This window comes from Colius striatus, chromosome 4, assembly GCF_028858725.1.
Source record: "Colius striatus isolate bColStr4 chromosome 4, bColStr4.1.hap1, whole genome shotgun sequence".
Taxonomy (NCBI): Eukaryota; Metazoa; Chordata; class Aves; order Coliiformes; family Coliidae; genus Colius; species Colius striatus.
In genome coordinates, this window is record NC_084762.1 from 57610170 (window position 1) to 57682258 (window position 72089).

The window sequence follows — 72089 nt, forward strand, 5'->3', positions numbered from 1 at the left end:
TGAGAGCTGAAATAGTAGTCTGTCTGACAGAGAGCAATTAGCTGAAAATGGAACTTCTTTGCTTCACTTCTCTTCATTTATTCTCACAATACAGATCATACATTTTTCATGAGAAGCAACTGACTATGTAGATAAACATCTGCAGAGAGTGCAACTGGGAAGCAGGAACCCGTTTTAAACTCAGAGATAAGTACCTTTTTTAAGCTACTGACTATAATACAATACTGTAATGGTTTAGAAGTCATATAATGGAATTTATATTGCACCTTGCTTCTCTAAAGATGCATCAACCTCTTGACTCAAATAAAATATATGAGATCAAGAATAGAGAAAGACATTTCTCATTTATTCTCATCCCTTTATTGATACTTTCAAAATTACAGCAAATATCACTTCTTACCATATTTTACTTATATTACATTTGCATTCCATATATTTCTGCAATAGAATAATGAAAAGTAAAGCAAATGGCTTTGGATATCAAGGTTGAGCTCAAAAGCTTTATTCACTTTTTTTCCTTATGTTGATCTCCTGCCCATTTCTATGAAAATATATCCCCATGTTCACACTGAAATGACTGTGATGCACAGCATTGTACAGAGTGTTCACATCACTTGGATCTGCATACGAGCTACAAAATTGGAAGTCAGAAGCTGTCAACTTCCACACACAGAACACAGGAAAATCTACTAAGAATTTAAGTAATTTAACAAAACTACATAAATTTTAAAACAATCTTCGTAAACACACTACTGTATCTTGACAGCTGTTCCTCAAAGAGAAGGGATAAACTTTATTTTCAAAATAATCCCACAATTTTAAGAAAGATTGCCACCTTCTGTTATGTCTCCTGCTAGCACTTGACTGCTACTGCAGAATTAAGTGGGAACTTTTCCAGGTTTGAATGCACAAAGTCCATTCCTGAGATGAGTCAATTGATTGACACATTCAGCTGGGGAAAGAGCAAAGAAATAAGGATTAAAAATTTGTTTTCTTGATCCTGGTATTGGTCAAAGTGATTGTCAGCATAATTTAGGAAAGCCTAATACAATGTTTGACTCTTCCCTTACGCTTGGTCATCATCAATCTTGCAAATATTTCCTAAAAATCAGCCCGTGTCACTGATATCAGTGGCAGGATCTCACTGCAGTAATAGTCCTGATACCAAACAAATCCCCTTGTCCTCCCCAAGCCTCACAGATCTTCCCCTTTACTATGCTTTTTCCCATTATAAAGATAGTATAAACACAGGACAGTGTGTGAACCACTTTTTCAAGCTGTTTTAGTCAGAGGGCTCACCACTGCTGATGCCATTCCACAAAGATTTAATAAAATCAGTGACAGGGAATAGAAGCACATAATGTCATTAATAGAGACTAATAAGCTTGTTGTTCTCAACTAATCGTATTTTAGACTGTTTGTGCAAGGACACATACTCAGAGGGCCAAATAAGACAAGCCATTAAAACATGCCAGGATTTTTAGTTATTACAGCAGGCTGAAATCTCTTTAATTTTCAAAATGACTTCTAGAGCATGGAAGCAGCAAAACAAAACAGAACAAAAGCAGTTTGCAGGAGCTATGTAATACTTGTATGAGTGTGGTAACTTTCCAAGGGTTTTAGAAGGTAGTCCTAGCAAACTTGCTATTCAATGTGTGTATGATTACTGCTCTTGGACAAAATTTTACCTTCACTTTATTCTTTGGTCATAAAAGGAGCTATTGTGCCTAGCATTGGAATTTATTTGCTCCTGCTCATGATTTTCTCTACTGGAGCCTTTTGTAGGAAATGTAATCATCAACTCTCCAAGAAAATTCATGCATTTTTTCTCCAAATGATATGCATTCACTTAGTGCAAAATAAGATCAAGAAAAGGAACACAATCTTTAGATTCTAGTTTTGCTTCTTTCTGATCTCAGAGTTTCAAAATCTGCTTCAGGTAATAATAGGAATAAGCAGTGTTTTATTTTCCAGTTCCCAAATGATGAGAATTATGATGCTACTTCTAATAAATGTTATGAAAGGCGTGTGTCTATAGAAATACACCCAGCCTCCAGGATTCCTATAGAATATGATGGAGGAATTACTTTGGCAAGATTCAAAGAGGGCTGTAGCTGTCAAGAAGCTCAGTGCTGCAGCAGGTCTGATATCTAAGGTGATGGGATGTAAAATAGCTCCAGCCCATTCTCAGAACACGGGTGTTGTGAAGCCATGGGAGGGCATCCTGACATGCCAGAAATGTGCCAGGTGACCCTGGGGTCAGGAGAGACCTTTCTGCACCATACAGCAGCTAAAAAGCACTTTGGTAGTAGGGTCACTAGCTGGGTGAGCTTTCCTTGGGTACAGTCAGCTTTTTTAACTTGGAAATTTTGTCTGGTAGGAATGGAAATGTAAAGAATTTATGTGGGATGCCTAGACATCCTGCAGTTTTACTGGGGCAGAGTCTCTGAATAAGCTGATGAATATCAAGAAATCCCAGGGCAATATCCCCAGTGTGTGACCAGTAGGTTGTGTGGATTCTCTGCATGTTTAAATAATTTCTGCAGTACAGGTGTGGTTAGTGAAATGTATGTTGATGTCCTGGACTCAGTGCAAAACTGTATATATATCAAAAAGATCAATAAAGAGAAATATTCTACATTTAAGTTCCAAATTTCTATATCTTGCATTCAAGATTATACATGCGTATGCACGTGCACATACGTGCACACATATACAGGCCTTGTTGATGCTAGTTCTTAAGCTCTGCCAGAACCTTGGATGATTTGCATAAAAATAATTCCCTCACAGGTCCCCATGCCCCTCGAGCACATTGATCCTGTAACAAGTTGAATGTTTTCACCCAGGAAAGCAGGAAAGGCTGCTGAGGCAGGATTGGACATGGCTAAAGGTAATGTGGGAGAAATACTGTTGGCCTAATCTCAACCTTCATGTCCAAGCAATTCTTTGGGTCATCTATAAGTCAAGAATTTGTTCAGATGTAATTATTTCTCAGGTCTCTACTAGACTTGATTGAGCCTGAGTCATAAATTGTTCTGCACGTCTTAATCTAAAATTGACCTGCTTTGGTCTATTTTATTCATGTCATCTTTTCTGCTCAAGCCACTTTTTCTACGGTCTCCATGCTCTGTGACACCTTTTGTGTTTGGGTCCCAGTAATTCTTTTCCTGACATGACTTAATACTTATTTCCTGCCAGTATACTTTCCTGCAAGCTGGCTGGGAATAATTGGGTGCAAAATAATATCAGTTCCATAGAAGAGCATATAAAAGCATAAGACAGCAGAAAGACTGCATAGTTACTGTACTATTTAAATGACAAAAAAATATTGACCTAATCATTGACTAGAGACACAGAAAGAGTAAAAAAAAAGACTGATCCACCTGCTAATGCTCTTTTATTTTTTTTTTTTTTGAGATATAAATCTTTGCACACTTCTGAATTGTTCTTTCATCCGTGACTGGCTAAACATAGCATGATTAGCTCATTCCAGCTGAGAGGATACGTAGTTGGCATCCTTTCAGATGAAAGAAAATAATAAGCAATTCGGACTTTCCAAAATTAACCAGAGAGCACAGAACACAGTTTAGAAGTACTACTGAGATTGAATCAGTGAGATTTTCAAAAGATCATTTTGGCTTTGCAATTGACTCAAGATTTTAAAACTACGTTATTTAATGACGTAGGCTTTTACAGGAGTTTTTACAAGACAATGTAATGGCTTTCTTCCTCTTGCTGAAGTTTTTACTTTGCCAGAGCAATTTTAAAATGAATTGCAGGTGTATTATAGTCAAGATATTTACAAATTAAGAATGAAATTCTGTCCTCACCCATTTGTTATAATGTTTTCTTTCAGAATTTCTGCAGAAAATTTGAGAGATTATTGCAGTGACTGAGGTTTAGTAATGCATTAAATTTCCTTATAGCTTTTAAACCCCCAAATATTATGCCTTTTGTATCAAATCTAAAGGCTGATACCGAGGCTTTTATCTTCAAACTAAGCTTTTTCTTCTTTGGGGTTTTAAACATGCATTCTACATAGAAGAATTAGGCCAGGAGCGTTTATTGCATTGGATGTAGTTCCTGTAATAAGTATTTGAAGTTCTTAAACAGAAATTTCCTTTAAATATCCAGACCTAAATAAAACAGAAGAAATGGAGGTCTGCAAATGTTCTTTCTTAATTAAGAACAATTAATCAGTAATTAATCAAGATGAAGAGTAATTGCAGTGGCTCAGTTTGGGAACACAAGCCAGGTTTATTCTAGAGGATTAATTTTCTTTTTCAAATATATTATTTCTCAATCTGAGCAATTTGACCACTTGACTATTTTTGGTAGAAGAGAATGTTGCTCTTAATGATACTGCAAAGTAGGGCTTATATTAATAGTATATCGGAATCACCTTTTCCCCACGTTTGACTATGTTCTGCTTTGGACTGAAAGCCATTAGAAAAAGTTTAATTGCCAGAGTTCAGGACTGTAGTTCAGTCTTCCACCCCCGGGATTAGAGATTAAAGGCATGACAGAATCATATATTGTTCCCATGGAAACTTTTTTGGCATTGATGGTATCAGGCAAGTGACAATCCTGGTGAATGTTTTAAGAACAGGATTTCAAATGCTGTTTGAAATACTTCTCAAATCCTGTTGTTGTCTAAAGGATAAAAATAATAATAATAGTAAAATACCAACATTAATAATAATAATAAGGTTCTGACTCACACACATTGTCTTTAATTAAATTTTTAAATGATTTGACTTGGCTTTAACTGCATGTCAGGATTCATTTTGAACTGGGCACTACAATTGCGTGTGACCTGATAAAGGCTGGAGGGGTGGCTTTTCAGAGGTAGTTTTGTTTTGCCTTGCTTTTGGTATTTATTTTAAAACCACTGAACTGATGCTTTATAAGTGAGGATGGAAGCTTGCCATAGGCTATTCTGCTAGCCTTCATGAGCCTGAGGCAGAGGAAGAGGGGTGTTATTCCATCCGTAGGTGCGTGTTCAACATGTGGCATTAGATATCTCTCCTTGTGTCTGTCCTCATAAGTGTCCAGGTCCTGCTGGTTGTAATTTATGCAACATCAGTGTCTCCAGGAAGGCTGAGATCTGCTTCTGGCCACCAGTGTTGGAGCACGGAGGGAGCAGAATATTCTCTAGCCCTGAAGTATCATCTTTTCACCTCAGGTCACCAACGGAACACCCCTTTAAAGAGCAGCCTCAACCAAACCATAGCAGTAGGTCTTTGAGGAAAGTAAGGAAAAGGATTTCTCCCATTTTCTTAGAAATGTTAAACAATTGGACGGGAAAAAATTACTCTTTCCTCATTCTATAGGGCAGTCCTGCTGAGCAGCCTGAGATGAGCACTCAGCACAGAGTTCTTCTTGCAGCTCTTCGTGCTAATCACAGGTAAAAGGGACATTGCACTGCAGTATTTTTTCTTGACCTATTCTTTACTGAATTAATCATTTGATCTTTTGTACTGCTTACTGGTTAGCCTTATTAGAGAAACTTCACTGATGTGTTTCCTGTCCTCCTTCACTACCACTAATTACTTTTCTGTTCATAAGTTACTCTCCTCCAACAGCATAAAACCCACTTTTCTCCAGTAATGCTGAATGACACACATAAAACCCCATAGTATTTCCTTTCTTAAAAACATGTCAAAATATAGAAATATAAGAAAATTAAAAATAACAATATTTCAAAAATTAAAATGTTCATTAAAACAACGATAGAATGAAGAAAAGACAAGCTCTGGAGTTGTACAGGGAGTTGAACAACTCTGGCACTTCTCATAAAAATTTTGTCAACCCACAGACTGAGCAGAAGACAAAATCCTCACAACCAAGCAAAAGGTGACAGTCAGGGTCTGACAAATAAACAATAGCTCTTGATGAAAATTTATAGCAGAAATGAAAAAGATAGATAATTTTGTACTGATTTTCCAATAGATAAATAAATAAATAAGTGAAGATTTCCATTTTTTGAGCATATTGTTCTGTTAGTTTTTCACTGATGACTCCAAGTGGCAGAGAAATTATTATTACCAGCTAAAATGCTATATGTGAAATTGAATATCTGTACAGTGGGCAGATAAAAACATGTTTTGTCAAATCCTGTGGTTGCTTATAACCTTGCCTAAGGATGGGCTGTGGGGAGCTAACAGCAGATTAAGGGAAGTAGTTCTCAGGAGTGCTCTCAGTTACATGTCCTAAACTGGACAATTCACTGCATTGTTTGCCTTTTCTGAGCCCAAAGGTTTTCCTCTCTAATGTGGAGAAGCAAAAAGGGTTATTCTCACAGATAGACAGCATGTTGACCCTTCTGGGAAACAGCACAATTATTAAACAGGCTTTGCTTAATATTGACCCAAAAGCTGCGCTGCAAAGGGAGCAGAAACTGCGAATTATTGATCAGCTTACTAAAATTGTTTCATATATGAAAAGTAAGTGCTGATGTGCTTGAGGGATGAAGTGCTATGAAATATAACATGAGCAGGTAGAGTGCTGTATCACTGTTGGAGCATATAAGTAAGCCTCCAAATATTTTTACATCTTGACCAAATATACCCACAAATTTCTCCGTTTAAAATCAGTGCATTAATCCAGCCTCTGGGTAAAAGTGACAGGTAATACTGAAACGAATAGCCATATTAATTAGTAATACTTTTATGTAGTAAATACATACATCTATAACATCATTATTTTTTCCATCCCCAGAGCCATTCTTTTGCCCTGTAACAATAGTGAAGTCATATTTCTGATATGTCTAATTTGAAGGGTGGTAATAACATTGTTTATAGCAAGTAGATTAGGTGTCAAAGTTTTTGTTTTCCAACTGGGATGTCAGAGTCTCACACAATATGGCATTTCTGCATTGCTGTTGTAAGGCACTCTTGTCACCCCTGATTAGGAACAGACCTGACAGAGATCTGAACGCTCTGTCACTTCTCCTGCTAGAAATAGTTGATGAAGAAGAGAAACAGAAACAAACTAACTGCAACACACAGGAATACAAAGTTTGCCCTATTTTGAATCAGAATCATAAGCAAGATAAAAGTAAAAACAAATAGTGGATGTGGTTTATCTTGATTTCAGTAAAGCATTTGACATCATCTCCCACAGTATCCTCACAGCAAAACTGAGAAAGTGTGGGCTGGATGATCAGGTAGTGAGGTGGATTGTTAACTAGTTGAAGGGAAGAAGGCAGAGAGTTGACCTTGACGAGGGAACAGAGGGCACTGTCAGCAAATTTGTTGATGATACTAAACTGGGGGGAGTGACTGACACATCAGAAGGCTGTGCTGTCATTTAATGAGACCTGGACAGACTGGAGGGTTGGGTGGGGAGAAATCTAACGAAGTTCAGCAAGGGCAAGTGTAGAGTCTTGCACCTGGGAAAGAATAATCCCATGTACCAGGACTGTTGGAGAGTAGTGTAGGGGAAAGGGACGTGGGGGTGAACAATAGGATGAGCATGAGCCAGCAATGTGCCCTCATGGCCAAGAAGGCCAATGGCATCCTGAGGTGTATTAGAAGGGGTGTGGTAAGTAGTTTGAGAGAGAGGTTCTCCTCCCCCTCTACTCTACCCTCATGAGATCTCATCTGGAACATTGTGTCCAGTTCTGGGCCCCTCAGTTCAAGAAGGACAAGGAGCTGCTGGAGAGAGTTCAGTGCAGGGCCACAAAGATGATGAAGGGAGTGGAGCATCTCCCTTATGATAAAAGGCTGAGGGAGCTGGGGCTCTTTAGCTTGCAGGAGACTGAGTGGTGACCTTATCAATGTTTATAAATACATAAAGGGTGAGTGTCAGGAGGATGGAGCCAGGCTGTTGTCAGTGATGTCCAATGATAGGACAAGGAGTAATGGGTATAAGCTGGAATAGAAGAGGTTTCAAAGAAATGTAAAGAAAAGCTTCTTCCCTGTGAGGGTGACGGAGCACTGGAACAGGCTGCCCAGATGGGTTGTTGAATCTCCTTTGGAGTCATTCAAAACCCACCTGGACCTACTCTAGGTGGTCCTGCTCTGGTAGGGGGCTTGGACCAGATGACCTTTTGAGGTCCCTTCCAACCTTTAAGATTCTGTGATTCTGTGATCTGTATTTTAACATTTTCATTAAATAATAAACATTGATGTATGTTATTTTTTGGAATTGGAGTTATTTACAACTCCTGTATCTATAGCAATTTTACTTTAGGAACTGCACAGGATTTCTAATACTATACAGAGTTGGTTTTACAATATATTTTGACAGAAGTGTTCTAATAGCTTGCCTACACAGAGGCGTTAAGAAAAAATAAATCAATCTGACTAACATTGTGAAGTTAAAATGAGACCCATGAATAAAATATCTCCTTTTAAAACAACTACTACCCCCACACCCCACAAAACAATTAAAAACTTCACCACTTTTGTGACTTAATTTTTCTGTTAATGCTCTCTATAACTGTTTTCCAGGTAAAAATCAAAACTAAATTTCTCTTAAAGTCTGTCAGATTTTGTAACCAGTTTTCAAACTCTTCTACAAATGTCTGTGTTACAGTTTGGGCAGGAAGCAATCAGGGAGAGCTGAAGTGGTGAGATTGGCTTCACTCCAGTTGAGTGGACAATTGCATCAGCAGAGCAATCTTTCCTAATTGAAGAAAAAGATGAGAGGTTGGTCAAGCAGCAAAAAAGAGGAAGACATCACAAACTCAAAATGTTAATTCCAAACACACTGATATATCTCTGACTTTACAGAGAGTGAGGAGAGGAAAAGTCATCCAAGGGGAGCATTTGCATTGTCTTGAAAATTATGACAGAAAGAAAATGAAAGCAAAAAGGAGGCAACTGTTCCTGCCTTGGCCATGAAGCTGCCCATCCTCACACACACAAGTGGGCACCTGTTGAATGAAGCCATAACGAAAGAGGTTAGGGCAAGGACAGGTTGCAGAATGTCAATCAGAGAGATCCTCTTTGCAGAAGACTAACCTCTGGCCTTGTGATTATAAAGTAAGTTTCAGGTTTTCTGTTGGATATATGGCAGACAATAAAAAGAAGTCATGGAGGATGAGAAGAATTTTATAATATCTGCCCTGTTATTTGTACCTGGTGCCAAAGCAGGGAACTAATAGTCACAGGTTGGCTTCTAGGGAGACCATGTGTCCTATAGACTACTGCAATTGTGCTTCTAAATAAAGAAGAAAGACATCCTTGCAGCCCACAACGAGAAGTTAAGATCCCATGACAGAGGGGATGAGAGCTGGAGACTCTGAGCCAGAGGGAGCGAGCAGTTTAGATCCCAATCCAGAGAAAATAAACTAGGGTTGCAGTGGCCTGTCAGAACAGCCTGTGAGAAGAGGTGGGGGAAAGGTGACCTGAAATGTCTGGTTGCACTTCCATCTGTATTGTTACAGGGTTTTTTTGTTGGATATTTCTGTTGGTTTTGTTTTGGTTTGAGGCGGATTAAGTTTCATTTTCTTCCCAAAACTGAGTAGCCTGGTCTGTTTTGTCCAGGACCATAAGCGGCAATTAAGCCCTCCCTGTCCTTCAGGAGTTCAGAAGTCTATTGTACTTAAGTCCACTCGTGATCTTTTGTCCCTGGATGAGCCTAACTCATGACACTGTCTTAATCCATCTCCTCCAGGACAGTAAATAAACTGAAGACAAGTTTCTCTGTCTGAATAGTGCATATCTCCTGGCACAAAGCTCCATGAGATTCTTCTCAGAAGAATATGAATGATGAAGTTTTTTCCCTTTCTCTCATAGCAGCAATCCTTGTTCTACAGATTTTTATTTTCTGAAATGTGGAAAAGTGAGCAACATGCAGCTGTCAGCAGCAGGCAAACTGTAAGGACTATCCAGTTTGATTTACTTGCAAGGTTACACGGAGAATGAAATGGACTCCTAGAAATTCCTGGAACTAACTGGTGAGCTGACAGAGGCAAGTTGAGATTGCCAGGTGTGGATATCCTGCAAGTGGCACAGGACCCAGTGATCTTTCTGTACAAGCAGATGCTGCTGATGAGGAAATTCATTTTCACTGAGCATTTCGTTGCCATGAATGACCAATTTCCGCACAAAAAGAGATGCAACATCAGTGCTATAGCACAGCACATCATCCTGGGAAATACTCAAGAGAAGTGTGAACATGGGCTAAATGTACTCTTTACAACAGTGGGAAGAGAGGCAGTTAATGGAAGCAAAAAAAGAGTTGACTTGACATTCCTGAGGCTTACAGGTCAGAAACTAAGATGCCCATAGCTGTTCTCTAAATATTACAGTGACAAATCACTCTTAAGCTACTATGAGGATTACAGGAACTGATTCTGTTTCTTACATTGACGTGAAAGACCTCAATCCTGACCAGGTTCTCAGATGTACCACTAGACCCTGTCCTGGTATGGTGGCTGGGAGGAGAATCCAAACCAAGAAAATGGGTGGTACAGCTCTAGGAGGCTTGTGGGCTAGAGTACAGTCCATCTGCTGGCTCAGTATTGTAGATGCTGTGTTCTAAACCTTTTCTTTCTGTTAAGATTAATTGCTTGCTCCTTGGACTCTCCAGACTCCTCACAATTTGTTATGAACCAGAAAGAAGGAACAGAGTAATTAATGCCCAGATTAACATTTAGGCTTTTCACATTAGCCTTCACCAGACAGCAAATTACAAAACAGAAGTTTCAAAGAGAGCTTTTGCTGCCCATGAGCAAACCCCTAAGCAGCAATGCCTGAATCAGAGGACAATGTCCTGCTATGTTAACATCTGTGCAAAAACCAGTCCCTCTCAATCACTTCAGTGGGGACAGTTTTCCACACGAGATTTTTTTTTGGGCTGCAGCACTGATTTTTGTTGTGTTTATCTGAGAGCATGCTACGATCCCTACAGAGGCAGTGGGGCTATTATTATCTTTCCATGTTGATACACTTGTAATTCTAAAAGAAGAGTAATCTGATGGCGACAGTAAATCTGATGGCACTAGTAGGACCTAGTTTGTAGCAGAGACTGTTGAAAAGAATTTATTATTTTTTTGTCTTTACTATTCACCTCTCTTACCATATATGCTTTTGTAGTCTCTTTTCTGCTGTAAAAGGCAAAATACCTCCATGTAAGCAATTTGCAGCTTTCCAGACTCTTATCCTCAATGATTTTCAATCTCTGATGCAAAGCACATACAAACATTGGAAAGCAGAAGCAATAAGATTGCACATACCTAGTGCCCGATGCTGTCGCCTCCCCTTTGCACGGACCAAGCTGCAGGAACTTTCAGGTTCCCCTTACGCCTCAGAGATTTTTTCCAAAGAAGTTCTGCATGGAGAGAGCTCAGTCACGCACTCCTCTGTAGGGAACTGTTCTAGAAAATGCTTACCCAAAGGTCTGAATATAGAAAATGTCACGCAATAATGCAGTTACATTTGTGTGCCTGTTCATGTGAATGACTTGCACAAATAAACACTCCTTAGATATTAATAATGCTTCTGTTCCATTGACATTACACTTCTGTGTACCTCATCAGCTATTTTGGTGAAAAGGCATCTACTTAACAGTTAGTCAGTACCTTCTTAATTTTGAGTCATAATTCTAACATTCCAGCAGAAAGGGTGGGAAGTTCTGAAGCCAAGCAGTACATTAGAGTCCATAAAGAGAACCGGCCTGTGAGCATTCTGTTTATAGGCAGTTTGCCCTAATTTGTAGTAAATACTAAAGCAAGAGAAATAGTGCAAAATTTAAGGTTTACAATGCAGAAAAGCAAATGTTTTGTTTTCTTTCTCTAAGTAAAAGAAAATGTTGGTGCGGGAAAAGGTTCAGAATTTCAGCTTCTATTGACAAGGTTTTAATTACATCGGGAAGCAGGAGCTGTTGCTTGCACCACCGTGGATTTACAATGATACTCTACTTCCCCTCTGTGGCAGAGTTTGATAGCTCACCAGTCACGCAGTAATATACCAAGGAATGAACAAAGTTTGTACTTTTGCTTATTAAAGAATTTTAATAACAAAAATAGAAAATAGGAATAATTATCAAGAATAGTTTCAATAGTGTTCATCATTTCATTATGGTCACTCATGTTTGCACTTCCCAACTTCAGGCTCACAGCCAGCCTGAAAAGGATGTCCATCCAGGTGTGAGATTTTCTTTTCTTGTATCAGGAAACCAGATCCCAGCACTACATGTAAATGTCTTCCAGGATCAGAGTCACAGGTAAATCACTCAAACAACTAACAGTTCTCTATAGGGAGAACCCAAATAATACACAAATAAAAGGCAGAATAAAACCTGTTGACTAAAAATACTTTAGCCCAAGGCAACTCCAAACATACACCTTGACAACTACTGTCTACTTAGTTATGTTGTTGCTAGAAGACAGTCCTAAATTTTAGGTGATTTAGCATTGTCATGAAGTTGGGGCATTCCTTTTTTTCTATTGCATCTAGTGACAGGACAAGGGGTAATGGGATGAAGCTGGAACACAAAAAGTTCCATTTAAACACAAGAAAAAACTATTTCACTGTGAGGGTGAGGGAGCAGTGGAACAGGCTGCCCAGAGACGATGTGGAATCTCCTTCTCTGGAGGTCTTCAGAACCCACCTGGACACATTCCTGTGTGACCTGATCTAGGTTGACCTGTTTCTGCAGGGGAGTTGGACTAGATGATCTCTAAAGGTACTTTCCAATCCCTACCATTCTATGATTCTATAAGATTTATTTCTTGATTTTAAATGAAAAAAAAATAGTATTTAAATTTCATTGCAGACTCTGACTCTGCAAATCTTTTTTGGGGGCAAATTCTCTATAATTTCTCAAATCAAATTTCTTTCATTAATATGAAGATATTTATATCTCCAGGCCATTCATATGACCATAACCTAAAAGTTAATTATTACTGTATCTTGGGAAAAATTATATATTGATATTTTTAATAATGTAAGTATATAATTCAAAAGATGAGCTGCATCAGTTTGAAAATTATTGTCAAATGAATCTCTGAAATATTATTGTCTTTATTATGGTGATTTGTAAGTTGGTTTTGTTGATGCACAAACTGTTTCTTAATGTCTTACTTTTCTACATCTTCCATTTTCATATTTGGAGTGTTTTTTATTATATATGCACTGCACAGTATATACAAAATAAGACGTGCTGCTTCCACTGTTGTTGCTCTCAGTCTTCCTTTTTTGCTGAAGCCCCAATGTAAGAACAAATCTGAGGCAGATGGAGGAGAATGTAGTGCAGTTACCAATCCTAAATATGTGGAACGGTATCCTGAAAACTCAGAATGGGCCAGTCAGAGATTTGCATTGCCACTGCCACAGGCAAGGCAGCTGTCATTCCTGGCTAAAGAAATCATTAACTGGTGTGAAAAGGGAAGACTTTATTTTTAACACTATGCAGTAAGAAATGAGGTTAAGAAAATACAGTGGATATCTCTGTATCCCCTAATTAAAAAAAATCAACACATCTGGAGCATCAGAAATACTCTGTTTCAATAATCTCAATGAAAGACAGTAATTTGGGAAGATTCCTGGCTATCTGTTCAAAGTTCCTTTTTGGACTGCTCTGTATATAAGGAGTTGGTCAGGAGGTTACTCTGCACACTCACAGTAAATGGATATATATCAAATTGGCACTTAAAATTGACTCTCGCTGGGCAGAGGGGTAAGGATTTGAACACATGAGCAATAGTAAAATGTAGAAAATATTCTCACAAAATGTGGATACTCTGATGGTGTCAGAGTTGGGAGAGGTGAATGGCAAAGTACTACTGGTTGTACTGCATAGTAAACTTGCCCAAAGTTACAGACAAAATAGGGGTAGTAACTTCCATCTTTAAAATTACAATCCTTTCCATGCATGTTTTGACTTCTCTCTGAAAGTTAGAAGTTCACATTTCATTAGTACTCCTGTTCATATTAGTGTTAGAGCTGAAGCTGAGAAACAGGTGGTTCAAGCTTCTTTCCCTGATGTTTTCGGCACCAATGCTGCCAGATCACACTCCAAAACCTGAAACAACAATATCTTCAAGTAGTCACCAGTCAGCCTGGGATTTTTCAAAAGTATCAGTGTGTGAGGGTAGCAGAAGCCTCCTCACACAAGCATCTTCCAGAAGTCTTTTTATAAGACTAGTTTTGAAGCTATAAAGGTGATTTATGGTTGTTTCCTAATTGTTAGTATATTGAACTCTTCTGACAAACAATATGAAGGTGAAACATTTTCCAAGACTGACATAAAATAGGTGCCAGAAGGGCTATACATTGCAGCATGACTTCACTGGAAATAGAAAAAGAATATGATCATACAATTGCATTTCAGGAGCTATGAGCACAAAGTGACAGTGGGTCAGAGTCATGGAGGCAGTTTCATGGTAAGCAAGAACAATTCAGCTACTGCCTCCTGCATGCTCCATCGAAGTGACTGCCTGGCCCTGGCCTGAAACGTTTCCTGATTTTTTTTTCAAGTGAGTTGATCAGATTTGCTTGAGGCAGCAAGAAGACAGAGAAAGAGAGCAGCAGCAGTAGATGTTGTCAGATAGGTTTAGTCTGCTGTGGCAATAACAGCTGTATCCACAGCAGAGCAGTGCCTGGTGCCAAGGTGAGTAAGGGATGGAGGGCAGGTGATGTAATGAGTGAAAGGAAAAGGAGAGGTCTGAAGCTATCCTTTAAGTGTCTAAGAGTTGACCTGAAGCCTTTGAGGGTACTTCTGAGGGAATTTTCCTGAATTTTCCCATTTTCTCTGTTATATTGGCCTTTTAGAAGTGAAGAAAGAATAAACAAAGTAAATACTCCAATGAAAGTTAGCCCTACAGCTTCCTAACTGCAGGGACAAACCATACTTTCTTTCTTAAGCCTGTGCCTGAACAACTGGAGCTATTTTTCTGGGGACATATACTAAGCAGAGCACAAAAAAAAGTCTGTTAAATTCCATTATTTACCACTAAGAAACAGCTGAATTTGGAAACAGTCCCAGTTTTGCCCATTTGCCTTTCTCACTAATTTGTTTGCTCTGCTTATTCTGGCTCAGGTACAGTTTGTAGAAGTAACTCAGTTATACAGAGATTGACAGTAAAGGGCCTATTTCTGCAAAAGGCTGAAGTTCAGGTATACTGCTCCTGCTCAAGTTTTTCTGAACTGCTAGGCACTGCTTAAATAACTGTTAAGAAATTTGTATTAAAAAACACAGCAGTCAAGGCAAAGAAAACCCAATTTTAAAAAATCATGAGATTCAGACCTCCTTTTGCCTTGCATTAAGCTACAAGTATCTACCTCCACAGTCATCCTCTGCTGACCTGACCCATGGTTTGAGCAGTGCTGAATGCTTGCTGCTTTAAAGGAGGCAGTGAGGCCTGTGCTCTAACCTTGTGAGACCTTCTATGGTACTAGGGGATGTGTAACTGATATCTTTGTAGCTACACTTCAGGCTGCTATGCAAGTACCCCTCAACTTTCTCTTCTCCATGCTAAACAAGTTCACCCTCCCCATTGGACCCTAACTTTCTTAGCAGTCTCCTGCTGGAGACTATCCAGTTCCTCCATAGTTCTTGCAGGAGGGTGGGAGGCCATGTTTGGGTATGGTCTCATCTTCACCAAGGACAGTAATAATTTCCCTTGAGCTACTGGCCATGAAACATTTTTCATGTGTCTCACATTTCTTTTGCAACGAGCCAGTGTTGATGGTTCATATTGTGGTATCCAGCACAAGCTTACTTTTCTATATAAAGTATCATTCTTTTGTCTCACAAGAAAACAAAACAAAACAAAACCAAGGAACACTTTTTTTTTGATCACTTTACTGCTTACTGAGGGACTGTGTGATACTTGACCACTCCCAAAAAGAGTGAATTGGAACAGTAAAAATGTTGATAAAGCTTTACTGCAATGAGCTTAGTGAGATTGCAATAGGTATAAATTCGTGCACATTTTAAAAATTGCCATTATACTGTGCTCTGAAAGGAACTTTCTAAATGGAATTCAAAATTTTCTAAAACAAAATGCAGGCAGAAGAGCATCAACTGCTCTCTGTGCACACCAGCCCAGTCAGTCCCAGACTCCAGGCATATATCCACTACTAATTACCTACAATTTAGTCCTTTCAGTGCAAAGTGAAGGACGTACTGTATGTCTAGCATAATGCTGTCTCTGCTTCCACTGGCTATAGCACAGGAGGAAGACACTGAGATTGATCACTCCAATCCTTTCTTAGTCAATCTTCTCCCACTACAATGTTCTGCTTATTAGGATTCTAGCATGTAACAAACTTGGAAGAAAAGAGAGAAAGTAGCAATTTGGAAAGGTTTTGATTTTTAGATCAAACATAAATAATGTAATGCCTCACAACAAAAGAGAAATTGAAAACAATTTTTGTCTTCAAATGTACTTTCACTATCATAGAAATTGTTCTCTTTCCTTTTTATATGTAAAGTATTTAGAGTCCCCAAGGGCCCTGAGAGAATATAAGAAAGCAGAATTGCCTTTAAGTTACTTATGTCTAACAGCTTCATTGCCAGAAATGGTCAGAAATATATCCATTCTATCATCCACACAAAGAAGGGAAACTCAAAAATTATTCTTGCCAAAACCAGTCATAGATCTGAGACAAAAACTGAAATGTCATGATTTAATTTTCCTTTCAATTCCCATCTGAATTTTCTTTTGAGGGATTTCTGGAGGATTCCACCTTGAAAGGGTTTTCAAAGGACTCAAGTATTTGCAGTTCTCACTGAAAACTCACAAACTTCTCTACTCTAGTACAATTTAGATTTAAATCAGCTCCCGTCACAATTTTGAAGAATCTTCAAGGCATGAAGAGATCCTGAGAAAAAAAATTAAAAACTGTCATATGAACAGCAAAGGTTTCCACTTAGGGATACAAGGAGGAAATAGAGTCTGAGGTCGCCTCATGTTCTTACACAGAGGTTGACCTCAATTACCACTTTTTATATTATGCAATATAATTACGCCCTTTGTCTAGTTCTCTTTTTTCTTTTTTTTAGGGAAAAATAACTGTACCGAGGCAGTGGGAAAGGGATGGAATCCATCATCTCAGGTGCCTCAGACCTGTTACGTTCTATCCGCTTTGTAACCAAGAGTACAACAATGGAGACATAGGAGAAGCTCAAGTCTCTCTGTCCTTACCATCTGGGCAGAAGATTGACAACACCAAGATGCTGTCTCCATATTTTTAAAGGTGGACATTTTAAAGGATTACTACAATGACCACTTAAAAGAAGTATGTGATCACACTGATCTCAGGTAGTCCCTTGTCCATTTTTATTCCATGCTTTTTGAAGGTAAAAAGGAGGCACAGAATATGGTATTTGTAATATTGTTCAGATCTTTGCCTTTGGAAAGGTAAAAAAAAATCCCACCAAACCCCTTGATGGCTGAAAAAGGGAAGACATGAGAAAAGTTTGCTATTGTCAAGAATTTTAATATTTCATACAGTGAAAGATAAGGTTTTTCCATTAAAAGAAAAAGGTTTCTAGAGATGCTGCAAAGACTGCACTGGTGATCTTGAAATCCTTTATATCATTTGCCCATTTTTTGAGAGAGTCACTCACAAACTAGGGCAGCACAGACAAATACTAATAAGAGGTTCGTCCAATGCTGAAAACATCTTTGAAATATTAATTGTTGATTATCATTTCAAGCAAACTCTATGTACTTTGCTTACTCTATATTTACAATATGATACAGAAAAACTGAACCATACAAGAAATGACTTGGCATTTTTAGTTTTACAAAATATCAGTGATAGACATTTTCTTCCTGGCTGTTATTATGTCATCATCATGGTTTCCCCTCATTTTGATTTGAAATTGTCAGTCAAGTATTTGATCTGAGTGATCTATGATGGAATGGCTACATCAGTGGACAAGGGAAGAGATATGGATGTCATCTATGAGGGTTTCTGTAAGGCCTTTGACATGGTGCTCCACACCATCCTTCTGTCTAAACTGGAGAGCTATAGCTTTGACGGGTAGACTGTTTGGTGGATGAGTACTTGGTTGGATGGTCGCAGCCAGAGAGTAGTGAACAATGCCTCAATGTCCAGATGGAGATCTGTGACAAGTGACATCTTTCAGGGATCCGTACTGGGACCAGTATTGTTTAATAGCTTCATCAATGACACAGAGGGATCAACTCAGCAAGTTTGCAGATAACACCAAGCTATGAGTGGAACACTGATATGCCTGAGGGACAGCATGCCATCCAGGGGGATCTGGGCAAGCTGAAGAAGTGGGCCCATGTGAACCTCATGAGGTTCAACAGGGCCAAGTGTATCATTCTGCACCTGGGTCAGGGCAGCCCTCAGTATCAATAGTGGCTGGGGGCTGAAGGGATGGAGACCAGCCCTGGGGAGAAGGACTTGGGGATGTTGGTGAATGAAAAGCTGGATAGGAGCCAGTAATTTGTGCTTGCAGCCCAGGAAGCCAACCTTCAATTGCAATTTTAATAACAAAATTGAATCTTAGAGGAGAAGTTTCAAAAATGGGTAGTAACTGTTCATTTTTTAATTTTTGAAATGACTCAGCAGATGTGGCCTGAGGAAAACTGCTCCTCTCTTCCCAAAAGAAGTGGTGCTGAATTGGAGGCAGAAACAGGCATCATCCTAACAAGCTCTTCCTTGGGGAGATTATTTCTGTAGGATTTTGTTTGCCTTAATGCAATATCCACAGGTGAAAGCATTAGATGTGGAAACAGAAATCCAGAGGGTGATACTCAGTAAGGAATTTTCTCTGATGACACCAATTAGTGAATAGAATGCTGAACTGCCACCCCCAACCCACTCCAGCAGCCATCTGATAGATGTAGAAAGTACCTGCAATGAATGCAGAGCAGGAAAAAAGTAATGATTCAAAGTATTTCAAATTATTCTGAGGATGGCTGTATTTTGGGGTTTTTTTTAACATAATGCTAGCTTTCTTTTTTTCTTTTTTTAAATTTCTCTTTCGTCTCCCAAAGTAGATTTGATATTATTTTTAAGTATTGTTCTTAAATATGCAGCTATATAAAACTAACAGAAAGATTACTTGCACACATAAATAACAGCTCCCAAACTAGCATCATATTTGAACACCAATGTAAACCCATAAAAACCTATCTTCCTCGTTGTTAGCTCTCTCTGAAATTAGGATGCCTATTTTTTTTCCAGCTCTCTTTTGTTGTTAGACTTTCTGGTATCTGTACCTTACCTCTGGCAGGCAAAGACCTGTTTGGATTTGCTTTCACCATGGGAGCAACAATTCCTGGTTGGGGGATCGTTTGGGTTGTAGCAAAGTATGATCCTCCAAACTCCTCTCTTTTTTCTTGTCTTAGGTTTGGCTAAGCAATGGTCTGCAGAGACAGAGAGCAGCACTCACTTGCTTTGTCTGCATAGATGGAGCGTGTGGGACACAGACCTTTTCTTTTTCTCTGTTTCACAGGTAGGAAGGTGGCAGTCACTAGAAGTCTATATGGTGCAAATAAAAGGCAATACAGAGAGAATAATACTACATTTTACTACATAATACTACATTTCATGTTATCAATACAGTACTGAAATACAGCTGTGGAGAAAAGAACTGCAAGCTTCCTGTGAAAGGCTGAAAGAGAAAATTCGGTTTTTATTCCTCCATATGAGAAATGAATATAAAAGACAACACGTACCAGTGACAGAAACAAGAAAAAAAATCTCCAAACAATTTCAATAGTAAGCAGGTGATAAAATACCAGTGTACTCTCTGTTCTTGCTGGCACGGTGGCCAGGAAGAGCTTAGAATGGTGTACTACAGCTGCTTCAAGAGTTTCCAACATACTGCTGCAAGCTAGATAGCAAGTATACTAGCTCTCATGTACAAGAAAGGCCAAAACAGAAGCCTATTTCATTCTTCGCTAGCTGGAAGGAAGGTCAAGAGATAGAGATCCATTTATATGAACTAGAGATCCAAGTCTTGGCATTATAACGGTAGTAAGATGGGGTGTTTCAGTTGCAATATTGCATATTGCAACAGAATAAACTTTTTCACTTGTTAAACTAACCTGATAAAAAATTGTCTGGCAGGGCAACACCTAGATTTTAAGAAAGAAGACAAAAAATCCCACCTGAAATACAGAATTGTTGAGCTGATGGAAGCAGAGGAATTACTCCTCAAACAATATCAGACACAAGCAATTATCTTGAAGTGGCAGGTTGAGTGATTATGTACTTAAAACACATGTAGCTTGGATGTACAGTTGCCACAATTGACTTTATTCTCATGACTAAAATTAAATTAAACCTGAGCTAGCAATGTGCCCTCGTGGCCAAGAAGGCCAATGGCATCCTGGGATGCATCAAGAAGAGTGTGGGCAGCAGGTCAAGGGAGGTTCTTCTTCCCCTCTACTCTGCCCTGGTGAGGCCTCATCTGGAGTCCTGTGTCCAGTTCTGGGCTCCTCAGCTCAAGAGGGACAGAGAACTTCTGGACAGAGTCCAGCACAGGGCCACCAAGATGATCAGGGAACTGGAGCATCTTCCTTGTGAGGAAAGGCTGGGGGAACTGGGGCTGTTTAGTCTAGAGAAGAGGAGACTGAGGGGGGGGATCTTATTAATATTTACAAGTATATAAGTGGTGGACGTCAGGAGGTTGGGACATCCCGTTTTTCTGTTGCATCTAATGACATGACAAGGGGCAACGGTATGAAGCTGGAACACAAAAAGTTCCATTTAAACATAAGAAACATTTTACTGTGAGGGTGAGGGAGCACTGGAACCAGCTGCCCAGGGGAGTTGTGGAGTCTCCTCTGGAGGTCTTTAAAACCCACCTGGACACATTCCTGTGTGACCTGATCTAGGTGAACCTGCTTTGGCAGGGGGGTTGGACTAGATGATCTCTAAAAGTCCCTTCCAATCCCTACTATTCTGTTATTCTATGACTTACAGAAGCAAAACTTCTAGGAGATGAGCACGCACATGGAAATTTTTATGGGAAGTTCACATTATGACTTTCAAGCCCCTGTTATGGATTTCTGAAATCATGGGATAAATTAGTCTGAAAAAACAGAAAGTATATTGTCAGTAGCTAAACTCATTGTACAAAAGCATGAACTTTCACTGCAAAATTAAATCAAATTAAAAATACATGAGAAAGTGTGCATTAGAAATAAGGAGCTGTCAAATTGCCCAGTAAGAATTCAGTGAAGCCCCCTGGACCAGACCCTAGAACACAAATGAGAGAAAATGAAACAAAAAACATTTCCCTTGGTAAAAAGATTAAACAGATGTGTAAATTCGTATTCCATAAATTCAAAATCTTTCTGTCTTTTCGGGGTGTTTATGGACAGGCAGAGCCCTCTACTGGCCTTTGCTTTAATTTTTTTTCCCCCACCTCCCAAGACTTGGTATTTGAGATCCAAGTGCCAGTGCTAAACATTATTCTGGCATACTTAGTTTTCTTGGTCTAAATCTATTATAACAGCATGCAATTTAGATTGCAAAAGCCATTGTTACAGCTGCATAAAAGTATTTATGTAAGAGAAGATTAGGATCTTATCATAATAGCAAGTAGATCTCCCTCAGCTCAGAACACGTTACATACGTGAGTATGTCTTTCCCTGGGACAGAATTCATATGTATTTGATGCACTTTATTTATTTTAGTTGAACATCATACCGTCACAGAAAGAGTGTGCACTGTTATTTGCTATCTGCAAAGACAAAGGCACCAGACTCACTCACTATGTACGGAGTTCAGTTGAGAGAAATGCAAACCCAAACCAAAGATACCGTAATGGTTTTGCCTGGGCCAGATTTTTTGGTAGCAGGGGAACTACAGGGTTGGCTACCAGAAGCTTCCCCTGTAGCTAATGTGGCTAGGGCCAGTCAATTGTAAATGGACCCTGCAGCTGACCCAGGTCTGGCCAATTAGTGGTGGAGGTAACACCTCTGTGAATAATGTATTTGAGAAGAGGAAGAAGTTGCTGGGCAGCAGCAACAGGGAGTGAGAATGTGAAAACATCTCTGCAGACACCAAGGTCAGTGGAGAAGGAGGGGGAGGAGGGAGCTTAGGCCATAGAAGAAAGACTCCCCTGTGACCTGTGGTGAGGACCATGGTGAAGCAGCTGTGCCCCTGCAGTCCATGGAGGACCACGAGGGAGCAGAGACCCACCCGCAGCCCATGGAGGACCTCATGCCAGAGCAGGTGGATACCTGAAGGAAGCTGTGACTCTGTAGGAAGCTCACCCTGGAGCAAGTTCCTGGCAGGACCTGGGAGTCTATGGAGAGAGAAGACCCCATGCTCGAGAGCAGGTTTGCTGTCAGGACTTGTGATCTTGTGAGGGACTCAGGCTGGAGCAGTCTGTCCCTGAAGGACTGTCCTCCTGGTGGATGACCCATGTTGGGACAGGGTGTGAGGAGCTGCCCCTGTGGGAAGCCCCATGCTGGAGCAGTTTGTGAGGAGCTGCAGCCCATAGGAAGGACCCATGTTGGAGAAGTTCATGAGGGACTGTCTCCCATGGGTAGGGACCCCACACTGTAGCAGTGGGAAGTGTGAGGAGGCCTCCCCCTGAGAAGAAGCAGCAGCAAAATCCATCTGTAATGAACTGACTGCAACCTCCACCCACCTGTGCTGCTGAAGGGGCGAAAGGAAGGAGAGCCCTAGTAATAGGGAGGGGTGGGGGGAGGTGTTTTAAGATTCAGTTTTATTTCTCATCTCCCTGTTCTTATTGTTCCTTTAATAAATCAAACCTTTCTCTCCCCAAGTTGAGTCTGTTTTGCCCATGACACTAATTGCTGAGTGATCTCTCCGTCCTTATCTCAACTCACAAACTGCTTGTTATATTTCTCTCTCTTTCCTGCCCCTTTTAGGAGGGGGAGTGATATTATGACTTGGTGGATATCTGGCTAAACCACCACATTTAGACTATGACTAAAAAGCCCTCAGACATTAGTGTGTGGGATCTCTGTGTGTCCACAGGTGAGAAATCTATTCAGGATGGTCTTAGTATTGCATAAAGAAAAAAAAGGTACAAACAGCTCCTAGGCATGTATGACTTGAACTGAACTTGCAGTGTTTTTAATGATTTTAGCTTGTGTTTATGAATAGCATACAGATAACACGACAACCCAAAAGAAGAAAATGAAAACAAGGTGTAGAACCCAATATAAGAGCTGATCGAAAAGACAAAAGGGAAGCATCAATTTAGTTTTATGTTGCTGAGGAGCAGGATGCCCCTGCAGGGTGTTTAGTTTTTGTACAGTGTTACACTGGTTACGGATCACATTGCTCTAAATAAAGAAACCTGCAGAAATGCTGTGCTAGCACAGGTTCTGTGGCTCAGGCAAAGCTGATATGTGGTCAGAGGTGCTGGCGGCTGCCACTGGAACTGGTTCTGGGGGCCAGTAGGTGCTTTCTCCTGGTCCAAACGTGGGCTGAGATTTTGGTGTGATACTTGTATAACATAGCAGCACTCAGACCCTGGAAGAAGTGCTGCCAGCAGCCCAGTTCTTATGCCATACTGCAGTGAGAGCTCAGGTGGGAGAAATTCCAGCTTGAGAGCCTCACGTAAAAGGCTGACAGCACAGAGTAGATGGTAGGCTACACCTCAATCCTTCAAGCTTCCCAATGGATACCATCATTTTCAACAAGTCAGCTACCAACTGTTAACATATTTAATCAGTTTCTGCAGTTTCCTTTGTTGTCAAGTGTCACCATACTTGTGCTTTGTGTGCCTTATACAACCCACAGGAAAACACCTGTAAAGACAGTGTTTGCTGTGCAGAAAAATTACCAAACTGGCTGGAGGAATCAGCTAGCCCAGCAATTAGTCACATGAAACAGCAACTAGATACATGCTATGCTTTCCTAAGACAAGCCTGCCACTTGGGCTGTCCAAGTTGCTGCACAGTGCCAAAAGCACCTAGGAAAACATAGAAGTAACCAATAAATGCAAATATCCTCTCCCCCTTCCTCTTTCCCTCCCACATCTTTCCAGTAGCACAACAAATGCTTCTCTCTCTAAATTACTGCCAAACACTCCACACTGATTATCTGACTACATATGATCGACAAGGGTTTTCAAATCACAGAATCTAGAAGGTTGGAAGGGACCTCAAAAGATCTAGTCTAACCCCCCTGCCACAACAGGATCACCTAGAGTAGGTCACACAGGAACTCACCCAGGTGGGTTTTGAATGTCCCCAGAGGAAACTCTATGACTCAACTCAACCCACTGAACAAAGTTTGCCCTCCTAAAGTCCAGGGTTGTGATCCTGCTTGGTATTCTGTTCCTACCACATAAGATCCTGAACTCCATCATCTCGTGGTTGCTGCAGCCACGGCTGCCCTCAGCCTTCACAATTTCAACCAGACCCTACTTGCTTGTGAGTAGTTAAAAAAACACCCATGTGCAGCTCCTGTGGCATATATTACCTCTGTCCATACTAGTCAGACAATCCAGAAGGATTCTGGAATCCACAGCTCACCAGTTGGTACTAAGGCACAACCACCAGCATGCTTTTGGCCTAAGCAAACCAGCTCCATCCCAGGAACAGTTCAGTAGTCTGACAAGGTTCATGCAATGTGCAGTCCACAGGCAGTCACTCCATTTTGGAGTCTGAAATTGTTGTTAGTGCCAGAGCCAAATTTTAGACATGGTAAAACATAGTTTTGTGAATACTGAACAAACCATGCTGGCAATTTTGGTTCATGGGAGAAAAGATGAGAATCAGCAAAACATATCAAAGACACCATTGCCAGGATGACACAAAGCTTCATTGTACATCCAGTCGTGCACATATTGGTTCGGGGATGACAAAAACTGTATTTGAAGCTGAACCCCAGAGTAACCCAAAATGCCATACTGATGCGAGATTATTAAAGTATCTTTCAACTTCCTAGGTGAAACCATGTAGTAAGAATGGCTCATTATTACATAAAGGGCTAGTAATGCTAGAGTTTGTCAGGATCCTAGAAAAATCACAGAAACAAGAGATCCGAGCAGAATGAAGTAACATCATTGGGAAGAGTCTTGGAGGTGATGCTGGAAGGAAAGCTTCTTCAGATCCACAGAAAAATACCGTATGACGGATTTCTAAGCACTTACCACACAAATACACCAACTTTCAGTACAAAACACACATATAAAAGCAACACAGGTGGAGATCTTAAATTCTATTTATAATGAACATGGTGGGACCCATCAACAATGATAATTCCTTGGACAGAAAGTCCTGCACACATGATGGAAAGAGCAGAGCTGAAGCAGCCTGACATGCGTTACTGGAAAAGAAAAAATATCTGGTGTACAAAGAAACAGTAAATACCTGACAGAAAGGCAAGATACGGGAAAATACCCTCATAGAACAGTATTTTCAGAAAGTTTATTTATGTAATTATCTCAATTTGGCACACAACTGGAAAATGCTAACACAGTTTGGTAGGACAATAGGAAAAATGATGGCGTGTTGCTGGCCCTTTGGGGAGAAAAAAAGTGAGTTACAAATAACCAACAATCAAGATTGAAAACAATATTATCTGAAAATGGGCTCTTGTCATCTATAGACAATAAAAAAAACAAAACCAAACAGTAAAAACTTAGAACCCTGAGACACTGGGATGATGTTTCCAAGTCGTCTAGTAACGTACACTGAAGCTGCCAGAGGAGAGCTGAACACAGCCCAGGTTGTTTGCTCTACTGGCAGAAGCTGAGCTCCTCAGAACTTCAGTTAATTTACTGTTCATGTTTTATCTGGCTTGCTTCTGCTCACGCTGAATTCAGTGGGAACGCTGTTACCAACTCCAGCAAAATCAAGCCTTTCACAGCAGGCCAATGAAGCCTCTTTCATAAGCAATGAAACTCTGCACCCAGAGGAACAGAAATGCTGAATGCTTCTAACACTACACTGAAAAGTTGTTTTCTCCTCTTTTTTGAAACAGTTTAACTTCTCTTTATACCATTTGCAATTTTTCTGTATGTCTAATACCATCAATCACACGAACTGCTCTTCAAAATGCCTTTATCTTGTTGCACACTTTTGGTAGGATCAGTAACTTAACACTTTGGTCTCAAACGTTTCACAGCCAGAGGATAAACTGGATAGTTTGCTTCCATGGCGCTCTCATTCTGGGACTGTTTCCACCTCTGATCTTTCATTTTTCTTGTCCTTAGGGACTAAGAAAGGAGCAATCATCAGGAAGGAAAAGAAAAATGAGGAACAAAACAAAGGAAAAGTAGCTGCAAATTGCAGGCTCCAGAAAGAGCCTCAAAAGAAAACTGGATGATCACTTCTGAATGTCTCTCAGATGAGCTGAAAGAGCTGTGTGGCATCTGAAAAACATGTAGTATAAGGCTTCAACAGCTTCTTGATACAACTAGTGAGTGGCATAACCTGTTTGTGGGGTGTGAAGACGCAGCAGGTGCTAGCACGTGCTTCATAGTAAGAGCTGCCATACAGAAGGTGTGGTTCAAAAGTCAAACCATCTTTGAGGACTCATACAGTCCTGTCTCAGTGAGTTACATAACAAGAAAGTGGACACAGCACAACTTTATCATTAAGGATAGCAAGTCAGATGATAAGACTGAATATTTTGTCAAAGTCAAATCTATAATTGTGTGGAAAGGCCTCAGTCTCTACAAAAAAAGCACTGAAAAAAGGCTCAGCGTGAATGGTCTGACAGGAAGCCATCCACCCAAGCTGTTCCTGGTTACAGGCAATCTCCCTCATTCTCATTCTGTTTGGGTTTAAAAATCACACAGGCATTTATCTATGGTCCATTAAATCTTTGCTGTATGGTTATCTAACCACTGAAGGGCAAGACAAATGAAACTACTTATGTCATTTAAATCAAGAAATAAAAATACATTTTCTCTGTTACGATTTCTCTAGTATAGCCATCTGCCTCTTTCCTCTTCACTTCCCTAGTTTACTTTAGAAAACATCCACAAAGGGGTTGTGCATAACTGAGGAGACAGTAGCCTAAGAAGAGTTTTACCATCAAAGCAATAGCCACAAGGCAACGAAGCAGTCAGCCTCGGCTGGCGTTAACACTGGCAAGGCCCAGCAAAAACACTCAGTCCCCCACTGCACTGTTGTGGGGCAGTCCTTGCTTTACACTAGTAAGTGGGAGTATACAGTATCACACCCCTGTTTTACAACTCCAACAGATAAGAGGATGCCACAGAGACATTGGAGTACATTTGTGAATAAAAAAACCGTTGAGAGAAATTTCAGTGCCGACTCCCCTCCATGCACCTGATCTCCATCTAATGGCCATCTAAAGAAACTCCTCACACTTTCAATTAGAAAATCTGTTCAGTCTAATGACCATGAATTAAAAGCAAATACATGAAACAACATCACTAGATGACTTTGCAGCTTCACCTATAGGATTAATTCACCATCGGAATAAGCCATCTCTGCTAAATATTTTCATTATTATTACATGCTCTGTAGATCAGAACAAACAGCTCTTACACTAGTCCATCTGTAAAAGTCTGGCAAATAGGTTAAACTCAAAACCTGTTAAGTACAATATTCGACCGCCTTATTTCTGTGTCCATTTATTTAGAAAACATTCATTCAAGGAAAGTTGGACCCTTGGTACAGTATGAGGTATTAACTATGCTACCATCCACTCCTTTCAGCAGAACAAAAAAGAGAAAATGCATACAGCTTTAAAATAAATTCACTTGCAGTTACCTTAATAATAACAGCCACTTAAAAACACGCACCATCAGAAAAAAGAGTTCTAAGACAATACATTCTCTTACTTCCCTTGTTTGATAGTTAGAATGATATCATTCATTTTTTAATTAAAATTTTTGGGAAAAGATGCACTTTTGTAGGACTCACCTACACCAGGCAGTTGTTTTAAGTAGCACCCCTAAAAACACTATGAGAGCTTTATGTGGTAAAGGCTAGAATGTAAAGAACAATGTTCTAGTACAGCAGCAAGACATAGGTACCGTGTTATTTCCTACCACTCTGGGCATAAGCTTGAGTCATATCCACACAGCTGAGACCAAACAAATATTTAAGCCAGAACATCAAAATGTTGTGGAATGGAGTGTAAACATATTCAAAGAAATAGGATATACTGACTGCTAACACTATGCAAACAAATATCAGAGTGTGCTGGCACAGGTATACTAAGCAAACATCTTTGACTACTTGCTCGTCTGCATAAGAGTTGCATTTGCTGTAAAATAACATCAGAAACTGAATTTACCAGGTGCTTATCTGTTCTCATAACAAAGCAACTCCTTTTTGAACTAGACTGGGATACACCACCTTAGGCCATAGCTGTCAGAAAAGGTCTATGAGCACAGGCTATACCAGAAGTAATTAACTGGGAACCTCACTCTCACCTTTTCTTCCTTTTCACAAGTGAGATTGGGCCAGTAAGGATCAACTGGGAAAGGTACTGAACACTGACATCCATTAGAACAAAGCACTTTAGGATATAAACAGGTTTAAACAAGCATATGTCCTCTTAATGAAAAAACAGGTATTTTAGCCAGTGCACAGAAAGAAGGAAAGGAAGGCTGAAGCTCTTGTTTCTATCTTATCTTCCTAAGGAAAAACATTCTAGGCAAATACTTCTGTTTCCTGCTATGTACCTTCAACTACGATGCAAGCATGCCCTTGTACGACATGCAAAATTATCTTATTCTTTTCATTTCTCATACAGAAGCAAGGTCTGATCACAACTTATGCAAGTGATAGAATCATCCCCAAAATAAAAGCAGTCACATTTTCACAAGATAAATTTACACATTATTTCAGCCTGAATCTAAAACCACAGCCTGCCAATGACTTTGTCTTAATTGCTTACTTAAGTATTGTGCATTCAAACTCTGTGACACAATTAAGGTTTATTAGGCTAACTATGGCTATTTCTCATATTTAAAATTCAATCTGTGTTCTTTAACTAGTAAACAAAAAAGCTGGTATTTTTTAAATTAGGCTTTAAGTCATTTAAATAAGCCTGAAGGAAGCTGCGGTCTTCTTGTAAAACATTATCAAAGCATTGACAAACATCTGGATTTTTCACTGAGGCTTGGAAGCTCAACTAGTTTTTTGAAGTAGATTGGGCCCTTTTTTTGAAAAGGCCATATTCACTTATTTGTTGTAGCATGTAGTAGTTTATTAAACTGAAAAATCTGAAGTTAAGTTGCTTTGTGTATTATCTCCATGTGAAAAAGCTATTTTTCAAACAGCAGCAATAGTGTCAATTTTGGAAAAACATTCCTCTAAAAAAAACTACCCGTACCAAAAGGCTAGTAGGACTAAGCTTCAGTCTACTTTGCCAGTAAGTTTACAAAATAAAAGTCTGTATCTGTAGTTACACAACATCTGAGGAGGTCTTTTGGAAATGTGAACATTAGCTAGAAGTTAAAAGAGGTATCTAGACATGCGCCGCCAGTGACAGAAGAGAAAAACCTCTTTTTAATCTGAACAACAGTATAGCAAAAGAAGTTAAAACTAAGAAAGAATTTGGTTGACATGGCCTTTTATATATCAGGTATACAAATACGTTACATATAAAAGGGCTCATGTTTTATTCTGTGTATATTGGACTGACAAAGATTTTTTGGTCAAGTTTTGCAGACCTTGCCGTACTTCAAGCACTACATGATCTTCAAATTTGCTTAAACAGATTCAAGTTCAAATTGTCTGTCTCTATGTAAATTTCCACAAACCAAGTAACTGCAAGCTGTTTGGGCTGGCTCAAGTACTTTCTGCAGAAAAGAGCATGCCTTTACCTAAAAAGACTGGGATCATAGAAAAATTGCTGGTTTGTAAATGGAAGCAACGAAGTTACAATTTCTGTTGAATTCATTCCATATGACTGTCCAATGGATATAAACCCAAACAAACAAACAAAACAGGTACTGAAGGAAGAGGCTGCTTCTATAGGCATATACACCAGATGATGAACAAGTCCTACATTAGAGTAAGATCTAGCATGCATCTTCAACACTGTACACAGAAATCAAGGACAAGAAGTATCTGTTTAAAACTATACAGGGAAATGTTGCCTTCTTTTAAAAAGGTATATGGAAATAATTACACTGATTAATAAAACACTGATATTACCAACCCATCTGAACTAAAGTGGTTTACATCTTCAGAAAAAAAGTCAAAGTACAGAACATTTCCTTTTTTCTCTTAAAAAGCAGAAGGAGTGCCACACTGACAAAGATAAACCGTTGCATATAAATTTGTGCCAACCTTCTTGTGCTTCCTGTTCAGGGGATACAGAACACAGGTCATGTTTCCTGCTACATGTTTACAGAGTTATTAGATGCCTACACAAATCAACCCTTTTCCCTACCTAATTCATTATGAAGTTGCTACAACTATAGTAACGAGATGTAAAAGATTCCAAGAAATTCCAGTGCAATTATTTTGATTGTTTTATGAACAAATTTGGATTTTTCTTTAGTTCACCTACGTTCATCAATATATACTGAATATGCACCTGGAGTATAACAACTGGGTGAAAACAGTCAGAAAAAAAACCCCATGGAAACTGAGGTGTGAGGCAGTCAGTCCCCTTCCTACTTCTGATTATTATTATTTTATTCTTTTTTAAATACCACCACTGAAGAAACCCAATGCATGATATAGTCACCAAACTGCTTTGCTGTGCACCTTTCCCAGCAGGTTTTGACATCTGCTTCCTCGGTCGGAGCATTTGGAGGCTACAAAAGCACAATTTTTACTTCTCCGCTGGTTGAGTTTATTTGTGTGATGTTTTTTCCAGATCTGGAAGTTTTTCGATTAGTGCTTTATGGTTCATGTTGATACTGGCTATAAGTCCTCCCTCATTGCCATCTGAGCCAGTGTAACTAATTTCTTCACCAGTCAGGGTGGTCATGTGGCCACCCAATGCTCTCAACACTGCATTGCCAGCACATATGTCCCACTTCTTAATGTAGGTGACATGGATATACACGTCAGCTTCTTCTTGATTCTTTTCAGCCACGTCAAGGAGAGCCAACACTTTATAACCTAAAATAAATGGGTAGAAGAAAAAAAAAGATTTTAAATCAAGTTATCCTGTTTATCAAAAGGATAAATCTACTATTAAGTGTTAATAATATGCACATGCAAGACTTAAGAAAGTGATGCCATTAATTATATCATGCCATTAAGCATAAAGATGGAGGAACCAATAGACTTTGCCTGCCCTCTGGAGTGCAGAGAAAATTTGAAAGAGGAACATTTTTTCCCCCTGCATCCCAATTAAAGGCTTGAGTATTTGAGACATTACTTTTAGACAACCTTTACTGATGCACTCAATAGATTTATCTAGACACACATTAAAAGAGTAAGATCATAAACTTGAATATAGTTTTGCTCTTACATTCACTCACTTATCTCTCAAAGTCTATATTATACTGAAGTCTATCTTTATTTTCCTTGCTTCTACTACACTAGAAGGAAAATATATATACCACTCATCATTAAAGCAACTCAGCCCAGGGCAATTCCCTTTATCATATATTATGCAGTACAAAGTTATTGCTCTAAATAGTATTCTTTCTTTATGGATTTTTTTTCAATTTTTCAAGTGTTCAACCAATATCCCCGTTTCATGACACTGTTCCTTTCTTTATCTTTTTATACAGAAACAAGCCCTACAAAGATCTACTATAATCAGTTATGCTTTTACTTCCTTTACTGTAAGTAAACATGTTTAGGATCATTGTCAAGAATGTAAGATCTTCTTGACAAAAAGAATCTGGGAGGGACCTCTAGCTTTCCATATTAAATACTTAGAAAGATAACATTTCTGTAAAAATCAAATTTTGCGTGGCTTTTCTGTAACTTTAATACAGCTATTGCTTCCCACTAATGCCTCACATATTCGCATTCAGGATATTGTGCAAGGTTACAACACTTAACCGTCTTTTAACTGAATATAGCTTAACTGAACATAACTTAACTTGACTGAACATAACTTAAACTTCTTTGAACTGAATATGAGACAGATAAAAAAGGATTTCAGTGACACTAGTTTTCTCTTTTGACATAAATCCAAGAAATAGTATCAGATATTGATGACTTTTTCTTAAGACATAGTTTAATTAAATGTGCTACTAGTTAACAACCAATAGATTCAGTTCCATGACTCTTCTATGTGCTCACACAATGCTTTTTCCTCCACAGAGGCATCAGTGCCTTCAGTGAACACACATCAATGTGTTCAGTGAAAGGACCATGACAACATTGCTGGTCCAGGCTTAGACGAACTAACACACTAACTTAGGAATAACCTGTGCCTGAGCTAAGTTTTTATGTAGGTCTCTATTATAGAGTGGACAAACTGCGTCCCTACTGTCACGTGCTTCCTTTTAGGGATATGAAGAACAAAAGGTAAGAGGAAAAAGAGAAGATGCCACAATTATAGCCTTTTGCATAGTAACAGCTATCCCGTTAAATCATTCAGAAGCAATAAAATGGATAGGATGCTTAAGGAACCAAACCTGCTCCACCGGCGGGGATTATCACGGTCTTATTTCCAAATGTCTGTCGTGCAACCTGCTCAACTTTTCCTGCATGTGAGCGGGATACAATAATCCTTGGAGTTTTCTCATTGTAGGAAGAACGAGGTTTTACGTTTGACCCACCATCCACCATTGCCCAGGCTACAAGAAAAATACAAATTCTGCTCAAATTTACAAAATATATTCTCTCTTAAGTGTAAAGATAAAAGGACACTTATCAGAGAAAATGGAATTGATGCCTCTAAATTAATTTCCCTATCAATGTAAAAGTGAAAGTTAGGGCTGACAGAAGAAAGGGGTGGGTGCACACTCACACATGCACACAAGAAAGAATGCACACACACACTTTTGTGCATTTGGCATTATCCCATGTGCAACTATTCTTGTGTGATACTTCCAAAAAAACAGAGGGAAAAATCCCAAGTTGTACTATTTGGAAAATAGTTCACAACTGGAAAACCACGGAAGTGAAAAAGATGGCTCTGAGTCAGAAATAAATCCCGTATTTCCTCAAACAACCTTTTTAGAAGAATAAAAAGCTCCACTATCCTTAAAAGCAGATAGCAAAAATGTCATTGAGTCATTTTGTTCAGAAGGATAACAATGTTAAGGAAGGAAACAACTCAGGACAACAGTAATACTGAGGAAGACATTTGATGGTGTGTTTCAGAAGAGTGGATTCAGAATACACAACCTCCCACTTGTTTCATCATGAGGTTCAAAGCCAAGCTTGGTAGGTGGCATCTCCTAGCCATTAATTTGACATTTACTTTGCAGACTAGCTAGCAATTTCATCTCAGTAGAGAGACAGATTGTATGGCAACAGACTGAGTTATGTGTAATAACAATGCTGTCTGCTCTTTATTGCTTTGTATTTACAAGTGGTAGTATTAGGAACAATCCTAATCGCTACATATTGGTATTTCCAGCTTAGGAAATGAATACTCTTCACATAGAACGACAGAATTTATTGCACCTTATCCAATGCCTTGTCTGAACATTTCACACTTTGCTATTATTATTAAAGGAGATAAATCCTCAAAATTGCAGTGCTAAACACCCATTTCTTTAGATAGATGTTGATACTTGGAAAAATATTTTCAAAAAAACCCCAAGATTCTTCAAGCATTTTTGAATACAGTGCATACTGAAATGATTGCAAACTAAAGACAGCAGAAAATTTAGCACAAAATGTCAAGCAACTGGTGGGTAAAAAGAGAACAACTAAAAAGTACATTTATTTGGCCTTAAGTTTCTATGCCAGAGCCATACTGTATAACTTTACCACCCTAGAGGTCAGTATTGCCTAAGGGAAAACAAGAACAGAAATTTCTGTTTCAAATATACAGTATGTAAGACACGAACACCAGAAGCTTTCAGAAGTGCATACACATTACCAGACCTGCAGTCATCCTCACTGATACATCATCAATACTAAAGAATTAATTAGTTCAGAGTTGTGGCATTAAAAGCATGTCAGATAATCACTAAGGTTATGCTAGATAGTCTTGCCTGTTGCATACAAACAGTTGCCATTAAGTTCTTTAGTCGGTCTTTGTCATTTGCACTGAATAAGCACCATCTCTTGGGTATAATAACACGGACCCAAGTTGTTCTGCTGAATGAGCAAAGTACTCTTCTGCTAAAAACTAATGGCACACATAAGACTGGTCATTACATACAGGTTTCACTTTCCTTGGTTTGCTCTCCCATTGCAGGGATCTTAATTCTTAAACATATTTTTCACTTTGTTTTTAAATGCATCATTTTAATGTTAAACAACGGCAGCATTTTCTGTTGTGGTCTGACAGCACAGAACACACCTGCAGTTCTAAATCTGAGGTCTGCAGCAGTGCTCTTTTGCCTCAGGTACTGTTGTTTTCATTTATACCTACAGATGTTCTCTCAAATGTCAAATGTTAATTAACACTACGACTGAAGATGCTGGAAATATGTGAAGGCATAAAGGTACCTGTATATGCTGAGAACGGCTTGTGTATCACTCCTATGACTGGTTTACCATTTACAGCCACACAAACCATTGTCGTGACATACTGTCGAAGATCCTCTGTGGGCAAAAAAAGAAAGTGAGCAAGTTTATAGGCAGATGACAGGAAAACAAAAAGAAGGCAGAACTGATGTTACAGAAATATTGTTCTTTGAAAACTAGTCTACATTTACAATTATGTAACTTTGCTGTAACTTCAAAATAACCTTGTAGTTTTCACATGACTTTAAAGATTTCTCAGTTTTCCAGCAATTTTTCCTCTTCAGTGAGTGTAACCTATGCTCCTGCCAGGTCTAATATTAACAGGTGTGTCAACGCAGTGTATATTTTCATGGAAATCTGTGCCCTTATATTCTCCCTCTCTGCCTCACCTCGTATACTCTCTTGGTTCAAAGTTGATATTTCAAATACCAAAGAACATTCACTAGAAAAGTGATTGGATCTATGGAATATTTGCAAAAAATTCTGAAGTACTTATCAGCAAGAATTTTAGTTGGATTGCCTTTAACTGCTTATGTGACATCTTAAGACATTTGAAAAAGGGGAATTGTGTGGGGTTTTTTTAACAACTTTTCTTAATGTCAAGTTTTATAGAATATTTACTTACTATTCCCCTTAAATAAACAAACAAAGAACCCCATTCTGAGGTACTAAGTGTATTTCAGTTATTACTGTGTCAAAATAAATGTGTAAGTCCAGTAGAATCCAGAGATGACAGTTACCATTTATTTTAGCAGTTATTTTGTTGCAGGGAATAACCAAGTAATTTCAGAGTTGCAATACATAAAAGTAAATGTTGTGGTCTGATAGCTATAGAGATTTCACTATGGAATTTGTTCAATTGAATCATACTAGCTTTGACACAACACACTTTAACATGAGAAGCTATTTTAAATACTTACTATTTTGCCTCCAGTATAAAAGGCAGACACCAGAATTACACACATGATTTTTCAACAAGAATCAGCTACCTGTGTATTCTTGTGTAGCATCTAATGGATCGATCCAGACAGTAACACTTTCTGCTGGAACCTCTTTAGGCTGTATTTTTTGTTTTATGTCTTCAGGAATACTGCGATCCCAAGAGATTGTCTCCTGATCAGCTGTATCAACACGCTCTTCAGAGTTTATCTGTGATAAGACAACAAAAACAGTTGCATTAACTTAACTGTGGCACAGGTTTGCTCATCTTCTCTTTCTCCCTTCACCTGCAGGTAAAAATGCATGAATTAGTCACTTTTCAGCAACTCACAAGCTACGACTGTCACGTGACAAGCAACAGAAAGCTACAATCTAGAATTTTACTGTGAAACACATCACAGATGGACACTGTTTCTCTGGCTGCAGCTCTTCCTACTGAACATTGTCACAGCATGAACCACAGTTTTGTAAAACCAAAAGTTGGATGCAGTTGCTTCGAAGATTAAAAGCAGAACATTTAACTATGGAGAATCATGAGGTATAGAGATACAGTACGGGTTTAATATTCCACTTATGCAGCACAGTAGACACAGGTTGAAATGTACAGATGTTTCATCCAATATTTTGCAGACTGTGGTATGACTTGGGGAAGTAGGAATCCTTGTATATATTTTTGCTTCTGGCATTGAGTTACAACTATCAATTTAAGTAGCCCAACTGGATCCAGCCATTACACAACTATCAGACGAATATTATGTTATCAACAAGTAAATAATATTCCATATCTGCCCTTCAGGTGGGCTGGGTAAGGACCTAAAAAGGCAAATGGAGAACATTTATAAATAGCTGTTTAGTCACACTTAAGCCTACTGTCACTTTCTGCCTAGCTTAACAAATTTTATTCTGGACTAGAGGGCATTTCAGTATGCCAAACAGAGTTTGGTCCAGTAGTGGAGCACACAGTCCTAGTCTGTTCAATGGAAGAATGTTTTACAAAACCCAATAAAATGTCATTGTGACTGTAGAAGCAAATATTTTTGGATCACAAGAGATGCAGCTATCACAAAACACTGTGCATAACGATCTCTCATGTTACAAAACATCACAGGAAGATGTGGCAGGAAGAACTACTGGGGAAATATGGAAATATGTGTCTTAATCCATCCATATCAACTTACTACCACTGCAAACATGGTTCATAAGAGAGCTGTAATACAACTGGACATAAGCATTGCTAACATGAATTTAGAAAAGTTCATCCCATTCACTTTCAGCACCTCAGTTGCATTAGGAGACTAGTATTCCTATGCTGCTCCTACTGACAATAAAAAGGAAATTGTTGCTACTGTGCCTTTCAAGCTTCAGCCTGTGTGAACCCTTCAGAAGTGCATCACTCCACTAACTACTCAGTAGGATGATGATGCTTATGATGACTAGGAAGTGTAGGTTATACATCTGAAGTTGAGTGTAACCAAATGGGACTTTGAGAGCATTTCAGAATACTAGGAACACAAGCTTTTTTTTCTCGCTGCCTTTGAAGGAGGCTTCCTCTAACATAATTCTAAAAGGATGCCAAAGTGACTAGCTCTGATGTCCAGTCAAGGCACAATGTCAGGCACACATGGGATGCAACATGTCTACAACACAGAACTGCTGACATTGTCATGAAACTGCTGCTTTCATGACAATGCACTGAAAGACAATAAAAGCTAAAGAAATGATCACACTACATCTGAATGTTACAGACTTTGTAATAGAAGCATTTTTATGTAATTTGTATAATGACAAAAGACATCACAAATGTAACAGATTATTAGCAAAGGGTTAAGGGACACCTTCTCCAATGGAATTCAAAAAAGGAAAGCAAGCAGAACTGCAGTTATACCACATAGCTATCTTCTCATGGGAAACCAGCATTTGGAGCATCATATTTCAAAAACAGAGTCCTTGAAATTGTTGGGACGTTTATCAATGAAACATCTACCACTGTACCATAAACCTGACAACTGTGTCTTCCTCTAGGGAAACGGTCCTGCAATGTCAAGATGACTAATCCCACAGACTTGGCGGCCTCAACACAGCCCCCTGGGTAGTTTAAGTTACCCTACAGCATATTATGCACCACCATTAAAAAAAACACCCCAGCATTTCCTCAACAGAATGAAGAGACATCCAAAAAGTTAAAGGTTGGAATCGGTCCTCACGAGGAAGAATACTTTGGTAAACTTGTTACAGTACACTAAAAGACTGAAACTATCTGAAAAGTATTGTTTTCAGAGTTCAAATTTCGTGGCAGTGGCTGTGATGCTGCAGCATTTATAATATTTTTAAGGGGTCTCTCAACAGAAAGAATGATGAGGCTGCAAAGCCACCTGGAGAAAATAAAAATTAGGAAAAAAATCCAAACAAACCCAGGTCACTGGTTCTTCCATTCAACCAACCATTTATTCTCTAGTCCTGGCAGACTACTCCACAAGCTATAGTCCAAGTAGAAATTCATAGCCGTTCCAACACATGCAGTTACTAAATTTACTTATTGTTAGGAAAAATATACTATAGATTTTGCAAGTCAATAGTTGGTCAAGAGAGGATCACCAACCCAACACTGTGAACTACTTCCCCCCTCCTCTTTTTTTTTTTTTTTTAATGCATGAGAGAGAACATAGCTGGACAACATGCTGATGTTCCCTTCCTACTTGTCGTTCTCATTTGCCAGGAACCTCCAGAGACTGTGACCTTACATTTAAATTTTTTCTGAAGCAATATGGATATGTAGTTGACTGCATTCCAAAATCTTCACTCAGAAATTAGGAGTAGCTATGGTAGAAAGACAATTAGAACACCAAATGTTTCAGACAATGGAGCTTGTTCCAACAAGACAGTGAGTCAAACTCCTAAGTTAGTGTAAATAATTACAAAGTTTGCATGCTCGCTATCATACATAACTTTGCCTACTCTTAAGAGTCAGATTTAGATAGCAATCCATCATGCAAGAACTTGAGACAGCAACCAGAAGTCAGAAATAAATAGCTATTTGGGGTTAGCCACCTAACAGCTGTAAACTGTAGATGTCCATCTTGAGTAGTTCTGTAAGCTGCCCACTGACACCAATCTTAACTACATTTCAGAAACCTTCCTCATTTATGCTTGAAGGGAAAGGCCCGCCTCACAAAGAGGAACTACATTAAACACAGACATTTAATAAAATATATGTAATTAGTGAATGGACTTCTGTTGAAAGGTCAACAAAAAAATTTTGTTGATCAGGCACCCTGGCTGAATCTCACCAACACAGAGGTTCCTCAAAATGAGTCTGTGAAGTGCAGGAATTTCACAATGGATGAGGGATGCTGCTGCCAGGAGCCATCAGCAGAGGTCCAATGGGACCATTCCACTGCACACCTTCAGAAACATCCAGGCAACGGGGAACCCATCACACAGAAAACACTCTCCTCTAGCATGTTGGTGATTAGAACACAGATCTGCTCAGGGGTGTACTACAAACCCGTGTGGATAAATGCAGTGCTCTGAAAAAGGAGCCAACAGTCTCAACCACATAAAGACTTCAGGGAATCCCACAGTAGTTCATTGTCTTGTGTTAGGCTACTCCCTATCAGCACTTCATGATGGCTTTGTGGCAGTTCATGACCCAACAAACCTACCTGAATACTAGCTAGATCTCTGTGGTGAGGCAAACAAGCTCAGGCTTTTTCCTGACCTGAAAGAGTACAACACAGCCGTAGTTTGCCTTTAAATTCACCCATTAAATACAAACTGAAAAAAATACATGCTAAAAAAATGAACAGAAGTTTGAGTCAAAATACATACATTTTTATTTTTCTTAAATAAACATCAGTACATGAAAAATGCAATGATTTTCTTAAAAAGCATTTGTTGGTATGCGAATCTTCTTTAAATTTATTACTCCCTCTTCTTCTCCACATCCTTATCCACCTCGAAATACTCATTTTGTATTCTAATATGCAAATAATAAAATATCCTGAAAAATATGAGGTAGCACAGCAATTTATTCCTGAGAGTGTCACTATCTCCATATCAAGTCTTCTCAAATCTAAATCTCAGTGCTGTTTTGTGAGAATAGAAAGCAAAACAAAAACAACACAAATGCTATCCTACCTAATTAAGCTACTCAAGTTAAAACAAAACTGAACAAGAACTTCCAGAGATTAGGTAACAATAAAAGATAATATTCACTAGTCAGAATATGAGTGTAAGTGTACTCCACATAGAATATTTCAATAAAAGGGCTGGAACACGTTGCCCAGAGAGGTGGCAGATGCCCCATCTCTGGAAACGTTCATGGCCAGGTTGGATGGGGCTCTGAGCAAACTCATCTATTTGAAGATGCCCCTGCTGATTGCAGAGGGGTTGGACTTGATGACCTTAAGAGGTGTCTTCCAACCCAAGCTGTTCTATGATTCAATGGATAAGCCTATTGATTTGAATGGGACCATGACAACGAAAAGCCTGGAGGCCCAAACTGGCATGTACAGGTGAATGTTAGTAAACTTTAATAGATACTTGACTTTGTTTTTGTTTTGTAAGGCCAAGAAGTCTATATGGCATACACAGCCACTTCATCGGTGATTACACAATGTAACTGTTACACATACACAAGATTCAAACTTAACTTTGTAATCTTTATTCAGGTGACAGAAGATGGAAGCAAGGGACAGAAGTAAATGAAAATGCTGACCAACAATAAAACGACAATGATCCTGACACCTGCTGACTGACAGATGTCCCCTGTGGACAGTGGAAAATGTTTTATCACTATACACACCCTCTGGACTAATATCGACTTGCAATAAGCAAGAGGATGCTCTCAACTACACACTGAGAAAGGTGTACTGACTTACTAGGTGGCTGCATGGGACTGTACTTGATTTGCTGTTATTTGACTGTACTTCAGAGGTGTCACAACTCAGGGGAGAGCAGCTCAATCAGAAACCTTTGGGCTTTCCTCTGCTTATGGACCAAGTTTCAGACCTCATCCCTCTAAGGACTGCTGTCACATTGCTCTGGACAGTGGTGTACCCTTCTGCACACACACTACAAGTCAGACTGTTTAACCTCCATTTGCTCAGCTTCTCCCTGGTTTTCCCCTCAAATGTATCAGATGTAAAAGCTGTCTCATTCTCACAGCATCTGTACACACACAAATTATGTGGTCATCAGATGCCAAAACCTCTGCAGGTAAACACCCACTCAACAAGTTAGTACGTATAAATATGCACCACAGGAGAGCACTCTCCAAAAGAGAAAAAGTCATCAAAGCATCATATTTCCAATCACTGAGAAAAGATTCTAACTTATCCTGGCTGTGAAACAGCCACCCAGAATCTGCTACAGAAGAACAGACTCACATTCATACCAAGATTTAGCTTACCTGCACCTGGGACCACTGATGATATCTCCCAACTTTTGAATTTGGGGGCAGCAAGTAGCAGTTTTCATGGTGAACATAAGCTGCTTCCTGAAAGCTTACATTAGCTGACACCAAAAAGAATGCAGTCTCAGAAAAAAAAATCACCCCTTCCTTTTTTAAGTGTTCAATGTTTTCCTCCACCATCAACGATATTTTCATTTAACAACAGGAGTTGTTACTTCATGAAGAAGCAAGACGACAGAACGTGTAAAGACTATGGATAAGCCTAAATGTCAAAAAAGATCAATTAGTGCTTACCAAAGTTTGTTATGTGACTTTGGTCATTAAGACACCAGAAAGCAGACTGAAACAAACAGGCTTCCATAAAATGACAATTCTGCTTCTTCTGACTTATGATGAATAGAAGTTGGTGAAAACAACAATGGCCAATGGGGTTAAATCAGCATGGACCACAAAACTCAGTTTCTATCAGTAATCTGTTGTTTCAGTAGATGGCAAAATTCTCCATTACAGTTGTATACAGATGCAAGTCTATCAAAAGAGAAAGAGATGACTAGCTTGTCACGAGAGTTGCAACACTACTTTTCATTTTAAGAAAGCATCCAAATAAGGCCAGATTAGAAGTGTATCAATACAGTGAATAATGCTGAGAATATTTGCTGTTTGGGAGTGGCTATACTATTAAGAAACTCAAATCTCCAGATGCTCAGCTGATGGATTAAACACCCCAGGTATCCATACAAGCTGAATTAACTACTTGTAATTATATCTGAAAAGATAATTACACAAATCATTACCATAAAGTTACAGGCTTTAATTTAATTTTATGTACAGAGAGCCAGAATAAGTCATCTAGTATCAATTAAAACCTATGTTGTTAAGAGATGCATCTCTGGACAACACTTACCACTGAGATTTGAGATAAACATTCACACCTTTCACTTTTCTAAAGAAACCTGGGAGCAGTTGCTATGATCACCCAGATCAGAAGAATGTTAATTTTGCTAGAAACCCTACAGCCTAGGGATGCCATTCTCGCAACATAAAGAGACAAACCAAGTACTGAACTTATTCAGAAAAGTGTTGAAATCCTTCTGAAGCTAAGGTAGCTTTTTAAAAAAAAAAAAAAACAAACCAAACTGACTTCCTTCGTGAATCTATCTTTCCCACAAAATTAGCACCAGATGCAGAGCTTGTGCAGTGATTTAGCCCTGGCTGGCTGTCAGATGCCCACCAAGTTGTTCTATCACTCCCTCTCCTGAACTAGATAGAGCAGAGAGAGAGAAATATTACAAGAGTTTTGTGAGTTAAGCTAAGGATATGGAGATCACTCAGCAATTAGTGTCATGGGCAAAACAGCCTCAGCTTAGGGAGAAAAGTTACTAATGAACAATCAAAACAGAGCAGGGAAATGAGAAATAGAACTGAATCTTAAAACACTTCCCCACACTCCTCCTCCTTCCCAGGACTCTCTCCTTCCTTCTCCTCCAGCAGCACAGGAGATGGGGATGGGGTTTACGGTCAGTTCATTACAGATGGACTTTGCTGCTGCTTCTTTTCAGGAGGAAGCCTCCTCACAATTCCCACTGCTACAGTGTTGGGTCCCTCCCCACGGGGGACAATCCTCCACAAACTTCTCCAGCATGGGTCCTTCCCATGGGCTGCAGCTCTTCATGAATTGCTCCAGCATGGGGCCTCTCATGGAGGCAGCTCCATCATCCACTGGGATAACAGTCCTTCAAGTACCGACTGTTCCAGCCTGAGTCCCTCACAGGATCACAAGTCCTGACAGCAAACCTGCTCTGGCATGTGATCCTCTCTTCCCATAGACTCCCAGGTCCTGCCAGGAACTTGCTCCAGGGTGAGCTCCCCACAGAGTCACAGCCTCCTTCAGCTCTGTCGTGGGCTTCTCCACGGGTTGTGAGTGGATCTCTGCTCCCCCGTGGTTCTCCATGGACTGCAGGGGCACAGCTGCCTCACCATGGTCCTCACCACAGGTCACAGGGAAATCTTTCTTTCAGGGCCTTTCTTTTCAGGCTCCCTCCTCTGTCTCCTTGTCCACTGACCTTGGTGTCTGCAGAGACGTTTTCGCATTCTTATTCCTTGTTGCTGCCTGAGTTTAGCCCAACAACTTCTCCAATATGTTATTCACAGAGGTGTTACCTCAGTTACTAACAGGCCAGGCCTGGGTCAGCTGTGGGTCCATCTCAGCACTGACTGGCATTAGCCCCATGAGCTACAGGGGAAGCTTCTGGCAGCTCTTTATTTAAAGAAGCCATCCCTATAGCCCTTCTGGCTACCAAAACCTGGCCCAGGCAAAACCACTACAGCTTGCCATCTCAGATGAAATTCCAACCTTCTAAGTATGATATCTGGCACTGTGGTCAGAAGCCTGAAAATGGCAGGTATAAACTTAGAAAGTACTTCAGTTAGCTTTGATAAAATAGAAGCACTTGTAGATATTAATCATCAAAAAATGGAATTAATTTAGAAGGCAATCTCATTACACACTGACACCCAATTCCAGCATTGCCATGCACAAAGTTGAAATAAGGTATTTATCATCTGTCTTAACTGGGAAAGAATGTTCAGATTCAGGGCAGTGGCAAGACCGATAAAAAGATGCTTGAAGAGAAAGACTGGAACAGAGGAAGACTTGATTTCCATCACAGTCACAATAACAACAAAAAAAAAGAAGAAACAAAGGGTATTGACTCTAGTCAATATATGCAGTAGAAAACAAGACACATAGCTGATGCAATTTTAGAACATAAATCAATGCATTGGTCAAAAATAAGCCCTAATAGCTGAAAATGAGAGTATACAGCAGAATCCATCCTGGGAAATAAAACTGAAGTCTGCATCCTGTGACAATAACATTAGTATAGTACAGAAGCAAAACAGCAGAATTGTGTCAATCACTTTAAAAATGGCTTTTTCGTAGTCAGAGGACAGAAAGCACGTGGACAAAGTGCTAGTGTGAGGAACACATCTTCCCATCCATCACTCTTGCCTTTGTCAGCAAGAAGGGCCACTCCTTCAGATATGCTCACACAGGCTGTTGGTAGGGCCATAACGTGAACCAGGGTACTCCCAAATCAGCTATTTTACATTTTTTACTTTGGATACATTCAGGCATCAAGCTCCTGACCCCTGGACAAGTAGTGTTAGGAAAAAAAAACGGAAGACCCTGATGTCTGGCACTGAGAGAAGCTCTGTTACCAGGTAATGTTGCTGAAACAATGGTATCATGAGATCTCTGCTTCAAAGACAGCCTGGCTCTTCAGGGCAGAACATACCCGTGTTTCTGGCCAGTCTCTAACTGGATTTGGAAACATTGCTTCACCAGTCCCCTCTCCTCCTAGCAGCAGGGTCAGTCAGCTTGAAGATGTCCTTAATTCCCTCACCTGATTCCCATCCCAGTCCTTCTTGTACCACTACTATGCTAGTAACAAGAAATAAATGGGGCTGCCGGGAGAAACAACTAGGAAAGCAGTGGAAAAAAAAAAAGAAAAGATTCATTATATACATTTAAAAATTAAAAGGAGCAGAGAGGATGATTATATCTGCATCAGAGTTTTAACTCCTCAGCATGACAAAGAGACACAGACAACACACTGGTAGTGCAAGAGCAGTAAACATCTCAAGCCTGTAAGTGCAGCTGAGAATTTTTACCTAGGGAAACCACTGCATATATTTCAGTATGAAATGCATTCTAAAACCAACTACACAAACATACTTTGTAGAAAACATGTGCAAACATTCATTGCTGGATATTGAGTGCACTTGGACAACGCTAGGCAATACTTGCGTTAGAAATAACCAACTTGTCCTTTCCTCCTTTATCTTTCTCATACCCGTTTCTGAGGAGTATAACAACAACAAACACCACTCAAATTGAACAGATCTAATTGATCTGCTCCTCTTCTGTCTTACTTAATCTAGCTGTGAGAAGTCCTGAACTGATGCAAACACCTCTATTTATAGTAAATAGAGCAGGTGATGTAACTAGCAGAGTTCCTCTTCCACTGTAGAGGCGAGACACCTTTTCTAAAAACATTTTGTATAGTTTTGGGTTTTTTCTCCTCACTTTCTTCCCTCAGACTTTGAAAGGTTTTCTTAAATAAACTGTCAGGATTATAAGACTCTTTCCAGACTTATTACAGATTCTGCAAGTGAGAAATCTATCTCTTGCATCTCCTCTTAATAATCACACCTTAAGAGAAGGTCTGCTTCAGCCAGACTGTGTGTATGAGTTCTCTTTTATGTCCAGCAGCACAATACATACAGGAAATCCGAAGAGGTTCACTGACATAAGTTCATTTCAGTCAAATGAGTGTTCCTCCTGGCTATTTTTAAACACTGGAAAGCCACAGCTACTCACAGAGAGACCTAATGGATCATTTCCTTTGCATTATACGTGTATTTTGGCACCCAGTTTTTGTGTTGGTTTGTTTTTTTCCTGGATGCAGCATTTGGCACCTGAAATGTTTGGCAACTGAAATGTTGACATACCCCTGTTAGGCTCAAGGACTTCACAATGAAGATAATTCTTCCAGTTTTTGTTTGAGAGTTTTTATTAGCAGCATGTTCTCTAACAAAAAGAGGGGTTTTATCTGACCTCAGCAACATCTTTTATTCTGGAGTGTTGCTCTCTACACAGGGAGGAGGCTACAGGTACAAAGTACAAAGCTTATTAAAACATGCAATTTTACACTTCCCCCCATGAAAAGCATCTCAGGAAATCCTCTATAATCCTCATAGTCACACCAAAATTGCAGCAGGTCTGTTCTATGAAACAGTAGCAGTTTTAGATGTGTTGTACTGAAGATACACATGAAGGATTTGCAAACTGAGATGAGACCTTGTCTTACACCTGAGAAGCGTATAGTACCACACATATATAGTAAAACAAGGGGTTTACTTTGGTTTGGACAAATATTCATCTTCATCACAACATAGACTTTAAGAGACAGCATGTCTTATCAGTATATATAGCTTACTGGATATTTTTTAAAATGCTGCATAAAATAAGCTTTTATTATCCAGGTCAAGTACTCACAATACTAAATATCCAAGAGCTGATCTGTCTGACTGAATAACTCTAGATCAACTGAAAGATTTGTCAAACACCTCCTAGACATCCTCAGTGCCCAGTCTAAGGAGGGATGGGAAAGCAGAGAACTCCAGCAAGAGCAGAGAACCATCTGTTTTTAAAGACTAGCAGCACAAGTTGACTGCAAGGAAAATAAAAAGGAATTTCAAAAGTTTTTTTAAAAGTAGGTGTTTAAAGTTCATGACTGCTGAGTAGAAGTCACACAAGTCAGCCTGTCACTGTAATGCATCCCAGACACCAGTGCAGAGTTTACACAGTTCAATACAGTTCACCGAGCCCTTCAAGCCCAAACCAAACTCCTAGCCTTCTCTAAAAGCACAAAGAGTTTATATCTAAACTGGTAAGATCCTCTGTCTGTGGAAGAGAAAGCATACACGTTTCTGGAAATGATATAGGCATGCTGTAATGCCAAGCTCTCTTGAGGACAGAGTAGCAAAAGAGAACAAGGGATAACACTACTTCTTCCTTTAATGTACAGCCTACAAAAGTGGCTTGTCACTGACAAACAATCCAGCAATTTTCAGAACATAACCTTAATAATCTTTCTGTAGAGGAAGATTAGAATCATAGAATCAAAGAATCATTTCAGCTGGAAGAAACCTTTAAGGTCATCGAGTCCAGCCTTTGTCCCACCCCTATCAACCACTAGAGCATTTCCCTAAGTGCAACATTCAACTGTAATTACATATTAAGTTAATTACATATTAATTATGTATTTATATGTATTAATTACATATTAAATTTATTTTAAATATTGAGGAATTGCTGCTTCCTCTGTTTTTCACATTCAATGGGTTCTCCACAACACTTTAAAAAACCCAAATAAATGACAACCATCAAAAAATAATACATCACCTTGAGGAACTTCCAAAACATCCAATGAAAACTCATTGATCAGTAACTGAAATAAGAGGTAACTGCACTGCTTTTTCTCTCAATCTGTCCAGGAAAAGCATATAATCATCATCTTTGAAATTCAAACTTAGGGTTTTCTATCCATTTCAAATGACTGTAAAAAGCTAAAGAATCTAACATCAAAAAATCAAAGAGAAGTTCCCTTCTTCTAAAGCAAAAGTGGAAACAAAGCCAAGAAAACCCGAAAAACCTCAGAGTATAGTTCTGGTTTGGGCGTGATCTTAAGTGTTAGACCCAGATTTTGGAGGCAAATAAGAGTAGGGAGGGGTGCACACCTCAGAGAAAAGTAAATTCATTTTGTCCACATAGATAGTGACCCACAGCATGACACAGCTGTTAGCTTACCTGCAGTCCCAAAGTCACACAAGCTAAAAACTCAAGATATTATAACTCAGTGTTCCTACACTTCAAATTCTCGATCCCTTCTCCCTGTTCCTGGATCTCCCTCTTAGGATGGGAAAGACAACTCGCAGGAAGGACAATTGAGAAAATAACAGCATTGCTAATCTCAGCACTGTGAACACACGCGGAATTGGCGCTATGAAATTACCTTTATCCTTTACTACAGAGCACGTAATCCACAATGTTTGGACTCGGTGTTTTTTCCCCTCTCATGCCAATATCACTTCACCTCACGCGGCTTTGCTTACATGTGATGCAACTCCACACACAACGGCAACAAGTATGAGGTGGCACTGCCACAAAATCAGCAACAGGGGAAGAAAAAGATGCAGAGTAAGGGCAGTGTTTCCCGTCGGAGAGGTGACACGTGTCTCCCCGAAAAGGGCAGAGCGGCCCGCCTCAGGGCCTTAGCGGCCGGTAACGAGGAGACTGGCGCCAGAGCTCGACACTGGGGATGGAGGCGGGGGAGCCTGGGCCCCGTGCCGCAGCAGCCCGCCTGAGCCCCCCAGCCTGCCGGGGGGTAGCCCAGCACCCACCTGCACGGCGGGGAAGGCACCCTTCAGCAGGTAGAACATCCTGCGGTTGGAGAGGAGATCGCCGCTCGTCAGCTGCTCCTCGGCCCCCTCCCGCGTCTTCCCCTTCGCCTTGGCATTAAGGACGTTGCCTTCGCGGACCCGTTTCACCTCCTCACCGCCCCTGACGGCGGCCAGGACGGACACGGCCAGCAGCTCCCGCAGGTCCACGGCGCCAGCGGGCGCGGAGCCGCGGGGGGTCTCGGGCCCACCGGCCGCCGGCTCGCTCAGCATGAAGAAGGCGAAGCGGCCGGCCAGGAAGCCGGAGTAGAGGTGGTAGAGGACCCCCAGCCCCAGCAGGCAGAACACGGCCATGCCGAGCGGCGAGAGGCGGATCCCCATAGGGGCCATGGCCGCGAGGCAGAGGAACGCGGCGGAGCAGGCGGGCGGCGGTGCCAGGAGCTCACCACTGTCTCATGGCCTCAACCGGGCGCTGCGCTCCGACCGGCTACGGGACCGGCGCGACTCCACACTTCTCCGCGGGCCGGCGGGAGGCTGCGCCGTCTGTATCCGGGTCAGGCGGAGGCGGAGCCCGCCGCCCGCACTGAGCATGTCTCGCTGCCCGCACTCAAAAGTGTGCAGCTGGGTACTGCCCTCGTGGTGGGTGCTGTCGCCTTTGTGGGAATCTCTCCAATTCTGAATGTAGCTATGCTGGATAGCACACGTTCCGTCATTTGCTGCTTCTTCTGAAATATGGGAGTTGGGGTGGGTTACTCTTTTGCTTCACCTCCTTCTAGGCGGGGTGGAGGAAGCTGCCGCCTGACGGGGCCGGTGCCTGGGCCGTAGGCCACCCGTGAGGACGGCTGGGTAGGCCGGGACGAAGCTTTGTGTTGGAAACGGCTCTGCGCATAAGTTACTGCCTAATTTCTGAAGGTTTGCTTTTAACGGTTCTGAGTTTCTCTTGTTTTTCACATACCGGGTAGGGAACTTTGGGAGTCTAGGCTTCGTTGTACTGTAGGAAATGGGCTCGAAGTTTAGAATTACATTCGTTCATTAAGATGAAGCAAATCCAAAACCAAATGCAAAACCATTTTGTCACCCAAGTGATGTGCTACAGGCCTACCTGTCTTAATTTATACTTTCTCTTTTCACCTCAGTTGGTTTGGGGGAGTGTGAAACTTCGTGTTTATCACCAGGACGGTCATCTGGAGTAAAAAATGGGGCGAGTCTCTGATATTTTCCCATTCTCTTCTCTAATTCTTGTTAGTGATTTTGAATATATCAGAAGCAAAAGAATTATGTCAATTAAGCGCTGTTTGAATTAATCATGTGTTCTTTTACTCAAGCAATATTCTTATCTGTTGATGTACAGATTGTATAACCAGACCTTGGTAGTGGCTCTGGAAAGAAGTTATTACTAGGGATAACGCAATATAGCTGTTTTCCCGGGATATTGTATTTTTATTGGGTTTTTTTAAGTCTTAAATTTGCATCATGAGTACCAGGTTTTTTTATACCATTGAAATTTGCGAAACCTGTACAGAGGCATAGAAGAATGGTGGATTTATTAGCTGCTGCTAACATCTCTGTGCCTGTGGTAAATATAGACAGTAAATATTAACAGTAATGTAAACTATGAAGAGGACAGTGCACAGAGGGCTCTTTATTTCAGTGCTACCGTATGTACCAGTTTCAAGAGACTTTTCCATAGGAAATGAAATAAACTTTGGAAAAAGAAAAAAGTTGTCTGTGTTCATTCTTAGCAAAGGGAGATCTCTGCCTTTATGTGAAGGGTGAGGTAAAAATCTACTGGAAATGTTTCTTTTGAAAATATAAAATTGTTCTTTTGGACACTAACTAATTGTGGGACAAGTAATTTGATATGTTTGAAATAAAATTTTGCCTGAACCAAGCCAAGTTTTTGTCAGTGCTGGAGAGGAGAGTGCCATGGCCATACACAGAGCTACTGTTTGTGCTGTGGCTGCACAGGGAGCATGCCAGAGCACAGGGAGTTTGTTGTCTCTGACTTCTAGAGTCTGTGTCAAGAGCATATAGATAAGGGAGCTGCCATCCATATCCAGGCCAGCAGGTTTTTTTGTCAGCTTTGTCAGTGTTGGTGCTGGCTCGTGTGGAAAAGCAGGTGATGCGCACATCTTCCATAGCTCCAGCCATGCAGGCAGGTTAACAGGGTCTGTCAGCAGCAACAGAAGTGCTGTGTTGCTGGTTGTTTCTCTGACTCCTGCCTAACCTTGCTGCTTTATGAAGCCACCCGTAGGCAATCTCTCTGAGCATTTGTGTCTTGTGTCTGCAGCTGCATTGTGTCTGTGGAAAAGATGGAGAGCACATGAAAAAGATGGTCATCTGTGCTTCTTGAGAGGCCAAGAAAGAGCAAGTGAATGTCAGATGGGACCAGGGTACCCAAGGGGAACCTGTTGTGCCAGCACCAGCTGCAGTCACTTCACTTGCTTTTCAGTGCTGGGGAGGGAGTCCATGGAGGAAGCTTGTTCTTACTACTGAGTGTCAAGTCTTTTGTAGTGTGGGGAAGTTTTCTCTTGCATAGAGCATTTGATTGGTGCACTGTGGATGTACAGGGAGCTCTGAATTGCTGTTGTTGAGTTTATGCAATTGGCTTCTTCCCTTTTTCCTTATGTTTTTTTTCCTCCTTATATTTCCTTTGCTTGCCTAATAATTTTGCTTGTAACACCATCTCACCTGATCTTATTCAGCACAGCAGTTCCAGTTATAGCTTCTCTCCTCCTTATATTTTTCTTATATCTTGGCTGGCTCTGCAGGGCTGAGAGCCTTGGGACAGCTGTACAAAGTTGTATTAAACTCAAGGATATTTTTTTTAAAACTTCATTTAAATTAGTATGTTAAAAAAAAAACCAACCAAACAAACAAAAAAACCCAAAAAACCAAACCAGATTACTGCAAAATGTGTGAAGTGCGAAGGTGGACCAAACAGTGCAAAGAGGGATGAATGACTCTATTTATCCCAAATAGGGGTGGGGTAATGCTGCTATCAGGCTTTTTACTACCCAGTCAACCAGAGCATGGAGTGAGTGCTCAAGATTTGCATGGGAGAGGCTGCATGGGTAGTGTAGAAGACAACAGTTGGAAGTATACAGAAGAACTCCGTGGCCGCTGCAGGGCCTTGATTAAATGGCTTCTGATGCCTGTTTACCTTCCCACACCAACATTATTTGTAAGAAACAAAAATTGTGTACTTGCCACATAACTACACATGGCTGCTATACAACAAACCACCACTGGTAAGAATATGAAAATGCACTTCTCCATTTCTTCTCCATGCTGCTGCAGTGTCCTCCCTGCCCTTACAGCGCTATGGGTTTGCCATCTCAAGTAATGTGTATTCTTGGGGCAATTTTGGAACTTGCTGAGTTCACACACAGGCTGTGCGGAATCTTGCTCAATCTTATTTGGCATAGCCTCCTGTGGAACAGGCACCCTGCACCTTTACCTCTGTCTGTGGGTACACACTGTTTTTTCACAGTTGGCAGCAAGATGTTATCTAGTAGGACCCATGCCAAAGTATATGTGGTACAGATTAAATGGATTTAATTTGTTAAAAGCAGAGGACTAGAGCATGATGAAGACAACAGGCCTGGGCATGGCTGGAAATGAGACATTGTAGTTGTTGTGTTAGATCACTGTTGATTAAGTGCTTAGAGCCTGGCTGCATACTCAGAAGACAAAAAGGGAGAACAACTGTGTTAGGAAGGGTCCCGTAGACCTACTATATAGACCATACCTGGTCTTGACTCTGGATCTCTGGATCTGTTTTGAGGTCTTGTAGGAGGTGAAGAGTTCCTAGGTACCTGTAGCCCAGCTTTCTCAAAGATTGCCTCACTGTAGCAGTGAGCTCCTTGGCTATGGATGCTTCTTTTTCCTTGGTGGAGAAGAATCCAAATCCAAGTACGGGAAAGGGTCATCATCTGCAGTGCATGTGGGAATTAGGCCTGTATTCCTCACCAGGACAAGATCCAGCTCCTAGAACTTTCATCAGGTCACACTGGCAGAACTAAAGCTGTCATGGGCATTCATGGTGTCCTGCTATGTGCTGATCAGAGCCTGTCACCTGGATTGCTCCAGGTCTGCTTAGCACTGATACTGAGATACTCAGCCCACAGCGATGCTGCAAAGCTCCTTGCTGTCTGATTGACAGGAGAGATTGCTTTGCCTTCCTGCCTGCTCACTCGTGTGAGCAGCTCGGTGCACTGAGTTGCATCCAGGGAATCCTGCTTACAGCAAGCCTGGCACTGTGCTAGGGCTTGGTTCTGGCCTAGTGACAATGCCAAGATTATTAAATGCAGTAGCTATGATTCAGGAAAAGGCCTAAAGGAAAGCAAAAGAGCCCAATGATGATTTCTAAAGTTCCCTTCCAACCCTACCATTCTATGATTCTATGAAAGCGGCGTGTCAAGTGTGATACAGAGAGAGAGAGATGACTATGGTGAGGCTTCTGGAAGAGAGAGCCTGGTCTCTGGCATGCATTTGTGAAACAGCAGCTACAGCAGGTGTTATGAGCTCTGGAGTCAAGGAGTGGGAAGAGAGTGAGAAGAAGCCTGAAAGGACCTGTGTGTGGTCTGGGGAATTCTGATATAGGCATCTGCTGCTTGATGCCTGTATCAGAGTGATGCAAAACTGGTTTTCCAAAGTGTTTGGAACAAATTTTAACAAACTTGGTGTTTATAAATCAGATCAGCATCCATCTGCAGAAGTTTTAGTGTGCTACTTCAAGACTTGATGCCATCTTATGAGTACAGTCAAACCAATTTAGGGTTGTTGGAAAGGGTAGAATTTTACAACTTTGTTGAGTCACAAATTTGTTAATATGTCAGTTAGGTACAGCGTTTTAGAGCTGTTCTGGTAAAAAAAATGCCCCCAAACTATCTCCAAGGAAATGAAAAAGTCTTTAAGAAATCAGACGTAGAAGATTTTCTGAATAAGAAATTAAGAAGTTTGGAAAGGGCTGAATTTGTGTGGCACCCTTAGAGGATTAGAAGAACAAGCTTATCTGTAAAAGCTTATGTGGCACATAAAAAGAGGCTCTGTATACACAACCTAAGCTCTGTGGCGTGCAGAAGACTCAAACCACAAGAAATATGAGGAGGGAGATATTTTTTTTTTAATATTTGATCTTGGTGCAAAAAGCTTAAGCACTTGTAACTTCACTGGTCTTGGATGCTGTACAGCAAAATCCCTGTTTTAATTGTAAACAGCTTCAGAGTTAAATGTGATTTCACTGGTAACTGAACTCCAAGGCTGTGGATAACATAAACCACAGGACATTAGCATTTCAGCTTAGAAAATTCCCAAGGCTCAATCTGCATGGGCAATGTGCATTGAAGCTGTACCAGGCAGTCCGAGAGTTGTTGCAAAAATCAGGAAAAGCAGAAGAATCTACTGGTGACAGTAAGGAAACTGCTGTCACAATGAAAAAACAGTGACACTGAAGTACAGGAATATTAAGAGAGTTTGTGGCAGCTATCAAGCACAACCTACACTTTGATCAAATAAATTGCTTATAGTGGAGTAAAGTTTAGGGGTCAAAAATAAAGAGATGATATTAAATTACCTGATCTGGTTTAAATGCAAAATCTTAAAGTCTCTAAAGTGGCTAAAAATGCTACAAATTAGAACATATTTTACATATTAATTGGAAATATCCATTAGAGCAAAATACTCAATTTATAAAGGAAAAGGTGACTTGACTGTGTAAGTACAAGGCAGTGAAATATCCTATTTTGCAGCTTTGTGGAGAGTCTCCTTTAAAACTGTGATGGGAACATGACTTTTTGTTCACTAGAAACAGGAAAGAATATATTGTAAATAGTTAACCAAGGGCTAGCAACCTTGTGATAGTTTACGAAGTTGAGAAACCGCAAAAGATAAACATTACTGAACTAATCAACTACAAGTTGTTCCGAGTTTCAGACTTAAGCAAAGGACACCAAGGAAGACTACTGGGGCCTTCATCAACGATCAGCCGGAGGCAGAAAACGACCCCTAGCAACTGGGTGGACATGCGCGGAAGGACGCTAGAGGGGTGACGTGGAGGAGAGTATAAAAGGAGGAACAGAACGACTCTCGTTGCGCAGTTGGTGGAGCGGTGACTCCCCCTGTCGCCCAGCGCTGTGCTTTGCTTTTTCTTTTCTGTGTTAATAAATTGGTTTTAATTGGCATAAATGGCCCATTGTGCTCATTTATAACAAAAACCTAAAAGGTTGACTTGCTGGTAGATTTTTACAGAGTTTTCTAGAAAGGATTGTGGTGGTAAAATCCCTTCAGCTAGATAGAACTTCAGGTTAGCACCACGCTGGTTTACTGAGACACTTCTCAGAGCTGTCATGTTTATTCACAGGTTTCCTGTCCACCTGAAACAAGGTAGCACCTTCTTTTGCTTCCAGCACTGCAGACAACTTCAGAAATTATACTGAGTGTAATCAAATGCTTAATAATTCAATGATAATCACAGCTGAAGTGGTATTTTACACCTCAGTTTCTGCCTACAACTGCTCATTTCTGGCCCCATACTCTTGTTCCCCCAGTAGTACCCATGAGCTAGCTATTCATGGATCAGTCCTACAAACCAGGACAATGAATTGAGGCAGAGTTAAACCAGTTTTATGTCCCTCTGTGACTCTGCCCACTTGAGCTCTTTACCCTGATGCAAGCCCAAACCTGCCTACTCTCCCTGCAACAAGCTATCCCCCAACTGTGTGTTTACACCACCTTCATACAAGCTAGCATAAATGAAGCTGTTCAGGGAGCTGGGCCAGGGAACTCATCCATCCGAAAGCTAACCTAGTAAAACAAATAGAAAGCATTGGACATGGTATGGAGATTGTTACACTGCTCTTTTGGATGGCAAAATTGATCTTTTCTTGATTGAATTCTGAGGAATTTGATGTCATGCCATGGGCTAGGAATGAGGATCAAAAATATTTTAAGGTTCCTAAGCATTACTTCTGAAGTCCTGTGTTATGGAACTGCCTCTTGCATTTCTTACTGCCGTTCCAAAGCAGCTTTGTGAAAGAGTGCGAATACCCTTAATAAAAGTGCTTGTGCTCTCACTCTTTACCTCAAAAAGAAGTAATAAAGGCCAGGTAATCCCACAGTTAATTCTTCTGAAGAAGGCAGTCTTGAAGTCTAGACTAGTTCTGCGCTTCTGGCCTCAGCCCTCAAAATTAACGTGTTTTCAAGATATTTGTGCTTTGTGCTTAATGAGAAGCACACCTGAGTGGTGAGTGCCTCCTGGTTGGAGGCCTGGATGTGTTCCTATGTGACCTGATTGAGGAAGAGCTGCAGGGATGTTGGACTAGATGATCTTTAGAGGTCCCTTCGACCCCTACCATCCTGTGATTCTGTCTGAGGCTGTTTGGCCTAGAGAAGATTAAGGGGGACCTCATCAACACTTATAAATACCTAAAAGGCTGATGTTGAGCAGATGGGGCCAGTCTTTCTTTCTGTGATGTCCAGTGACAGGACAAGGGGTAACAGGCACAAGCTGGAACCCAGGAAGTTCCACTTGAACTTTAGGAGAAACTTCTTTACAGTGAGAGTGACAGGACACTGGCACAGGCTGACCAGGGAGACTGTGGAGTCTTCTCTGGAGGTTTTTAAAATCTGCCTGGATGCGTTCCTGTGTGACTTGCTCTAGGTGAGCTTGTTTTAGCAGTGAGATTGGACTAGATGATCTCTAGAGGTCTCTTCCAGCACCTACTGTTTTATATTCTTTGTAATGTGAATATATAGATACTCCACTGCAGAGAAGGGGAGAGGATACTGTCTCAAAGCCTCCCAGCAGACTTTACCTACAAACATTTTACAATACAGTAGAATTCAGGTAAAATTTTGATTTGAAAGTTCAGGAGCTTGGACAAACTTCATTATTCCCTGAAGCAGCTCTCATTTGTTTCAAGAGCAATTGAGTGAGTATTTTTACCTTTGATTATAGAAGACACCGTTGAAAACTTTATGACTTTTTGGTAGTTGTTTCAAAAATATTCTCAAATTATAACTTTAATACTTAATATGCAATACCTTTAGTACTTAATATTTACAAATTTTTACAACTCTTAAATGGCCAACAGTCTAGTTTTGGGATTTAGAGGAAACTGAAATTCAAGACCTTACCGGGTTGTTTTGGGAGAACCCAGATGTTGCTGATAATTACTTAGTTTCACTAGTCTCAGTAACCATTCATCATCAAATCAGTGATCTATTTGTCAACATTACAGACCAATATCAAACAAAAGTATTAAAAGTATTAAGTAGAAGATGCTTATTTTTAGATATGTTCTTAGTCAAAAGCTGAGGACAAATTTTTATCCTGAATATATCAGTTAAAATTAATTTCTTCAGTAATTTACAATCCAGAGTTTCCACTAATAAAAAAATGTAACAATATTGCACAAGACTGTAGACAGGGATAATAGCATAATATTTAGTATGCTACCTAGTACTACTAAGCTGGTTTTTTTTTTTCAATTGTTCTGTAGGCTGTTCTTAACTGAGTAAGAAACTTCATAGTCTTGGCTTCAGTGAGAAAGTCATTAGGCATAGGGATGTTAAACTGGCCTGCACAAACTTGCTTCCCTTGGCTGCTGTGCACCAGTCTATACTCACCTTGAATTTCTGTGTGACTGGAGACAGTAGAGAGCCAGCTGGCACCGAGGTTTGATGCAAAATGTGCAGTGTACTTCCTTTGAATACCTTATAGCTTCTGTCTTTATACTGCTGCTGTTCTGGCAGATGGAGAGTAGCATCAGGGTGGCTGGGAACAAAATTCTATGTGAAAAGATCTTGTTTTTAAGACGGGATTGCTTTTCCAGTTGAAAAGCGGATGAATCAATATTATTTAGTTTCCATTCTTGTGTTCTGTAAAGATTAATGAGAGCATTTGTGAGATTATTTGGGGGGAGGTGGTGTTTCTACGGGTACTAGCATGCCAGCTATTTGATAAAATTTTATTCTTTTCATTTTCTTTTAAGCAACAATGATGTAAACATAAGTGTTACGTTAAACTGATCCAATGACGTACGATTTGTGTACAGCAATTTCTATTATATCAATAATATTTCTATGAGCAAGTCTACCCCCATTCTTTATTCTGAGTATTAGCAATGGATTTAATTCTTTCCCGAGCCTGTATTCCACTTTCCTAATGGTCTGGCATCACTCTCAAATTGGATGTATCAGGTTAGCACACACATCAGCTCTGCATTTCAGTACATGCTCTCCAGGTCTTCACTTGACCTCTATGGTAATTGAGATTGGCTTGAGTCTGGAGCAAATACTGGCTCACCATATAAGGGAACTGAGGCACAAGGAGGATTCAAGTACTGTGGGGACAACCAGGGTGAATCATGTGGTGCAGCAAACAGGAGTCTACCTTCAGAAATGACTGTAGGGATATCTGAGAAGGAATGAGAGAGGAACTGGCATGATTACTTCACCGACTCCAGTTTACTCTGCTGAAGGAGGCTGGAGGTCTAGCTCACACGCTGGCTAATGCCAGGAGAAACACAAAGGAAGACTTGTTTCCAGCCAGAAGCTGGTGCTTGTGCACCACTTACTTTTCAGAGGAGAAATGCCAAGAGCAATAGATCTGATGATTACTGGCTGGTGTTTTTGCTTATCATAAAAATTTCTTTAGCTTGTGAGATATCTCTGATTTTACTTGCTCATTTACTCGGTACATAGAAGCATCTTTTACAGGAATTGCATAACAGCTGAATGCTTTGCCTAAGCTAGCAACAGTCTCTGTTCTGGTTCCATGTAGTTTGGATTATTCCTCTGTGTGGCATGGCCCCAGATCTTCTATAGTAGCCAGGATTTCCACTGCAAATTGCCCACAGGACTTGCAGAAATCATGAGCTGGAAGATCTGCTGTAGGTCTGAGTGTCCAGCAGCTGGTGCTTGGGCTTGAATTTCACTGTTTCCATGGGCAGCTGATGAGGCTTTAAATGGTAATATGTAACTGTCATAAAATAGATGTTTTTGGCTCCATTTGCAGTGCCATATCAGAAATACCTGTCTGTGTTCCCTGCAGAAGGATTGATTACACTGCATGTCTCTATAGCTCTGTCATTGCCCATTGGTTTTGTTGTGAATTGCAGATGATCAGTATGACAGAAATCAGTTAATTTTTAAAGAAGAGGCTCTAGTTAATGTTTCCATTCTGATCTTCTCTGTATTCCACAATAGATTTCATACTCATTAGAAAGTGCTGCAAGGGTATATTTACAAAGGAAGAAGTAAGATTAGATAATAATGAGCTTAATCACATTTTCTTCTGGAAACCTATGGTGATTAATTGCTTTTGGCCGGGCCTGTATCTCCTTTCTTATCTTCTGACTCCCCTGATCAAGTCCTAACTGTTTTACCTTGCTGTTAATAATATTACTAATGCTAGATTTAGTCCTGACTGTGTGAAATATGTTTATGTCTGGCTATTTATCTGAGATGTACCTGATTAGAATACTGAATTTGCAAAATATGTTTTTTAAATCATAAAGGTTTATGGCTTTAATGAGGAATATTAGGAGAGTACAGGTAAGATTTAAAGACTACACCAGAAGACATAACTGAAGGAATAATTGCTGGTTTGTCCTTTTAATATTTTTCTAGGTGTAAAACTAGAAAAGGAGCGGTGGGAAGAGAGGGGGATGTTAGCTGAAGGATGAAAAGTGTAAAGTAGCAGTGTATGCTATTCTGAAGTATTTGTGAGAAACTTTTTGCCTCTGTAGATATCATTACAAGTTGTGACAAATATGTTGCTGAAATATTCCAAAGTAAGTAACAGCCACTCTGTCAAAAATGCCATCCTTCTGCTTGTGCTAATACTGTCATGGCAATACATGTCTAATTATGGAGCTCTGTTAAGAATAGTGGCCGTTTGGTTTTTAATAGTATTATGTAGGCAGTGCCTTGCTCCCTGTTTCTAAAAAAAAATGTGCACTATCGTGGTATCATCACATCTCAGTGAAACACCTGTAAACAAAGAGAAGGGTTTTTTTTGTCAATTGTTTGCCGCAAAAATGTGTCAAACTGTTGGCTGCCTTCCTTTGCCTTTTTTGAACTTTGTTCCATGGAGATTTTGGGAAACAGAAGATTAAGGATGGGAGCAGCACAAACTCAGGCTCTCATTCCCAACAGAAGAAAAAAATGTGCCCTCACACGTGGCAATGTTCTCATGCCCATAAAAGCCATATTTATGTATTCAAATAACATATTCTGTTAGGCACAGTAAAACTACATCCAGGGATCACATCTGTCAACTGGATATTTTTTTCAAAATATATTTAGATATTAGTTGAAAAATTATTCCAAAATAATTATGTTTTGTTTGAACATAGCATTCTGTCATTTTAACTTTATATGTAATTATGATCCTCACAAAATATTTTAGAATATGGGGTTTTTTTAAAAATTAATTTTCTTGTGAGCAGTAAAACATTTTTTAAATGGACTAAAATTTGATGCCCTAAACATATTTCCCTGCTTAGGCAAAGAAAATACTCTTTGACATCAAAAAGCTTTAAGAGGTTTTTTTTTGGAGGGGTTTTTTATTCCACATAAAAATTTTTTCATTATTTTGCTATTGGTTATTTTTCTGAAATTACCCCACATTAATTTGACTTTTACACCTAAAAATGACTGTCTGGAAACAAAATTTGGCTATTGTTATGCTAATAAAGTTTCTCTGTAATACACTGAATCTTCCAAGGCACTTAGAGAGCTAAAGCCTTAAGCACATTGAATCCAATTCAGCAAGGCTTTCCTCCCCAAATCCTACCTTTTGCTTCCCTTGTCTTCTGAATGAATGTTTCCAGGAGAGCAAGACACTTGTCTGAAAGTTAAAATCTGGATACAACCTACCCTGTTGAAACAGTGCATCTCATGCTAGTCCTTTATTCAGTGTGTGGTCTCAGGACCAGGAACACATTTAATTCTTCAGATTTCCAATTTTAAAATACTGCCAGTGGACTGGAAAGGCCTCTTGTGATTGCTCTTGAATCACGGCATGCAAATGGTGAGTTTTGAAGCAAATGAACAGCCAGGGAGTGGGTTGTGAAATGTGTAATTTCAGAAGAAGAGAGACTAGTTTTCATGTGTCTAGTGTTGCTCAGGTTCCCATACCAGTGGTTAGTTAGCCTATACTTGGCAAGTCTCTAATGAGCTGTTTTCCTGCATTAATATCAGAGATGTGTAGTGTTGTTGAAACTCACACAGAAAATGTTAGGATGTGTTAGAAACTGAGTACAGCCAAATATGTGGCTCCAGGCTCTAGATGTATATGGAAAATCTGCACAAGGGGAGGTGGAGACATACTGACACTGCTGTTCAGATGCTAAAAGCCCATTATACATCATATTCCTGTTTGATCAAGAACCTATCAACCTGGGATCAGTACCTGAGGGTTTTTGTCTATCTTGTGTACACAAGACTAGTGCCACTCACAGATGCTGCTCATCTTTCTTTTTGGGGCTGTTTTTGTAAAAAAGGGCTTCAGAACTGGTCTCTCAATGCATACCTTACAGGATAACCTTGAACTGGTTTAATGATGACAAAGAGGTATGGAAAAAACTTTTTTTTTAAAGCTTATCTAGCTATACCACTCAGCTCTCATTTTTTTAATGCTAAACATTTTGATTGAGATCTAGAAACATGCAGTTAAAATAGGTCATGTTTTTCTTCCATTTAACTTTAGCAGTGCCTTACCACACAGTAAGAGATATCCTTAAGGAGATGAGACAGAACTGTCGGAAATGGAGCCTTATGCTTGGTTTCTGATCTTTGCTTATGCACAAAATATGTGGATATATATGAATGTTGTCTTCAGATTCAGATAGTATTTCACCAAATGTGACTGCAGTCCTACTGCTGTACAGGTATAATCTCCCACAGAGTTTATTTCTCTTCCACTGTAGCCTAGGTAATACATAATTTCCAGGAACTTGCTGGTGCATTTCAAGATATCGGGCTCCATTTCATCAAGTTGCAGGTTTCCATGTTGCTATTGGTCCCTAATTTTAGGACATTAAAACCCCTAGGTTGCAAACTTACCAGTCTGACAAAGAGCTATGTGTTGTATTGATGCTGTATTTCTGACTTAATAATTGCTTACCCTATCACAGCAATGTTATTTAGACCCTTTCTGGGCTGATTGCTCCCAGAGCTGTTGCTTTGCACTGCACACTGCTAAATAAATTGATCTTCTATAGCCCAAAAGGCAGTGGAATAGAAGATTGAACTGGAATGTCATCATTATATTAGTTTCACAGGGCAGAAACAGTGAACGTATTTGAATTAGACTGCCTGTTGTTGCTAAGATACTGGCATATGAACAAAACTTCATGGTAAAAAAAACCAACTAACACATATGCAAGATTCAGCCCTGGGCACTCGATCTTTTCGCTCAGAAGAAAGCAATCATCTATCAACACAATCACCAGAGGGCTACATGCAATCTTAACAAGCGCTTTCATGTACTGGTGATAGAGCTCAGCAAAGGTGAATTTGTCTAGAAAGTGTTTAAAGCAAATGTCCATGTGTAAACTTGTCACACTACATTGCCTAAGACAAAACTGTTTTAGCTGGTGCTTCAGGGATATATCTCTATGCAGGTATATATGTATGTGTTTAGGTATGTATTACAATTTGTTCTGTATGTAGGCTCACTCCACAGGGCAGGCAAAAGATGCTGGAGCAACTTAGAATCCAAAGTGCTAACTGAAAAGCCTTTATCTTGTACCATTCAGAATTCTCCAAGATTCTTAATGATTAAAAGCTTGTATTTTTTAGGCTGCAAACAGCACAGTTCATCAGAAAGGTTCAATAATCTGTGAAGTGAGAAACCTTGCTAACCTGTCTCTTTGTAATACAAGCAAAGATGATAATGGATCTTGTTCAAACAAACTCATGATTAAATCTGACAGTGCACATTGAACTATTGATGTGCGTAGCAATCAATACTAATGGAATCTGTTAGTGGAAATATTCTCTGGTAGGTGAGATGGATTGAAAACAGTGTAAAAATGTGTACATTAACAGTCCAGTACTGTGGTGAATGCTAAAACCTTTCAGAAGCACCAGAAGGATTAGTAAAAAGAACCACAGAATGTGAATTAATGGGACTTCAGTAAAGACAGATGATAAAATGACTAAAGAGGTAGACAAAAAAGGTTTTTTCTTACCATAGTTCAATAAATTTACTACTTTCCTCATGCAACATAACTAGCCTTCTGTTGTTAATGGTATGAGTAAGAGCAGTATTTGATGGGAAATGAAACTCCTGGAGAAATCCAGTCACAGAAATAAATCAGTATTGATGAACCGAAGGTCAGACCAGAAAACAAATCTAAAGAAAAGGGGACCTGTGCCAGATATTTAATAAACTATTTGTAGTAGTAGTTTCGTTAAACCTCCTTCAAACAGCATTGTGCAGTGAAGACACTGTGCTGAACCAGACAAAGTTTAGTACTACTTCCAAGAATGGGCTGAACTTCAAATATCTGCCAAAGTTCACTGTTTTTGAAAACTACCTGTCAGAACAGTGGAACAGGTTAGCTTATGCACTGGAGTGTTTTTTGTGTTGTTGGAACATCACAGATGTTTTTACTCGAGGGCAGACTGATGCAATGCTTGAACTCGTTTCTTAAGGTCAAATCCTTTCCTGTTCTGCTGACACTATGGAACTGTATCCTGCCAGAGGGGCCACCTGAGAACTGCCTCTTGCATAGAGAAACTGATGGGTGAAGCAGAAGTCTTATCCTTTTTTTCCTTTTTTTTTTTTTTTTCCAGCTATGCCCAGTAGCAGGTACAGACACTTTGCAAGCCTTAGAGCATGAATTTCTACCTGGAGAAATACATATTTTAAAAATGCATGTTAGCAGCTGATCATATTTGGACAGTTTACTTCTAGCAAGGTTGAGATGTTTGTTTCTGGTAGTTGTACTTACAAGGTGCAAATCACCTTCTATTGACTGCTGGTCCTGGATTCGCAGAGCTGTTACAGACATCTGCCACTTCACCATTACTCCCTTGTTTGCCTAGGCTACATGAGTTGCATTAGTGAGCCTGGTCAATCAGTTCTGTGGCTCAGTTAATCACCTGCCTCACAGTAATGCATAATTTCAGTCTTATTTTATATTATCTGAGTCTGAGAAATATCTCCATGTATATATAGATATTTAAAAATATATTGTGAAATAATACAGCAGCAAAGCCTTTTGGGGTTTACTAAACCAGAATGTCATGTGGCAGTTAATCAACACACTGAAAAGACATATAGCTCTAAACTGCAAACGTAGACACCATGAACTTAGAAATCGTGTCATATGCTTTAGTGAACAAGTTCAAGTGTGACTGAACATTTCTGGCTCTTTGAGAAAGTCTCCTCCTGTGGTCAAGCGTGAGTCCTCACTGTGTTTTCCTCTGTCATGTGTGCATCACAGGTCTGAAGTCAGCCACTGGAACTTTGTGATCGCAGTGGAATTCTTTACATTTCCCATCTGACTTAATCATGCTTCACTTCTGGAGCCCTTACAGGACATCACAAATTTATGAGAGTTATAGGCGTGTTGCACCTAAGTCTGGATGACAGTGTATTATTAGTGAGAGGTGTGATAAGCTATATCCCTGCAGAATCATTATTTTCATTGTTTTGTTACTGCTGATAATTCTAACTATTGGTGAAGTACCATTGAAACACAGATGTCTCTTTACATATCCTTTGCCTTGAGCACCTTGCAAATTTAGCATCACTGTAGAATGTTGCTTAGGTAATGTTGCCATCTGGACATTTTGGAGAGATTTACTCCTGTTAAAGAATTATTCATTCCTGAGGAAACAAGGCTTACTTTTGGAAGCTCAGCTCAATATCTTTGCTGAGAAGAAGAGGGCTCCTAACACAGCAGCTAATTTGTCTCAGAGATGTAGATGCAAGCTGCAGAATCAGACACATCTCAGAGCACCTTTTATGTTTAGTCCTTGTTTACAAAACTTTGTGATTTAACCTTTTAGTTTTTAAGATTCTAATGGAATTCTGTGATTCCATAGTTGAAGGTCAAGACTTAACTCATCCTCCTGGAAGCTTCTTTTGAGTGGACCTGAAGAGAATGGCTTCTCTTGAGCTGGCTGTTCAACAGTTAACCCAATAAAGGAAGAAATCACGTTGAAGTCGCGTATTTAGACCTGCATTTTAGAAATATTTAAATCATGCTTTGCATGCTGTTCAGCTTCTTGGACTTGCTAGGTTTTTCCTGTTTTCAGAATAAATAAAAGAAGTATGAATAACAGTTGCATTGTGTGCTTTTTAATGATTTTTAAAAATGATACAGGACCTATACTTGCTCCAAGTTATCCTGACAAGAATCTTTAATAATTTCTCTGGGGCTAATGCAATTAAAGCGGTGGAAAATAAAATGTAAGTGACACTAGAATCTAACACAACAAGCTTAAGAAATATTGGAATAATTAATCACAATAAAAATGAATTGAGTGTTAAATTTCTTTCACAGTCATTAAAATGGTATTTAAATCAACATTAGATAAAATTTAAAAAAATAACCCTGTTCTGGATGAGCAGTTGCATTGCTTGCAAGCTGCTTCACAGGGAGCCATTATATATGCATTCATTTGAAAGTGACTTGTTTCTACATTCTACTTCCATCTTCCTTTTTAAATTGCATTAGTTAAAATTCTCCATAAAATTAAAATATTTTGTTAAAATGAGGACTAGCAGTGTTCACTGGAATGCATTTTATATCCTATCACACTGCCTTGAACCTGGAATAAGTATAGCAATGAAATTACTTCAGATTTATGCCACCTTCAATCTGAACAGAGTCTAGGTTTGGAAAGTGTGATTTGAATGTCATGTAACTTTCTCTTTCATATTGAGTAATGTTGATATGTTTCAGACAGAGAAGACCAACTCAGACTATCAGTGCTGTTATGTTATGGAAAGCCATTTGTGTTTAATATGCTTTTGAAATGTAGCATAGCCTTGTTGAAATATTTTCTGCTTTAAGACTCCCAAACTGCTGGAATTCTTTGTGGATGGTTGAGCCGAGTCTCTAATTTTTTGTTATTTCAAAGCAGCTGGGAAGTGGAGCACTGGGAGGAATGTCACCCATGCCAAGAGGGAGTTGTTCAGCACAGGGCTTTGCCAGCACTGCCACTAAGTAATAGCAGATGAAAATTACAGTGGGAGATCCAGAGATGAGAAAAACATACAGCAGAAGAATATAGTAGTATCTAGGTAGATATTACCGGGGGGGTGAAAGTTGTTGTTGGATTGAGCTGCTTGAAAGCATTGTGCCTCACTGCAGGTGTAAGGAGTGTTTTTCTTTTCTCCCTTTCACACATCTTCCAAATTGCCTAGCACTGATTCCAAGTGCCATCACTGCTTTGTGGGAATGGAAGAATGTTTCAGAGACAAATGGCACTTACTTGCTTTTTCCTAAAGCCAAGCATGCTGTGGATAACAGGAGACAGTCAGGACTGGGAGTACAGAGGCAGTTAAGCACATATATTTTCTAATGGGCAAGGATCTTGCACTCAATTTTCTAAGCAGCTTAACTGTGTACTTTTTTTCAAATGAAGCAATATTCCTGCATTCATCATCCTGCAGGCTGATTTCGAGGTACTTTAACTTGTATTTTTGAAAGCTGGCAGTGTCCCTGATCCCAGACTCCCTACTCGATGTCCTTGCAGCCAATCTGCCCCCCACAGCCTGGGCTGCAGAAAGCACAGTAGCAAACAAGCATCGTTATCATCATAGGGAATAAGATTTCTTGAGAGAGTTAGCACACAGGTCTGAGAATATTTTCCCATCAATTACACTCACATGCTATCTAGTAGATGTTGCTGACTCATGTCTAGTGGCCTGGCAGGTTTACTAGTGGTGGGAAAAGTCACAATTATAACTTATTTCAGTATAGCATCTTTATGCCTGAGTTCCAAGAAAAAACAAGGCCACAAGGATTTTCTTCATGAAGTCTGTCCAGATTAAAATCAGAAAAATCAGCTGGAATGGTGTAGGAGGCTTATTTATTTGTCTTTATGTGCTTGATGTCTGATTACAGAGTATGCATCAATCCTTTGTATTCCATAGCCACTGAAATGCAATTAGCGCTTTTATTATTTTTTCTTGTATCGATAATTTGCTTGCTTAAAGACAGGAACAACCTGCACAGGGGAAGTTCATGCATAGGGAAATAACGAAACTGAATCCTAGAGTGTTGCAAATGAAGTGTTCTCATTGCACATTGTGCACAGATTTTTTGTCCTGTTCTGTGTGAAACCTCTGTCTCCCTGCAGAGGGAAAAAGTGTGAAACAGCTAGCTAATATTTAGCAATTAAAATACTAATTGTCAGTAAATAGAATAGAAAATAATAAACAGAAAATCATAAATTGACGGGAAAGTCCCAAACCCTCAACCCGTGTGGTGTCTGAATTGAAAAATTATTATCAGTTTCCTCCTGAAAAAAAAAAAAAACCCAAAACCAAACCAGTGGATTTAGACATATGTATGTGTATCTCACTAGAAGCTTCTGAAAAATTCTCCCCCAAATCTTGGATGAAACCTGCCAAAAAGTTTTCTAACCACAAGAAAAAACATTAAACAAACAAAACCCATTTTTTGAGTGAAGCCAATACTTCAAATGACGGTATTATTTGAGTCCCAAAACTGATAAACAGATTGATGGAAACTTTTCAATTAAGTCTTCTGGGGAGAATAGGCTCAGGCAGCCCACCAGGGTAGTAGCTTCTCCTTGAACTGCTTTGGCCCCAGCTGAACAGTAACATATGACAAGGAAGAGGCACAAGGCCTGAGGGCTTCTGACAGAGTGAGAGTGAAAACAATAAAACATGGATCGAGATATACTTTCCATTTGCAAGACTGGAAGATAAGGGAAATGTAGAGCCTTATTTCCACCATGCACCATGCAGCAAATTTACTTCCTTGCTTTGTAACAGCTAAGTCCCAGCTCCTTACCATAAAACTTTGGAGGCTACAGAGCAGCATCTTGCTTCTCAGTCTTAGGCAGCTGCTTAATCACCATTTAATCATCTGAGGTGGCTGCCAAATTCCTTCTGAGGGACTAAATTAGGGATTATTTAAAGAGTTTTTCTCCCTAGTCGTAGCTTTTGTGAAAGCAACATGCATGACTAATTGCAAAGTAATAAAAACTGGAGACTGAAATAAAATTTTATGAGAAAGCTGAAGAAAATCTTGTACTTTGAGTTTGGGGGTTTTTTTTGCCACAGTAAATCCTGGGTAAGGAAATGTAAAATGAGCTTATGACACCCTAAATATAAACATTTACTGCAATGATGTTGATTATCATGTGTTCATTTGCAGAAAGCTTTCCCATTTGTACTGTGTTTCTTCAGAAGGCACCTGTATGTATTTATTAGCTGGATAACATCAGAACTGCAGTCTTGGAATTAGTTTGAGATAGAATTCTTCCCCTCTGATGGACAGGCTCTTGCAAGCGTTTGCTTTCTGTATTAATGTCCCACAAATATCAAGACAAGGTCACATAACAGTTTGGGTTTTGACTTCTAGCTAGTGTCTGGGGCCCAGCATATGTGAATAGTACTTAGACTGAACAGGTTGATGTTTCTGCTCTTGAGACAAAGTGGAAACCCTGCTATAAAGGGAAATCAGAGCCGTTTTGGAGAGACAGAGATGAATAGCAATATTACTGCCATTTCTGCTGCTATCTGATGTCTCTGATGACATCCAAACAGCACTGAGGAAAAAAAAAAATCCCCAGTTTATGGGCAGCAGAAACCGAAGCTAGTTTGATCATTGAAAGAGAAAATAGATGTGGTGAGGGAGGCTGGAAGCAGTTGGCACTGGAAATGGGAGAGGCAGCCCACAGAGGTTGCGGTGCCATATTACCACTGAACACTGTGGTCATAAGGGGTCCAGCCCAACGTGACTACTATATGTTTACTCAGTGCCTTAGCAGGTTTTCAGTCCCAGTTTCACTCTTAATGCTACTTATGTTAATTAGTTTAAAACTAGCTTGACTACACTAAAAAAGGCTCAATCTGCAGAAGCAACTGCAATGTTGATCAAACTGGAATGAGCATATGGGAGTTGGATACCACATAAGGCTGAGCCTGGCTGAGAAAATTGAGACTAAGATAAGAAGATTAAAAGGTGAGGCTAGGGATGGACAAGATAAGAAGTCTGGTGCAGAGCAGAACAGACCAGAATGGTCAGCGAAGAGATGCTGTCTGATTTGGTGTGATACACTCAATGTGTGATGCATGCTGAGCAACGCAGAAAGCACACAACATGAAATAATTCCCCTGTCAGCGATCACTGCTCATCCCAGGCACAGCCTGCACTAATGCCCTGTGAAAAGAGCTGCATAGGGAATCTTAATTAGCCTTTCTTGACTTTGAAACAGAGTTGCCAACCACTCTGTCCATCACAGGTTTCTCTGTGCATAAGCTCCTGTAGACTTGTCAAGTAAAAATATGCTGTATGTTTTTGAATGTAAGTGAAAAAATCTGGATTAGGGATGATTTCCACATCTTCCATTGCACAGCATTGTACAACGTTTTGGTTTGTCAGAATGTCAGAAAAAGTGGCTTGTTGAATGGGAACAATACAGGGAAATGGGAGCAATATAGGAAAATTTACTGGGTGAATAAAAACCATGTTGCTCTAGAAGTTCAATACTTGTTTCTCTCTCTTTTTTTTTTTTTCTTTTGGGAGTGTGGGGGGGTGGTGGTGGTGATGAAGTCTTTATCTTTTCACCTCCTAAAACATGCATTGTAGTAGACAAGATGGAAAATTACATTTTTCATAAACTTCTTTTTAATGTGATGAATTAAATCTGCTGATCAATAGCTCACTGTATTCAATAGGTAGATTTAATCTTCAGCCTTTGGCTGAGGTGCTAAATGCAAACTTGTTTCACTGGTATTAGTAAAACTAATGCAGATAGTCTGCTATCTGTTCTCTGATAAACTATGCTATCTGCTAGGTCACTAAATCTATGAATCTATGTGAGAGTAAAACCTGATGTGATGTTACACATTACATCTGCGGTATGAAGAAATGTGACCTTCAAATGAAAATGAGACTGAATGCCTTTTAATAGTTTGTAGGGAGGTGTTGTGTCTAATAAAATATATAGGTTTCCTCCCTACGTTTCTAAAACTTCCATGACAGGCAATGTCATATAAAAGTTCTGACTTTTATCTCCAAGTATCGTCTATGTGAAAAATTCAGCTAAATCTGTTGACATATGGGAGGCAACAAAACATGACATTATAACCCATTATACTGCTAGCTTGCTTTCCAGTATTTTGTGAAATTCCCTACTGAACACTGGAAGACAGGACTGAGCATAGGGCAAGGCAAGTCAAATAGTTGTACTGCACAGTTCCCCATTGTCACAAGAGCACATCATACATTTGTGAACTTGTTTTGCTCCAACTTAAAACTCTCTTGGCCTTCACAAGGCTATGGCAGTACTTTGGGCTGATCTAGATGCTGCCATTGATCCTGGGAAATGATGGTCCTAGCAGAAACAATCTTCAGAAGTCCCAAATCCTGGAGATGAGGTGCTAAGTCTGGAGAAGATGTACACTTAGTGACAGAGGATAAGTTTAGATCAGGTAAAATGGGATCAGATTAAACAATACTTAAGCCTCAGTACAAGGGAGACGTGGACATATTGAGGAATCATAGTCTGCTGGGCACATTCTGGGTGTTTGAGCACATCTCTGGTTGCTGGTCTTGGTCATCCCTACCTTTCACAGCTTGCCAGATGGCTGATGCAACTCACTGGTAGCCTTTTCTGCTGTGGAGCTGTTCAGCAAGGACAGTGTGTTTCTTGCAGGTTGGTCTCAAGTCATGGCCTCCACTGCTCCCATCTGACTATGGTGGTAGAGTTGGCCATTCAGCGGGTAAGTTTTGAGAGGACAGGAAGAACCTTTCCTCCTTTTGCAGGCAGGCATTTCTGCTGCACTGGGACTACTACTGCCCTTCCCACTGGACACATTGATCCTCATTGCTCTGCAGCAGGAGAGAGTAGAGCGCACAGGGGCCCAATTTCTCTTCTTTGCACTCAACAGCAGGAGGATAGGTCTGAGAGGCCTGGTGGTTGTAATCCATGGGTTTTTGCTCTGTTTTCCTTTGTAGCAGGTGTTATCGGGAAAAGGTGGAGACAACTGACCTGTCCCTTTGCACTGTGGAGGACCTCAGCTGTCTCAGAGGTGCCCGGGCAGTTGGGGTTAGTCTGAAGAGTTATTCTCTTTGGTCAGCCCCTGGTAGCTTTGCCCCAAGCAATCCTGATGAGCGAGTCCCACTTGTCCTGAGAGGTAGTGCCCCCAGCAGGTACTCTGGGATCACCAATCCAATGCTAGTTGGGGCCAAAGCTGGCTCCTCTTCACATCCCATGTCATCTCACTGCAGCTATCTCTCAATTCTGCCTTAGTGAAGGCAGAGCCATCCACATATGCTCCTGTCTGTGGGGAAGGTTTGTCTTCCCCAGGGTCTGTCTGCAGCCAAGAAACTATCCTCCTTGTGTCCTCTGAAGGACTCTGACTATCCTGAAGGAGCATGGACCTCTCATCGAGGGGGTATTCAGGCTTCTCGCCAGAAGGAGATCCTGTTGGGAGCTGAGGGAGGCCTTCAATGGTGGTGGGGATGTCCACCTGGAAAGCCATCCTGCACACCTGTTGGCTGTCATTCTGAAGGTGAATTTTGGGGGATAGTGGCTACAGAGAGTCATTTCCCTAATTGGAGCAATTCCTGAAGGCACTTGAAGATTGCTTAATAAGACAACTCTTATCAGGAGAGGAGAAGACCTCTTAGCGAAGGTCATCCTTTTTCTGTAGACCAGGTGTGATCAGGGAGGGAGCCATCCCTTGAGGTGGGCTTGGGTGAAATTAGGAGCTGGGCAGCAACCCTGTGCTGCCTTTCTGAAGCACAGAAGTATCAAAAGCTATCTGAGAGCACCTGGAAAGCTGCACAATACTACTTCAGGCTTCCATCTGCCTTAGCAAAGCATGGGCAACCTGTGTTGACAACATCTAATTTATTAATGTTATGTTCCTGTTCTCTCAGAGTGGATAATAGGTTGTCTGTAGACAACCTCCTGCTCCATCTCAAGCAGTTGCTCTCCCTGCTCCACAGCACCAGCCAAAATTCTGCAACCAGCAGGACCAATAATCTTGCCATCTACATTGGAACAAAGCTGCTGAGCTCAGGACTACCTACTCCCACTGGAAGTGCTGGTGGAGGTGCAAATAGTGCCTCTTCCTGGCACTGTTGTGTGGCTGTTGGTGGGGGGTTTTTCCCAGACTGATATATCGTAAGGAAAAATGGAAAGATTGCTTGTCAGATGCATTAAGGCATGTGCTGAATCAAATGAAATACCTGCAAGGTACCACAGGAAAAGCCAAATTTCAAAAGAAAAGCCCACAACCTCAGAAAGTGGTACTACTGCCAAAGGGATATCCACAGAAATATTTCTCAGGAGAGCAAAATATATTCTCACGGAAAGAAGTTGGCAAGACTTTTCTTGCTCTCCTTTTTCAGCATCTCTTACAGCTCATGCTCCAGACTCAATAGCCTCCTCCAATTAACTGTCACACCCCCACGTGAAAATTGTGTTCAAAAGCAAAAAACAGGTGACCTTCTTCACAGAAGGTCTTTTAAGAAAGGACTTCATCCTGTCTGAGGACTATAAACCTCTGAAAGAGCAAAAAAGATCACCCATCAGGGTTCAGAGTAAATCTGATGCCGGTTCGTCATTGTGCTTTGTGCAATGATTCCCTTAGAAATTGCTCAGCTGAGCTGTCCTGTCAGTAGCTTTTTCCTTCAGAAAAAGTTTAGCTGGGATCCTAGCTCATCAGAGTTCCATGGAGTCTATTTTGAGGTGTGTGACTGTGTGAAATGTGGATGTGGATAATGCAAACCAATCCAAGTGGTCTGCTCTAAAGAACAATATAGAAATTTGGCAAACAGTACCTTACTACTCCAGGTAGTCCCTTGTCACCTGTTACTTTGTTCATTTTTATGTGGATGCCCATAGCTTTGACTGCAGTCACACCAAAAAGTGTGGTAGGTTTGGTCCTGTGCTTTGAACAACCGAAGAGCTTGTCAGAGGAAAGAAGGTAAAATTATCTAGCTTTGATTAAAAGAAAAATTGATTCAAGTTTATAATGACTTTACATAACTATTAATACTATTGCATGGAAAGGTTTGCAGGCCTTTCTCAGGGAAACCATACCCAAACAACCAAAAAACTAGTCCTTTAAAGAGGGGAATGAAGGCTAACCAGACAAGAAAA

General features: G+C 40.1%; 1 protein-coding gene across 1 annotated transcript; it reads right to left on the reverse strand.

The window, feature by feature from the left end:
* Positions 1-25292: 25292 nt before the first annotated feature.
* Positions 25293-48293, reverse strand: BPNT2 (3'(2'), 5'-bisphosphate nucleotidase 2). The gene is made up of 5 exons (XM_061995264.1): positions 47751-48293; positions 35422-35581; positions 34415-34510; positions 32422-32583; positions 25293-30943 (listed from the first exon to the last, which is right to left on the reverse strand). Exons 1-5 carry the CDS (start codon positions 48135-48137, stop codon positions 30672-30674), a joined length of 1077 nt encoding a protein of 358 aa, XP_061851248.1. The 5' UTR covers positions 48138-48293; the 3' UTR covers positions 25293-30671.
* Positions 48294-72089: the final 23796 nt, after the last annotated feature.

Excerpts from the sequence above, each read along its gene's own strand:
- BPNT2 (XM_061995264.1), bottom strand. The coding sequence starts at position 48,137 with ATGGCCCCTATGGGGATCCGCCTCTCGCCGCTCGGCATGGCCGTGTTC. Across the intron at positions 35,582-47,750 it reads GTGCCTTCCCCGCCGTGCAG|ATAAACTCTGAAGAGCGTGT; the intron begins GTGGGTGCTGGG and ends GTCTTATCACAG. Across the intron at positions 34,511-35,421 it reads TGCTACACAAGAATACACAG|AGGATCTTCGACAGTATGTC; the intron begins GTAGCTGATTCT and ends TTTTGCCCACAG.